We start from the raw sequence: 72089 nt of genomic DNA, 5'->3' as shown, positions 1-72089 counted from the left end.
TCATCGAAATAGGTAAAATAATAAATTATTTACATATATGAAGTGATTACCACTAGTATTCACTATTTTCTTATATTAACCACCTTTTAGTAACTCCAGTGATTACTAAAAAAATGAGGTAGCAATTAATAAAGGGTTGCTGTTAATATTTTCAGCGTAATAATGAAAAGACAGTAATTTATTGATGAAAAAAGCTATATTGTTTTTCGAAGTATTCTCCATGATAATCAATACACTTTTGCATGCGCTGGAACACATTTTCGTAACACTTTTTCCACTCCGATTGAGGTACCTCCAAAACATGATTTTTGAATGCATAAACGGCTTCTTCAGGCGCCGAAAAACGTTGGCGACGCAATTTCTTCTTTATGAACGGGAATAAAAATAAGTCATTTAGTTTTACATCAGGGCTTTTCTGAGGATGACGACGTTCACGGCGTCGGATACACCAGACGTCAATTCGACGTTTCGGCCAGTTAAATAGGTAGTGGTTTCAGCCGATCTGTGAGAGCTTGCATTGTCATGGTGAAGAATGATCCTTCGTTGCCGCTTCTTTTTCCGTATTTCAACAAGCACTTCTAGCAAACAAATGCTCGTGTACCATTCAGAATTTTACGTTGCTCTAGCAGCACGGTTGCCACATGGCCATTTATTGTGAAGAAACAAGCGATCATATTCTTCGAAGGTGCTTTGTGCACGAATCATTTTGTCGGATATGTCTCGTCTTGGATGACCCATACTGGATTGCTGTATTTTTTCGGGCTCATACTTATAGTATTCGTCACCTGTGTAAATGTTATACACAGGTTTTAATGCACCGCGATTACTTGGGCATTTCTTTGCCACGAGCCTTGCCTTCGTTGACACGAGCCTCTTTTTGAGTTTTTGACAATTCATGCGGGAGCCAACGCGAGCAAATTTTTTTCACTGCTGAATTTTCATGCCATATCTTATTTCTCGTCAGACTAATCCCCAAGTTTGCCCCAATCTCACGATAAATCACATGACGGTCTTCCTTTACTAGTTCTTGCACAGCCTTAATATTTTCTGGCGGCTAGCGAACGGCAACCATGATGGAACTCCTTATACCAGCGTTTCAAAGCGGCAAAACATGGAGCCTCAACGCCATAAGTGGAAGTAAGTTGATCAATGCACTTCTGTCTTGATAATCCACGTTGGAAGTCTTAAAAAAACCAGTGCCTGAAAGTATTCACCAGTTAAGTCCATTTTTTCGCTGAGACAAAATTTTCGAGTCAATGTAATAAACACAAGTTATGATCAAACGACAAAATATTCCGCAGAAAGTTAGCATTAAAAGGGTCAAACATTCATGTGCAAACGTCAGATAGCGCCAAAAGCACTTAGTGTAGTCAAGGCTCTAAATAAAAATAGATTAATATTAATTAAAAATCGCTGCAATTTTTGTAGCCATAGAGAAAAGTTCGATTCTTTCCTATATCGGCATGGCAGAATCTCTTTAAGGACACTTCAGGGCGAGAGGACGCGTAAATTGTATTAACTTAATTAACTTGAGATGATAATGTAGGAATTGATTGGATTAATTTAAAAAAGAGACGATTTTGTAATGACTGATACTTACATGAATGCCTTCAGCCGTGTGTTTTTAATTTGTTACTAAATCAAAATATAATGTACAACCATTCTAAACCCCTTAATTATGGTCGATTCCAAGAAACTGCTAGAGATACGCGACGGTAACTTTTAACATAGTCAGCCGCTAAGTGTGCATTGTAACTCAACAATTTTTGAGCGTAAAAATCATTCATGCAGACTCAGCGGATGACTACCTCAAAAGTTACTTTTGCGGCGTCTCCCGCAGCTTCTTGGAATTTGTCTGCGGTAAAACAACATAGTGTTTAAAGCTGGCTTTAACCTCATGAACTATGGCACTACGCGCAAGACTACGAATGTCTATTACATTGAATGCATGGTATTTCGTCACAACATCATCTCTGTTTACTTCCTTTCTTTATCCCGTCCAACATCCCTGTTCTGTCCCTGCCCTTTCTTCTTTTGCCTAACATTCTCCCCTCTATTACAGTGTTCAACATCTCACTGCCGATCAAAACGCCGTTCATCCATTTTTCCTGCCTCCTTACGATTTCTCCCAACAAACCCCTCTCCTCGGCCACCATACCTAGCACTTCCTCATTTTTTTCCATCCGGTCCATTTCACTTTCTTTATCCTTCTCCACAACCACATTTCAAAAGACTCCAATCTACGTCTATCCTCCTGCTTCAGTGACCACGTTTCCGTGCCACAAATAGCTACGCTCCATATCACCATGTGTTACCCTAACAGAAGCAATTATCATTGCTCCCGCCAGCACAGCTCTAGGGATCATCGGAATGCACAAGCCCTTCCACCACGCCAAGGTTGTAGTCCATGGAAAGAATAATTATATAATAAACGATAAATTAAGCATCTAAGAAAGTTTCTTAAGGTCGGTTACGTCCGAGTCAAGTTAGGTTAGGTCAGGGTCAAGGTCAACTTTCTCGGCACTAGCCCATTTTAAACTTGGTAGATTTGAAACCACTAATAGTTCTAAATTCAGTGCAAACAAGGCTGGAAAAGATATTAAATTAAGCAACTGCAACCGAATTAAAGACAGTGAACGTAATCACCAACCTAAAAATTAAGCATCATTTTACTTATTTCATGAAGTGGAATCAGACAGTTTAATATTTATTTTATTAAAATTATTGAACTGGAAATTTTAATTTTTGTCTAGATTTGCTTGCTTAAAATAAATCCTATGATCAATCATATTATTTGCATACTGAGGCAAAATTCCTCACCTTACGGATGAACCACTATTATTTTAATATTGATAACCGTTATTAATTTAATATTATCAGCTGATATTTACATTCATAGCACCAAAGCACCTTCCTTCCTTGCCCTTAATTTGGCGCACGAAGTACCGAGGGTATCAATAAAAATGGGTACTTGATGAATTGCTACTGAATATTATTTTGGATCCCAATTAATTGCTTTGACCATAATACAAAAATTTATGTAGAGCCGACTTGTATGAGATTTTAAGATAAATATAAACCAAAGGCCACAACATGCACAGTTTCAAAGAGTGTTAGGTTTAATTTTGCGAATAGGACTATTATGAATCAGTCACTTACGTGCAGATATGAACGCAGTGCAGTGAATCTTGATAAAATTAACTAGTATTATTATAGAGAAAATACAGAAATTATAGTTATTATAGATAATAAGAGAATTATAAATGAACTTTTATGCTATTCAAAATGAGTTAATCCGTTGCGCTACCCCCTTCCTACCTAAAAAATAAAACCTGTCAATCAACAAGCTAGTATATTCTCTTTACTTATCTGATATCCTTTTCTCTGTTCGAAAATATCTACTCATTTTGGCCACATTAATGTTGAAAAGATTGAAAGTCTTGTTTTCATTCTATAAAATATTTGAATCCGATAATAATGACTCGAAGTAATTTTAAATATTTATCCGTAAGAATTGGTATCAAAAACCGCAGCATTCCGAAATAATCCGATGTAAAACAATGTAGTTGAGGCAGTGAGATATTATATTAAAATTTAAATTTAGAGATTATAAGTTGTTTCAATGCTTAAAAATTATGAATTATTTTAATTCCAAATATTCACTCAAGTATTAGGATCTAATTCAATACTCCTCAGAGTGCAATAAAATCCGCTCTTTGAGGAAAACCATTGTTCAATTTCCAGGTTAATGATCACTTTCTCTAATTTCCGGGCGTCAGCTCACTCATGATTAAGGCCGGTCGTGATGGCATCCTCAGGAGGATTAACAAAAGCTGAACCATCAGAAGGTACGTAATACATATCTAGTGAGTGGCACAAACTCACAAAATGATAAATATTGGAGTTGCGAGTATACCTGGAGATTACCTCTTACGGAGATTCTTGGTTTAAAGGTTGTTTGAAAACACAATTAAACACTACTCTTTTCTCATTTTTATTCTTGGATTGGATTGCCGGAATAATGATTACATGCATTAATGTTATGAATGAAAAATGAAAAAATTTTCCTTAAGGCAATATTTATTTCAATAGTTTCGAAAATTTGCCAGCCAAAAGTTTAAAATGCTGAAAATGAATTCCTGTACTTTTTCTCATAATAGGAGTGAATAATAAAATTAAATCATTTCCTACTAAAACTCTGCGGCGCTATTAAAGGAAAGAAAGAGCCCTTTTTTCCCTACAGTTCTAAGTCCTGTGTTCGTTCTTGAACCGTAATGATTAAAAAAATAATTTCAGAAATATCGTGTACGTAAGCTCAACTATGTAATGTGTTGCTAATAAAAAAGTTAATTAAAAAATCACCTTTCAATTGACTTCATTTAAGCATAAGAGTAACGAAAGAAGAAGAAGTTCCTGCTGGAATGTTGGAAACTTTGCTGTACATTTTTCAGTTGTGGCGGAAAAAAGAGCATGCATTGCCCGTAAGGAAATTCGAATAAAAAAATTTATTAATTTCTTACTGAATCTTTATTATAAAGATGTGTTCATCATTTTAGCGTCATCATCCCTTTTAAATATCTTTGCCTTATGAAGAAGGCATTTCACCAGGCAAAGACTTCTGCAGTCAATCATACATTGTTCAATCATAATTGATACCATTAAACGCCAAAACTGTCTTGCAATGAGGCTTATCATTCTCTAAAATAATTCCCAGCACAATGAAAAATATTATTCTGCTCGAGCTTTAGAAATATTTCCGCAAATTACTCAAAAATAGTTGAATATTCCAAAGTAATGTCATTTATGGATACCACAATGATATTTTTTCATTGATTATGAATGTAAATATACAGTTCTTAATCGCTAAGTAAAATTTTAAGGAATATTCAAAACACGTCGTGTCACTCTGCAAAGTGTTATCCCCTGAGTAATTTTCCAAATGGACCTTCTTAGTGAAATCATAGGATGCTTTATAGCGGAATGGATTTGAAGTGAAAGGGAGTCAGCCATCTTTGAAAATAGGAATAAATTGAAGAAAAATGCCTCTTTTGCTAGCCTGAGGCTAATTTTCAAAGAATAATTTGGGTCAATTTCGTGGAGATAATTCCTCGATGGGGCAAAGCTATGGGATACATAAGCCTTCCATCTACTTCCCATTTTTTCGTTTACATTGTATTATATCCCTTTCTACGCATTTCCTAGGAGGAAAGAAAATCTCGGCCCACGCTCTCCTGAAGAGGTCGTAAATATATGATGGATACAATGGGTAGTAGAAATTTTATGCCCAAGAAATAATAAAAAAATTGCGTTTCCACAGGATAGAATGTTTACTCTCAACTAATGTTGCTACACTATAGCATCATCTGGACTGGAAAATATTTTTTGGATTTTAAGAATGGTGAGGTGTGGAATTGGGATTGATGGGTAGGAGGGAGAGAAAAAGAAACGATGAGGCGGATGTGGATAATGAGAGGGTAAAACGTCATGTCAGATGAAAGAATAAGGAGACAACACTTGATGCTGACCGTTTGGGACAGCGAAGACCGTGCTGTTGACACACTTTGGCTCACCTGAAATATACTCGGAAAAAGATAACTGCAAGCTATTGATTGAAAATATTTCCTCAACGAAAATTTCTTGAGAAGTTGGCCCGGGAGAGCATCTTGGAATTTTTCGGCGCAACTTCCCTCGATCAATAAAGATGGTGAACATCCAGGAGAGCCCACAAGGAAAAACACCATTTCAAGAGGAGCACTTTCATTTTATCTGACATTGACTATTATTGTTTATTGTAGTTATTTGTAATAGAATCCATTCACTATCTTTTTTGTTTGACTAGTTTTGGAAGTTAATCAACCTCTCCACACATACCTACTTCTTCCTTGCTCCATTTATCTGGGATAATAAGTAGAATTATCAGGTACGAGGCGGAGAAAACTTTTTATCTTGCAATGAGAAGAAATAACTCTATTTTAAAGTTTATCAAGCAATCTCATTATTTAACGTGATCACGAATAATAGTTATGTGTTTCTTCACTTAAAAAGCAGAATTTTATCTAATGGAGCCGTCAAATCTGAAACGAATCCTCTAACTTCTTAGCGGATACGGGAAATATCGCAAAAATTATTTTTTAGCTTATTTAAAACATTCTCCTAATCAAAAACATCATCGTTTTCTGCTACATACGAAATGGTGATTTTGCGTCCTACATGAATAAAGGTTATCCTGATTACGGCCAATCTTTTAATGCCTACACTGACGCCTTCTACATACGTAGCAGCCGCATCTGACTCCTTCCAATGTATTCATCCATTCCTACCCGTCCTATGTTATTTTAATCCTATAAGCATCATTATTAACGTACGTTTACCGTATTCAGGGAACTTTCATCACACAAAGAAATATTACTCTCCCTATTTTTTATTTTAAAGATCTTTAATGGGCTCTTCTTTTCACGAAATATTTTTTCCTACCAGTCACTCCATCGATTTTACTTTTATCATCAATTTGTAGCAACACTTTTCGTTCGCTTTTCATCTTTTTGTCTCTGCTTTTTAATACATGCCTCACAGCTGTAGAAAAGTAAACTGAATACGTTTGCCTGTAATAATGTAACGCTTTCTTGTAAAAAAATCTAGTGCATGTTCCTACAAGTAGATTTAAAACCTGATAGAAACAATTCTTTTCCAATACTATTTTAACTAATGTAACACCATTAATCTTATAACGTAAAACTGTGGCATCATCAAAAAAGCTACCGTTCACTCGCAGCGCCAAAGAGAGAGAATTTAAGAGTTTTCATTAGCAAATATATTCTTCGGAACAGAGTCATTTTATTAAGAGAACGTATTTTAACCTCACTTTTTTGCTGATGGCAGTGCATTAACGAAGTTTTTTCAGTAGTATAGACATTCTTTGGCATGTCACTAATATATTTATCTTGAGAGTGCAATGAATGGAAAATCCATACAAATATTTCAAAATACTTCTAAATGTCCCGCATTTAAACTGAGAATAGAAATTCGATATTCATGTACTTACCAATTTTTTAATATCTTGAAAAAGTTACCAGCGGGAGGGAAAGATATCATTTAATCTTTAAGAACGATCCCTGCACTTCAGTGACATGGAGGTACCGAATAATGGAAGCGGAAATAGATTAGGCAGGGCAAGAAGATGACCATCTTCACTTTGTTATTACCAAGCTTATTTAATTTGAACATAAAATACTCCCAAATAATCACTGATCACAGTTAATTTCTAGGAATAACAAAATGAAAATCTTCAATAGCAGAAATCTTGTGACTTATTCTTAGTACTTTAGGAGAATATTTTATTACTGCTTGAGTAGGCCACGTAGAAGGAATATCTGGCGCCACAATAAACATTCAAAATATCCTTTATTACTACAGTAGATATAAGTTCAACATTAAAAAACCCACATTTTAACTGAGCAAAATTGAATAGTTTAACATTACAACCAATTGACTATTAAAGCCTTGGCTAATATGATTTCGGTTTCCAAGGGTAGAGAAATAAACCAATTAAGCTTGGTCGAGAATTAGGAGTAACAATTAAATAATGTACTACAATTGAAATCCATACTAAAAATATCAATCAATAGTGACTGCTCAGTATTTCCAAGTTTAACGACCCACAAAAATAAGTTTTTAGAAAACCACACTTTCAAATGAAATTCCGATTATTTTTGTTTTGTTCAATTAACATTGAAGTCTAATACGGGTACATACAGTTTTCACTATTGGCTTCTTTTCATTCTAATGAACTAGCGATTTTTTAACATAGAGGGTCGTCAAGAATCAAGGTCATTTTTAGCTCCTTTGCCCATATTTACTCAATAATAATGGTAACTTAAGTGCATTTTATGTCAAGTGTAGTTCAAATTTTCATTATGATTAGTTTGAAGGGAGAATGTATCAGACTAAACACATACGTGATTTATGCATCTGCAATCTCTCTACTCAATAAAAACATACATTATTAACAAGATAGAAGGATAATTTGAAAAACCTGCCTTTGATTAAACTTGGGAAAATATCAAATCTTCCACTTTTAATAAAAATGCTAGGTGTCTCGTACAACATGGAACCGCTGATTTTATAACACATTCAGTTCAAGCCTTCATTTAATCCGAGCCTCAGCCAAACGCGCCGGTGCGCACATCTTTGTTAAAATCGATAAAATGTGTTCAAGGGACCGCAAGACACTCACTGTATTTTTATTTCCGTTGGAGCAGTCATTTTCGTGCGTGAGCATATATTGGCCTTTATCACGCCTGGGGAAAGTAAAAGTCAAGGTTTTGATCAAAATGGTAACGTACATTGTGTTTTAATGTACAAAGAAATTCCTAATTTTTTAATGCCTTTTTCAAGCATTAAGGATGAATATTGCCTTTATCAAGCATATTGATCAGAACTCAAGAAACGTAATGAAGGACTGAAAGAATTCATAAATAAATGTTACGTTCCCTGAGAGAAGCATTTTGTGGAAAGCCGCAGAAAACCGTTTCCTGGCATTCACCTTATTATGAGTCCGAAAGGCAAAAGTTGTAAATGTTACGTTTCCATCTCTATTTTTTCGAATTTCAAGGAAATAATAAAAACCGGTGCATGTTTTATATAGCAGTGCCTAAAAACCCCAGTGTTGCTCGTTATAAGGAACCTGACTGTAAAATTTACATTTCGTATGAAACAGAGGTATTGCGTTTTTTCCTAAGAATTGAATTATTAGTAAATATTTCTTGGATTAATAACGCATGTCAAAACTAAGATTAATAGGAAATAAAAATGGAAACAAATATATAATAGCATTATACATACAATTTCTGCATCAAGTTGAAAATATGTTCAACATTATATTATTTTAATAAAGTCACAATAAAAATATTTCGAGACCAAAGGCATGCACCGACTCATTCATAATTATTACTTCTTCCTTTCGGTATCTTTCCAAGTAAAATTACCAATGCCGATACCGATAAAATTCCTTTCTTCATGTCACAAGAATTACATGATGATCATAATCCAACATCCTTCCATAACGTTTTATAAATTTAAGGCCGACTTAAACGGCTTCTTGGCACCGAAAAACACCAAATGTCCCCAAATACTTAGGTCCTAAAATGTTGTAGAGAAGTTACAATTTTCTTAATCATTCCTAAATGTTACTATTTTTGTCAGCACAGTGCCCGAAAGATAATATCCCACTCTTTATTTTTTTTAAATAAATCCTTTTTTGAATGCTAATATATAACTTTAATGAGGTTTTCCAAAGTAGGTACCCTGATCAATAGCTCCCTCGGACCCGAAAACGGTTTACTCATAAATTTTTGAGACATCCCTTTGCCCTTTGCTTTGACAATAGCACTGCGAAGAATCACTCGCTTCAAAGCAAATAACAATTTGACACAGTTTTAGGGGGAACATGGTGGAAATCCTACATGATGAAAGAAGACACTTTGCTTTTCCGTAAAGAATTCTGTGAATAGAATCCTGTGTCATAGAAAAATTTGTTTTCAATAAACTAAAGCTTTCGCTTTGCTTATTTTTCCTTTATACTTGTTCGTACGTAGTGTATCTAACCTTAGCTAATTTTAAACGCTTTTGTCAACTCATTTACATCATAACTCGAATCTTTTTCCATACATTATTTAAAAATTGTTAATAAAATGTATTTTTCCAAAAGGAAAAGCGGAAATAAAATATCTTTAAAAAATAACCACGCAGCACAGAGAACATAATATAAGTGTCACACAAGAAGATAGTGGAATTTGAGACGAACGAGACTCCGATTTGGTGAATGCCACGCTTTTCATCTGCGTTATCGAGGAGTTTTGGTCATGAATGGATTTTCAAAGATGAAACCTTGCGCAATAAGCATCTCATTCCCATAAATCTTGGTTTATAATATTTTATGTGAATTATTTTAGCTGCCGGTATTTACATGCATGCAGTCAAAATTAATGCCTCCAAAATGATATCCAAATTTCAACATCAAATGAATTTTCTTAGGATGAGACCTTTCTCAACGAGTTTATCACACCCAAACAGTTTGATGCGATGTTTAATTGCTTCATAAAGGCATTATAGCGAAATAACTACAGATTTCCACATGATTTTTACTAATGTATGCATTACAGTTTAGTTTAAAAGCCAAATATACCATGACGAAAAGTAAACATAAGCACTATTACTAGTAACACTTTCGAGTAAATGGTGGAAAAATCATTGCGGATAACTGAGCTCAGTCTCACGCATGCACTCAATTGAATGAATCATAAATGAAGTGTGACCACTTACATGAATTAAGCCAATTCAAATGGCGTGCATACACGTTCCGACATTCAAACGGGTTACGCATGAGACGAGCATAGTATGAGAGGGACGGTTGCCAAACAGAATTTATTTTCAAGAAAAGGGAAGTTTGCTTCCGCAAGAACTGAAAGTAGCAACCACAAGGTTTACGATGATGCCTCATCGTCCAACTTCGCCACCAGAGTGCCCAAGTTTAATTCGAGTATGAGTGCACATGAACGCCCACATTCACGCTCCCTCTGCGCCTGTGGCGTAGATTTGTCTCGCGGCCGAGAGAGCTGTCGTTGGCGACGGATAATATGCAAATGGAAGGGAGGAATTCATAAAATTTCCGAGGTGGCGTATAGAGGAGGGCAGTGGTGGTTGGGTCTACAAAGACCGGAGGATGAGATCTAGACGCCGGCATCCTTCGTCACAAGCCTTTTCACGTGAGTGATCATGAAATGATTTAGTGATTAAGAGGGACGGGGACTATAGAAGGAAGATTTTTCACGGTATTTTCAATAGGAATTTCAAAAAACAGCTCAATTATCTTTTTGGGATCTAGCAAAATGAGGGCAAAAGCGATTCCATTTTGTCAAATATGTAAATTACAAAGCGGCTGCCACTAAATTCAATTTTTGAATCCCGATTTTTCTATTGTGCTGTCATTCATTCTTCTCCTGAAGAGTTCTAATATGAAATTTCCAATCAAGTAACTAAACCCTACTTCAGCCATATTTTCACAGCCAAGAACTATTAATATAAGATCGTAATATCAATTTGAAGTCATGGGTCTGCAGAAGCTAAAAACATCAGATATGAAAAACTAACTCTTTTTTGAGAATATTTCGATGGCAAAACTGTCATACTCCGACTATTGCTGAAACAGTTATTCGCAAGGCTCCACTCTATCTAGATACTTCATCATCATTTTCCACATAAATCTCTTGAGATGCTCCAACGTAAGCTTACACTTTACTATATACGTTAAATCAATCAGTTTTAATATTCTCGATGCCTCCTGAGGCTAGTATATCATTAAACGAGAGCCAAAAAAGAATTATCCTCACGCAATTCGAATTCAGAACTCCCAAATATAGAATAATTTTAAAAAATAACGAATTCTTGTTGGTATGAATAAGATTTAGTTGGGCAGATTCATCCTTTAATTTACCTTAACAGCGAGAAAAATCTCTATAAGCATTGTTGTAAGTGATTTTTTTCATTGTTTCGACTGTGTCGCTGGGGAACAAAGGGCTCTACTCCCAGGGTCCTATTGGCATTCAAAAGGCCCCTCCGGAAGAGTAGGCATTTGATAGAGAGGGGAGAGAGCACGTAGAGGAAGGTGCGGGGATGATACAAACAAGCCCTTCGGTGTTGTCCCAAGGTGACGAGGGGACGGATGCAAAGGGCATCCAGGGTCCAAATGAGGTAGAGGGACATATATGTACGTACTTTCTCTCTGCTGACTCACAGCAAATGCCCTGGAAGGTGAAGGACGCCTTGAGGTTAGCAAGAAAGCAGTCGGTTGGAAAGAGGGGATTAGGAGGGTGGATTTCGGCCTTCCTTGGTTGAGGCAATGGCCTGCAGGGGAACAAGGAGGTGAGAGTGAGTGGGAGCTGGGGGAGTGGAGGGGTTTATCCTCCCTCGCCCGAGGTCAAAGTTGCGGATGAGACCTAAGATCCGACTCCTAAATGAGACTGGGAGATGTTACGCCCGCGACAGAATGGGCAACGATTAAAAAATGGCAAATTCTCTCCTGATGGGGGGCTGCTCCTGGGTCGATTCTTGGCTAAAAGGGGTTTGTTTTCTGCCTCAAGATAATATCCTCCCTGACCACGAATATGTGAGGATTAGAAAGGTTGTCGGAGGAACATATTGACAACGTTCACGGCAGCTAATTACAGTCTGCGATACGTGTAGTATTTGGCGCGACAAACATCTACGAGCACATAAAGAAGCCCTAGAGCACAGTCAACAATACGAGTCACGCCACCGTAACCCTATCATATTTATAAAAATGTTTAATTTAGTGAATTTATCAAAATGGGCTGTTAATCGAGTGATCTCAATCTCTTCAAAAACATGTCGGACTCATGTTTTCAAAATGAAGCCAGATATACGAGGTCTGTGAAAAAAATTGATCACTTAAGTCACCTTCTTGCAAATGTGAATTTTAAACCCACACGCAAACGCCCGGTTGTCCGAGCACGAGTAGTCTCAGTACAACCCTTCATGTGCCATTTTTCTGTTAGCAGTGTGAGGGTGACACACGATGAAATTTTCAATATTTCTTATATGTTATTTGCTTTTGGCATTATTGGCATCAGCGGTGTTTATGTTTGCCTCCTTATGAGCAGTAACTAGAGCTCTGGATCCTTTTCCCTTTGAAATTGAATATATCCCCTCTTTAAACATTTTCAACCGGCTTCATTTGTGCTTTATGGAAGAAGGTCAACACCTAAGCTTCATGTAGTATTATGTGTACTTCGGCTGATTATTTGTTTCGACGAAAGAAAACTTTCAACGCAGCGCGGCATGTTACCCTCAACTCTGCAGGCTCGAGTGAAATCTGCTTAAAATCTAAACGGCTGCGTCTGACGCAAAGCGAGAGTCAATCAATTAAGCTTCAACCACAAATACAACGCACAATAAATTACTAAATTGAAATGAAATTAATTTTTGCTCAATTAAATATTGGAATAAAAAAATTATGATAACTCTTTATTGAATTACCTTCGTACCTTTATAATAAACTGTGCGCTATTAAGACAACATAGTTATGGTTTAATCACGTCGTGTGAAGGTTAACTAAACTTGCAATAAAAGCAGGCTAGATGTTTAGATATACTATATGACCCGCTAGCAATATTAAGCAGTCACATTAGTTGCCAAAAATTTTGGTAATTATTTTACTGATTTTTGAGGTTGAAAATTAATTAATGCCTTAGCCTTATACAGGCTTAATTCTTTAATTTTTCAATCAATTCACTGAAAGTAGAGCTATATGCTATATGGTGCGTTCATTTCTGCGGATGGCTAGGCGTAATCTAGGTATAGAGGTTACCTGTGAAATAAGCGATTGTCCTCGACTAATAAGCAGTCGTGAACAATTAATGTGACAGTACTTGGAAGACGTAGAATACCATTATTGAGTATGTGGCCACCTTAAAAGCTTAAGTCAGCGAATATTTAGAGGAGCGAGCAGCAGCCGTACATTAATAATATGAAGATGGAGACAATAGTGGTAGGTAGGCGACAATCTTCTCGCTATGGGCGTGGTAAACATGGAAAAAGACGTCAACGGCACCATCAACTTCCTCGACTTGACAATCACAATTAGGGATAATAGACACGAATTTGCAATTTATAGGAAACCCACATATACAGACCACATAATTTCTAATGTTTCCGCACACCACTTTTCTCACAAACACGCAGCCCTCCACTCCATGATCCACCGCCTCCTACACATCCCCCTTTCCCCCAAAAACTTCAAAATTGAACTCGTGAATATCACTAATATAGCTACCACAATGGTTTCAACCCCAAACTAGTTGACACATTACTACGGAAAAAACAAAAAGCAATGGCCATAAAAAGCATTTTCGTATCTCAGCCCGCAGTATCTAAGGATTTTAAGTGGTGCTCGATCCCGTTTCTGGGAGATCTTTCATATAGGATTTCCAACTGCCTACCCACCTCACTCAAAGCAGCCTTCTACCCACCCATAACCCTCTCCAAACTTCTAGCCAATGGAAAAGACACCCAGGATAGCCTTCTCAAATCAGGCATTTATAAACTGAAATGCGAGGATTGCAACAGCGTTTATGTCGGTCAGACCGGCAGGAATATCAAGTTACGAGTCAAGGAACACGCTAAGTGTCACAAAAATCAGAATAACAACTCTCTCTTCGCCAAGCATTTACTAGAATTCAACCACAGCAGTGACTTTGTCCCAGAGATATTACACACACTCCCAAAAGGATTTAAAATGGACGCTCTCGAGCAATTAGAGATTAGAAGGCACTTGGTGAACCCCAACACGACTTTTTGTAATGAGCAATTATTCCCATACCCCTCCCCACTCCTCTCCGAGAAATTAGCCTGGAAATGGTCAAAACAATCCATCAACGCACCTGCGAGCCCCCACCCCCCTCAAATCCTTCCAAACCTCCCCGCCCCCACTCTGTCCTGAGGGTATATATGCTTGCTCTGTCTGTTTTGCAAATTTGTACCTGATGATGCCGCAAGTCGGTGAAACGCGTTGTACCGTATTTCTTTCTATTTTAATAATGGTAAACATTATTACAACGGCTGCAGTACTGCATTGTAGAAAGTAAAGTAAAGCAAAGCCATCACATTCCCATTCTAAATAGTTAATCAATTTTCTGTTTTTCCAATATTTGATTAAATAAGAGACGCGAGAAAACACACCCAAGGGAAATATTTTGGAGGTAAACCTTTCCCACCTTCGGATATCTGGGAGGTGACGCCCCGAGAGAGCCATCAGTCAAACGTGTCAATCAATTTGGGATTGGAACGTAGAATGTACAATCTCTTCCGGTCATCAAAATCTCTAACAACCCATGCGGTTGTTGAAGCATTCAAAGGCAAAGATAGATAGAATGAGGTTGTAATGAAGTGAAATGAAATAGCCCGAAAAGGGAGATTGCTGAAACGGAATATATGTGATAATCCATGCATCTTTCATGAACACAAAGGCTGTAGTGGGCATAATTTTACTAAAAAGTGTGATTCATGGCTCTTGTACAAAGCAGGAAGGGTAGATAAGAGGAGAAAATAAATAATATTGATATCAATTTATTTAATCTCCACAATAGGTTCACCTAAATATTAAGAAATCAAACCTTATGATGCCGTCAATGGTGATTTATGTGGCCAATGAGATATATGTGGTATTTGAATATTAAATATGAACAAAAAACTAACCGCCGAAACATTTAAATAATTCTACTCTAAGGAAAAAAATGTTGTGGCCTATACAGAAGAGTTGATTTAATGTTTCATCATTGGAATTTCCGCTAAATACCTGTCAAACGAACTGGGAAGCCTTAGGTTTCACGCTTTTGGTCGAGACATGAAGCCATTCGTCCCAGAAGGTTAATACCCAACTAAGATCGTCGTTTTTCAAGAAGAAGATAAACTACCACAGTGACCCCAATGCAAACAAACAAAATGGCAGAAACATATCGACAAGGAAAATCGTCAACTCTGCGGAATTCGTAAACCTGGAAAAAATCAATCCTTGCTTACACCAAAAAGGTACAGTTTTGGTTCAAATTAATTTGGAAGTATGTTTTAAAAACTAAAATTACCATTACTGATGAAGGCTGTGACATCATCATAATCATTTCCTTGGCCCTCATCAATAATTTGTGATTGGTAGTGTCACTTCAGAAGCAGCTGAAGTAAACTCGAATGGTTGTTTGTTTTAGAAGTTTAGGGTATAAATGTTTCAAAACCTTTTGTGATGGCATGATGAATGTTACTCTCTCTCTCTCTTTATATTTATATATATATATAATAATAAGAATAATAAGAAGAAAATAATACCATTTTCATTTTAAAATCAGAAACGCTTGTAAAATCAGCTCATATAATACTATGTAATTGCACGTTACCGTACATATTTTAGTACTTCGTACAGAATCGTGATTCTCAACAGATTATTGATAGAACAAAAGATATATTTAAAGATCATTACATTAGCATCAAGAAATACCGTAATGGTAATTATTCCCTTTTCGTAACGATACAAATGACGAAAAGACTTAGGAAACATTATCACATTAAAAACTATCGTAAAAATAATCGTATGAACATTTCATGTTCCAAAAACATGACAATGATTTAAAAAATATATATAATTTGATGCTTTTCAATTGATGGCTGAAAATTATATGGAATAAGGAAGGGTGATCTATCTCGTTTGAAACATATGGCACCTTAAAGATGAGGACTTATTCGGAGAAGAGAAAAAAAAATTAAGCTATCAGAATGTTCATGGGAATTTCATAATTTCGGCAATCAGCGTTGTCGTTATCACGAAAATATGCCTACCGAGACACATAGGTCTCAAATTATCAATATAAATCGCGATGCTACGGAAGGAAAAATGTCAATAGAAAGTATCGAATATTGGAGTTTTTCCCAATATTTCGAACACTAATTTCAAAGGTAATACCCCAATACTCTTATCCAATATTGTTGACTCCGCTAAAAAAATTGCGGTTTTGAATTTTTCACATCCTTTGACCAAAATTGTTCGAGAGCACTACTAACCACTACTTTTTTGTAACGAGTAAAGAGGCTGTCAAAAATGACGAGAAATAAGAAAGATAACTGATAATTGGCTTTGAAATATATTTAAAAACAAAAAAATAATAACACGGTAATTTTTATATAAAAAAACACATTTCCAGTCTTATTTTTTACGGTCCGCATTTTTTAAAACTGAATTAATTCCAGTTGTAAATAACCAAAAGGAACGATGTTCATTGTGACCCAAATCAAAGAGCAGGAAAATGTTTTAAAACGCTTAATTCAAATTTTGCAGTAAGATACAAAAGAACAAATAAGACAACGCATTTAATTCCTAAGCCTTTTATTGATTCAAATCTCAAGATCGTAGCTCAAATTTAAGTAATTGGCAAAAGCAAAAAACGAAACTTCTGCATTGGATTCAATGGCTTTTTATGAAGGTCCAAATTGTCGACTGAAGTATTAAATACCCTAAAAATGAATAATTACACATTTTACAACTGCACGGAATGTTTGGTCAAAGAATGCAAAATTCCAATATTAGATTGAGTCGAAGTTCAGTGGCCGGTGGTGCTAATTATAAATTTCGAGGAAAAGGCTAAAGAATGACCATGGTGCGGATAAAGTTACCAAGGAAAGCGAGATTTAAGATAAATGTTCACGTAATACTGTCACCGACAACCGAATTCTTCAGCTTATGAATTATCTTATTGAGTCGTAATCAGGAGCAGGTTTCCAAGGGTCAGTAAAGTTTGAGCCTCACATCTACCATGGACGAAATTGTTTTCATAACTACGTTAGAAAAATAACAAAGACGGAATCTCTTACAATTTTCCACCATATAACGTTTTACTTATTAAGTGGGAGATTCCAAGGGTTTTCATTTCTGTTTTAATGGAGCTGTTCCACCACATCATACCGGAATCTGTAATATTGTGTGCTGAAATAGTTCATTAATCGCATTTCATTCATCCCTTTTGATGATTTCATTAAATTCCATGAATCATAATAGAGAAAAACGAAATATGATGCAAACACAAATAAACACTCTGGGTTATCCCTTTGCCCCTGACATCAACACCGTCATTATTGTTTCTTAAATTCAAACGGTTTAGAAGGTTTTATATATCTGTCGTTATAATGTAACTATTTTTTTAACTTTTTACCTTCCCTTTATTAATTGAAATAACAAACTATAATAAAACTTAGGAAACTCAACTTGCTCAGCTATCGACAAATAATATTAATTTAATAAGAGGCAATGGATAAGCAAAATAGAAACGCCGATAGACTGTGAAGTCAATATCGAATGTGTACATGAATTTGGAAAATTTTAAGTATTCAGAGAGCCACTTCGCAAATTTTACAGTTTTCGAGATATGCAATTCAAACAAGTAACCTATGCGTCAAGAAAATCATATAGATTTAATATTGGAAAACCTAAAGAAACCCAAGGCAATGTCCTTATTGAAAATGGGAAAATATTTCAGCCTGGTACATTATTAATTATATTTCAGCCTGGAGCTTTTTAAACAAACTACTAACAGGATACTACTAATATTTACTATCAGATTGAATCTAATTACTAATAGATTCATTGAAAATGATAGTTACAGGAAAACTTAAGGAAGGAAATGGAAAAAAATGTTTAAAGAAAAAACCACTCCATTTTAAAACAAAAATAGTATCGCAAACCAAATAGAAAAAGTATTTGGCCAAAAACGTATTGTTGAATGAAACCTGATACCTGAATATTTTTTAGCCCTTTCCATCAACTTTTAGGAGTATGCCGAATAGGTTAAATGCAGCCATTGGACAAAGGTGCCGGTGATAAACTTTACGACGACTGCGTGCAATAGTGGTTTGTAAGTGATGTGGTCGGTGCGAAGTTTGGCTGTGAATGTGTGTGACGTTCGCCGGCGCGAGATTTTGGACGGGGTGTGATACTGGGATGCTGTTGCTATGGTGTGATGCTGGGTAATGTGTGATGTCAATGGCTTCGTGTTTGCTTTGATTATCTTATACGTAGTTTGAAGCAGGTTATTCTTCATTTGTTATTGATGTACATGTTTTATATTATAGTTTGATTATGATACTAGGGATTTATGTGCCACCTAACACTTTCAATCTGCATATGAATTGTATTAATGTTGTTCATAATAATAATCACTAAAACATAGAAAAGCCCTAATAATACAACAAGAAAATAGCATTCTTGAAAGAAATAAACAAAGTGTGAATAATAGGAGCATTATTTCCTTCAAGCTGCCATTTCCTAAATGAGATGAGTATTAAAAACCTAACACGGTAAAGTTTACTTTAATTCATGAAAAGTAATTCATACGTATTTACTTTTGCTAAGGATAAATAATTAAGCTACCAAGATTATTACAAACTGTATAAGTTTTGGTTGGGCCAGTTAAAAAAATCATATAATTCGAAGGATCTACGTATACCTCAACACGAATAAATTGATTATTTTATTTCTACCCTTACAGTACTTATTATTAATTAGGGGTGAGGCGACTGATAGGAAATGTTATCTGCGCCATTGGAGGTAGGCGGATACCTTGATAGGTGGAAGATATCCCAGGAACGGATGAAGAGTGAGCAGGACCCCGGCGTAGGGATTAGCCTACTCCGGATGATAAGGAGACAGCTGGACGCTAAGGAGACCACAATTCAGAGCCCCATCCGACGGACAGCATAGGCAACGTGTTCTCCACATGGTACCCCAAGTAAAGATTGGGATACCACTGAAAAATCCTGCAAAAACCGGGAATCGAACCCGTGTCCTCGGCGCCGGGAGCCAATACGCAACACATTGCACATACCGATTCCCATTAATTGCTATCACATGAGTGCAAATAATTAAGAAGGAGCTAAAATAAAGCATGACTTTTCCACCAACAATCTTCATCTCTGAATCTTCTTTATATTGTTACAAGTTTAAGGGTTACAACTACAAAGAGATTTGTGCCATCATCATATATTCATTCGACATGAAATTAATAATGAGTTCAATTTCTAAAATTTATTTTCTTAACTGGTTCGTTATACGATAAAATGGTAATAAAATCTTTAGCCTAACGTATAGTTACATTTTTCTGACAAAATTATCGATTTACACCAGCCGCCTTTGGAAAAACCTAACATGAAGCCAAATTATTGACATCATTTTGAGTATAACAAACCTTCAACAGATAAAGGCTGGAAAAAATTTGTAACAGAAATTGGACATTTTGGGAAACAACTAATGACGCTACAAAGGGCACCGAAAATATAATGATTAAAGTTGACAGATGATTGAAAGATTTTTAAAGGAAGGACCATCACGAGTGATATATAACGAAGCCCAATCAGTGGTGGATGTCAACCAGTTTCCAAAATTAGAGACATTCTATTTACTCGTAGAAAGTGAAAGATGGATGCTATTAAAATATATTTTTTGCCTTTAAATGAAGAGATTTGCAATCAGAATATCTATTTGACGGAAAGGAGAATGGTAAACCTTGTTCACAGTATGTAGAGTTTGGAGACATAGGGCAGGATTTTTTTACTCATCTATTTGTAATCAACACCGTATTGGTGAGTATGCATTTTTTTGTTATTTCTCATTAATGCTATTGAAGGTATAAATAAGTTATTCAGTGTTTCTTATTTTTTCCTTTACCGGTTCATCCATATTCAATTAAACCATCTAAAGAATTAGGAGCAAAAATTTCAGAAAAGAGAAAAAATATATTAACATTTTCGAACAAAATAATTTTGGGCTCGGCAATAAATCAACGGGCATTCAAAATGGTGGTATTCAAAAAAGATATGCTTCGAGAAGCAGTTTAATTGTGCGGAAGGAAATTACGATCCCCTTGGACGGAGAGTAATATATTAAAGGAGAGGCTAATGCGGCAGAAGTTGAAATGGAAATTGGAAGATATTAACCCATTCACACCATTGCAAAGAAGGAAAAACTAAGAATAGAAGACACTTAGCATGTTGAAAAGTGAAATAAGTAGAGAGGCACGCGGTGTTCACATCACTTTTCACAGCTGCCTCAAAATCTATGGCTGAAATGCTACAATTTCTATTAAATAAAAAATAACACATTTTAAAATTTTGAAACTAAACTAAAATAAATGTCACATATTCCCTACCTTTTTAGGCATATTTTAGGAGTTCACTATCAAAACAAGAGAAGCTAACCTTTTTTGATTTGGCTCTTTTTTTGCCCTAGTTGTAAGTATTCAAAACAATTCTTTATTCACTTTAAAAGTAAAAATATACCGTTTTTTACTTTTTGGCAAGAAATTTTAACGCCTAAATTTATGGTAACAATATACATATATATTCAATTTGCCTTGCATGGAATACCATACGATTATTTTTTTATACAGGAAATACATCACTTGATAATTCCTTTATTTCTAAAGAAAGGTAGTTTTACCACACACTTTTCACTCTAGAACAATTTTCTGAAAAATGGCACTATGAAAAGTGTATGGCTGGTGTTTATTTTTGAGCATTTCTGTTGATTCCCAACAAAAAAAATCATGTAAATAATTAAATGACTTGCAATTTTATGCACTAAATTAAACTGCCGTAATTTAAATGTAAAATTATCTTCCAAAATTATTTGATATTAATTTAAATAGTCAACCAATAGCGCTAAGCTTGTGCCTATAAATCGCACTGATAAATTAGTTTGTTTGCTGTACTTTAATATCCGAACTGGAATATGTCATGGAAGAAATTATTTAGGCAAGAGCAGATAATATGACCACCCAATTATGAGCGTCTCTTTATTTGTCACTATTCGTTTGACCTCGTGAGAGCTTCATCAATTTGAGCCCTTTAAGATTTTAGGATGTTTTGCGGATTGAAATGCCGTATTTCAAAATGCCTAATATAAGAGATAGTGAAATAAAATTATTTGGGATGGGAATTTTTCGATCTTTTGGGGCTAAGAAGAGAAAGAAGGACTGGGGAGTAGTGTCCCACGGCACCTGTCACCTGGAAAGGATTTGAGAATGAGAAATAGGGACAGGGAAGAGTTCCGGAAAAAAAGAAATGGGTTTTTCCAAGAGGGTGAGGAGGAGGGAGATGGAAAAGAAGGGGTCGGAAAACTGAAAGCGGGTTATTTCCGGGGGAATTGGAAATGCAGCAGGGACAGGAAGAGTAGGGAGATCCCTATAACGGACGGAAGAACTCGTGATCCACGAAGTCGAGTCAAGAGATTTTTGGGATGAGGATTCGGGGATAACTGGGCTGAATTGTGTGTAGAGTAGGAGTCGGGGTTGCGTGAGAAGAGTCGGGGAGGAAGAAACGGAAGGCGTAGTAGGACGAGAGGGGGAAAGGAGTGTTGGTAATAAGGGCGAAGTGGAAGGCCAAGGGACTGGAGTCGTAATGACAGAGACTCCACATCAGCGTCCGAAATGGAATCTCATCCAGGATAATAATTATGTCCCTTCGAAAGGATTCAAGGTATTATTTTTTCCTTTAATTAATCCCAGTCACCTAATGCTAGTTTTGACTCTGAAAGCCATCGGGTGGCGCCATAATCAAAGAATTTCGTCGGGAAAGAGTGAAGATTCTTCATCTGAATTATAATTTTACAGCCAGCAGGGAGATTATCAGTTTTAAAGATTCAATTTTATTTTGATGAAAGATGTGTTCCACCATAAAAGGTACTATCTTTCTCAACAAACTAAATCTCACTTGGCGCAGAGAAATAACAAACGAAAAGTCCTTAACGCTTAATTGCGAGGTGTACTAATGTAAGAGCCACCTAATAAAATTATTAATGACTTTTTTTAAATATTCAGACCCAATACATCCTTATCAATAAAGTTCAGTACTGAAAAAACAAGTTGTTTTCAAAATAAATAAAACCTAAATATAACAGTCTCTATGAAATATGTAAAGATTTCTATTAGAATAAAAACTAAATTTTTATGGGACTTAAAAACGCGACAGCAATATTTTTAAGAGAGTGGACGCCTTTCGGCTCGTTGAAAGTCTCGGTGGTAGTCTAAGAGTCAAGTATTTGACCGGATCTATTTAAAGTGTTTCTTCTGGATATACTTTTATACTTGGCCACGATTTGGTCACATTCAAAATGTACCTCTCGTATGCATCTAATCTTACTTGCAAACAAGCAGATGGTTCACGTGTTAAACAATTTTTTATCGGTGCGAACCCATTAAGAGCCTCTCGTATGAAATTTAATAAAACATTCGGAAGCTGTTAAGAGAATTATTGAGAAAAATATGCATAAATCGATAAAAATCTTATCTTTAGGAATAGAAAACAAAAAATAAAATTAATCTCTAAAAGAAGAAAAACTGGCGTTTTTCTGGAATAAATATTTTTTTTTATAATTTGAGTGAAAAATAATATCAACTATGACATTCCTGGTTGGTTACAGTAGAATTCATTCAGCTGTGACTGACATGGCGACGTAACAGACTTGGGCTATTTTATTCATGCGTGTAGTCCCATTTTTTTCGTCCCTAAATTGAACCTTTACTTCAACTGAGCCATTGCCATGTGTATACCATTATTACGTACGATCAATGCTACTGCTTTAGAATTGCGATTTCTAATTCATATGATAATTATTAAAGGGGACGCTGGGTGCCATTTTAATATTTTACCTTAATTAACGGTAATAAAAGTAACACAATAAAAACAAAAAAGGACAAAATTAAATCTCCAAATCGTTTTCAGAACAATGAACATTTCACATCAGTCAAAACATGAGCATTAACTTATCTTGCAGCTCAAAATTTGCATATGTTTAAATTTATTTGCTGGGATTACACTTAACTGCTTGAATCCATATTGACAAGGGCATGGTTTATGACATCCTTGAGATAGAGTTTAAAAATGCCCCAAAGCCTAAAGTTGATGAAAAACTGAACATATCATAGATAACTTTTTATTAATGAGGCAGAAATATTTTTACTAACAAAATATTTACTCTCTAATGAAACTTTTCAATAGATGCCTATAATTTTACGCAATAATGGGAGATAGTGCAGCCATTATAGTTTCGCAAAACATCTAACAATCCAGTTCATGTTATCCGGCGTCCCTATTTCCTCCATAAAGTTATTATTCCAACTCTTGTGCCGGTGGATCTGGAAAATGAATGACTGTACCAACCACGTCCCTCAAGTAAAGGATAAGTAAAGGCATACGAACACATTTTATACTCTGAAGGAGGTCACGGAAACGTAAGTTTTACAATAAAATGAAGCATGATTTTCGCGTATCGTCGCGATCATTTAATCAAATAATACGAAAGCCCATCCATTGGACAGTAGCCCTGATGTGGTTAAATGTTTTGCGGGTTTTGATGACCCCGTAGGAGTTTTACTGGCCGGAGGAATGATATTTGTATCTTGTAATGTTACCAATGCCAGTTAAGACTACGGGGCAAAGAAGAAAGACCGTGCAGCGTCTGTTCCTCAGTGAGACGGCCGCAAAGGCGTCAACCAAGTGACCGGCCACCGAGTGATTATTTCACGCTAAAAAAGCTTTTGAGGGAAGACTTGAGGTTTACAGAGGAAATGCTCTGGAAGATGGATCAGAGGAAGAAATGTAGAATTTGGAAAGAGAATTAGGAAGATGGAAATACAACGTGGTACATAACACACTATGATGAGAACCTAATAGGGCGAACTAAACGTTATGGAAGATGTAAAATAAAAACCTGGAGGTTTTAAAAGGAAGGAAAAAATTGGCTTTTTAGGAAGAAGAACAAACTTTCAGGAAAATACTAGCTCAATTAGAGATGCGGCAGGCAAATTATTGAACCGCGGAGATACAAGAGAGATGACAAGAATACAGAGAGGTTACAGAAATGAGACCGGCAAGTTCAGATAGAGAAAGACATAACGAAAATGGGAAAACCTTAGGGTCAGGCTTGCTTGATGTGAAATAGAAAGAGAATTGAAGAAAGGGAAATTAAATGGGGTTAGGTAATAACCACGTAAAATTGCTTGGGGGTATAGGGAAAAACTAAAGGAAGAATTTTTTGGAGTAATTGATAGCATTTATATGAAATAAGTTTGGACGGATAATTTCGTAATTTCAATGTTATTTCACATACAAAGTAGGGAAATGTAACATTACGGGAGGAAATTAGAAAACAGTTGGATTTCGTGCACAGGTAAAGAGGTAATTAAGATCAATAAAAATAGGATGGAGATGAAAATGAGAAGGGCAAATAGCCAGTTAGAAATGATCTGTTCGGGTTCAGGAAGGGGAGAGGCACGCGTAATGCTACAGCAATAATGAGGTCATTAATAGATATTTATTGGTTTCGTAGATTTCAAGGAGTACAGAATACATGCACGTATTTAGAGTATAAGACAAGATCGAATAGGGAGACGACATATTCGCAACAAGTGCATGCTTCATAGTGCTCAGGTGCGAGGGTCGCTAGGACAGCCGGGATTGAAAGAGTTAGGAAGATGAGTAAGACAGGAGCACCCATTATCATTCGCTCTTTAGAATGGAAATGTGGATGAATAAATTAAAGATGCATGGGAAGAGCTATAAATTGGAATGAAAACCAGTGGCGTATTCATAAAATTAGTTAGTTTTGGGGATGATCAACCTTTAGTTTGTCATTTAGCCGAACGGTTGCAAGCATTGCTAATAGAAATGGGACGTCAATACTACAGGTATGACATGATACTCAATTCAAATAAATTCCCATTAATTTACGTGGTTTTTGAGAAGATGGAATGCTATTTTTAAGTTAATTCCGTTAAGTCGTACAAATTTTTTCGTTTTCCAGTTAATTTAATTTATTTTAAACAAATGGGCACCTCGACTTCGTTTAAAAAAGTGATATATTTATTTCACGATTTTTGAGTTTTGAATAAAATTCTTTTTGTTCGATTTACAAACAAAACAATACTACAGAAATTTTTGAGCATTTACCCTGATTGAATATGAGTGAAAACAGTACGTACAACGCTTAAAATTGAACAACACGTACTTTAATAAAGTGAGATTTTAACGACAAGAAAGGTGTAAATGCGAAATAGGTTGTATTCAATTCGAAGAAGTCAGGTAAAGTGGATAAATATTGATTTGCGATGGAATGCGATTTGAGAGATGGGAAAATGTTATCTTAGGGAGGTAGAGGGAGGAAAATCTGGCATTTGGACGCACTGAAGGGTTGTAGATTGTGAGCGGGGCAAAAACTTGATTTAGGTGGTAGGAAGGGTGTTCTTATGACAGAATTAGAAGCAAATTTTTCTATCTCATCAAATTGTAGAATTTATAGGTGGCACGTGTTATCCCCCGGCTAGGGGTATCTATTAAATGCCAATTCTTTAATATCCATTCCAAACCTTCTTCTTTTTTGTCATTGAAAACTCAACTGTAGAGCCTCCTTCCCTTATTCGCTACATCCTAGCCTAGATTAGATTTGCACACCAATCTGAAAACCTAATCATACCTTCCAGGCTCTATTTTAGCTCTCTAACCTGGAGTTTTTCTATTGCTCCGTTTGTGCATTCTTAAATACTTAATATAATATTTTCCAGAATAGAAAACAATTAAGTGTTGTGCATGAGTAGATCACCCCTTGATGTTCCGTGGTATTTCAAGATTATGTTAATGCGGGTGCAGTGCTAAATGGATTTTTCAATGTTATTTGCTATTTAAATGTTCCTGAATTTGGTGATGGTTTGCGTGTGTGTATATATGAGCTACTTTAAGTGATATTGGCAAAAATCTTTGGGTTTACATTTGCTCCGAACACAATTGAGCATCATGTAATTTGGAAAATGTAGTAAACCAATTTCGAAAGACGGTTTCTATGTTAATTGGACTCTGTGTGATAAAAACACACGTCTCCTAATCTGGACCATCTGAAAGTACTTGGAGGAACATGTCTAATAAAAAGAAATAGGAGAGGAAATGTCCAACTAACGGCGATCACAGTCAACGTGTGATGATGAGAAAATGAGCACGACAAGTGGTCAAAGAAAGAATCTTGGTCTGGCCAATATGGCACAGGATGAATGGGACATAAACAACGGAGATAAATATGGGCGTTGCGAAATAAGTCAACGATTTGATTCCCTTAATAAAACCGTGAGTGATATGTCTAAGAGCCTATCTTTTATGTTCGAAAAATATGACGAACTATGGGAAAATAAAAAAGTGGTCAAGGACCTAAAAGACATAATCAACAATTTAAAGGAGGAACTACACAATGAAAACAGACAAGTTATTGATTTACAAAATAGGGTTAAGGCAATTGAACAAAATATTACGGGGAACAAGGTGGAAGTTGTGGGTCTTGTCTTGAATAACACTGATACCTCACCAATCTTGGTTGTGGAAAAGATTGCCAAAAAAATGGCATTGAAGACTACTGTTAAAACGTTGATGATGATGCATTTATCATTAAGAACAAGTCTAACAATAAAAAGATCAAACTAGTGGTGTCCTTCAAAAACAAAAACATAAAAGTGAAATGGGTAGTCAAAAGGAAATTTGTTCATAAAAGTGATATTACTAATGGGAAATCTTCTGGTAAAATATTTATTAATGAGGCACTAACTGGATATTATAAAAACCTGTTATGGAAAGCAAAAGAAAAGGGGACACAAATTTATATGGGTAAAATTTGAAAAAAATTTAGCGAATATGTCGGAAAACTCAGAGACCATCAGGATAAGGTCAGATGAGAATCTTGGATAGTTCTAAGGCATTATCTTGTGGGATATTAACTATTCGTGGATTTATTTTCAACAGTTAAAAATCCAAATATTCATTGTATTTCATATGACATACCTCTTTCAAAAAATTTCAATTATGTACCTAGACATAAGATCATAGAGAAAAAATTGGTGTGCATTAAATATAATTCTTATGCATCTGCTAGTATATCTCCAGTTTGATATTGTGATTCTTACTGAGATGAATATAAGCAAAACAGAAAGTGATTTTTATCAACTGAAAGGATATAAAAAATACCAAAAATTGAGAATTAAAACAAGAGGTGGTGGTATTATATTATTTGTAAACAACAAAGTTACTTTCAACGAAAAAAAATTACCATCAATTGTATGATAACTATTATATGGTGAGCTGGTCTTGGACAATATTTTTGTTTCTTTAATGATTACATATAGACCACCAGATTTAAGTATAAAAGATTTCATAGAATTTATAAACTCTTTTGTTAATAATGAAGGCCTGAGGAATTTTTTATAGGAGATATAAATATCAATCTTAAGAATGATAATAATAATTATGTGATTAGTTATAGAGATATGATGGCCACTAAAGGGTCTATGAGGCCATAACTGGATATACTAGGAAATTTGCTGTGGAAGATTATCTTTGTAAAATCACCCAAGATTGCATTTATTATAGAGGAAATACCTAGTGAAAGGGATGATTTTTGAATCAAATATATTGAATCACAACACATTAGCTGGTAGATTTTAAATAAAAACTAAGTACTTTAATGCAAAATATAATAATGAGATCAAAGAAATTTTCTGTGCTAAATCTGTGACTAGGTTACCATTGAAGTATAATTAGGTTGAATTGATATTGATTTCAGAGCCTGACTCACTCTATGAGGCTACGGGAAATGTAATTCAGAATATATATATATATAGTATATCTCAAAAAATACTGAAATGAGAAGTATGCAGAAGGAGTGGATGGCAAATAATCTGCTAGCAATGATAAAAAATAAGAGTAAATTTTCCAAAAAATGGAAAACTCACCTTCTAATGTATACATAGAATAAACTACCAGAAATGTAAGAACTATGTCAACAATGAAATAAGGAAAGCTAAAAATAAATTTAAATTATAAAATTAAATAAAATTAAATAAATTTAAATAAAAAAAATAAAAAAATAAAGGATCAAACTAATGAAAATCAGAGATGAAGAGGGACCTGATATGGAGTAGGATGATGGATTTTGTGTTTTGTTAGGAGTAATAAAATATTTGTTTGGTAGTTGTGTCCATCCAAAAACCTACCTTAACCGGTAGATTACCTTAAAAAAAAGTACAAGGAAAATATTGAGTACTATAAACAGTTTAGCAGGAAGAAAAATCAAGTGAAATACAGATAAAGACCCAATAAGATATTTTGGTTGTATAAATTCAGTTAAAGAGATCACATCCAGATTCTCTAAACATTTCCCCAGAGAAATAGCTTTCCTGAAAGATAATTGTCAAATTCCAATGAGTTTTGTAAATACAAAGAAGCGAGTAAATTGCATAGTAATAAATGTAGTAACAGAGGATGACATAAATAAGATTATTAACACAATGAGTTGAAACCAATGGGCCATGATGGTGGTAGAATAATGTAACCAAAAAGTTCCCCTAATATAATACCAGTATTAAAGGATATTGTAAATCAATATGAAATGCAAAAATCCTTACTGGTTTAAAAAAAGATGTTATAAGACCTATTTACAAAGGAGTATCTCAAAGAGACTTGAATACTTATCACCCAGTATCAACATTACCTGCCTTTTCAAAAATTATGGAAAGGTTTACAGCAGACATATTGCTTAATTTCCTGGATTTGAATGAAATTGTATCAACATTTCAATTTGGTTTCCAAAAAATACAGGAGCCACAGAAACCATTGAAATAGCTGTGAACAGTATCAGAGACGGAATGGAGAATGTTTAACATGGTAATAGCATTTATAGATCTTGGAAAATCTTTTGACATTGTAGATCACAATATATTGTTTAAAAAATTTTAGTGAATAGGAGTTTGTGGACCCAGCCAACTTTGGTTTTCTTATTATTTTAAAGGTAGAAAATTAGTCACTAAAATAAATAATGCATGTACTGAAGATCATGAGATAAAATTAGGTGAGCCACAAGAATCTATTCTTGGCCCTTTACTTCTCATAATATATTAAATGAGATATTCAAGTGCTGGTATTTCTGCAAGTTGATATGGTATGCTGATGATGCAGTACTAATAGCGAAGCCTAGGGAATTAAAAATAGCTATTCAGGGCATAGGACCTGGCTTAAATAACATCAGTAAATTGGTACATGATAATTATCTCATTATCAATGTGAAAAAACCCAAAGTCATATTTGTGGAAAAATACAACTGAAATCATAAATATTAAATAACAGATTCATTCACATTACTGCCAACATTTTCTCACCAATAACTGTGATTGCCCCATGCTGGAACAAGCAAATAAGAAATAATTACTTGGGGGTAATCATTGATCAAAATATTAACTTTTGTGGGCATATTTTAAAAATAAATAACTAATTAAATGACATCCTTCATCATGTTCCCTACATAACTAGTTTTGTAAGATTCAATGTCATCAAAATAGTGTATTTTGTACTGGTCAAGAGTATTTTAAGATATAGTATAACCATCTGGGGATCCACTAGTTCTACAAAAATTAATATACTAAAAAAATAAACAGCAAAAAGTCCTAGAGAAAATGTCTGAGGCTAGATAAAAAAATACAAATATTCTGGATTGAAGAAATATCTTTCAAAAATTAGGAATTCTGCTTGTCGACAGTCTGTATTGATATGCCATCATAATAGGATACTATTTTTATGACAAATATAAAATACTTCATTAAAATAAAAAGGAATTATTATTAAGGGCCAATATTAAGTATATAAAAAAATTCATACCGATCGAGGAAGAAGAAAATTGGAGGTTACTGTACCTCTAATTTTGCTGTGAAAGGGAGAATAAAAGACTGGCTATTATACAGAATGGAATAGGGCTTGGAACAAAACGTGACACATTGTATGTACCTTTATAATTGTAACTTTAGCCTCTCATTTTTGTTTACCTGGCGACTGCTTTCAAGCCAGAACTGACTGATTTAGCTGGACCAGAATGAGTATTTCATGTACTCGTATATATTTTTCAGTCATACTACCATTGTATATTATGAAGATAATATCACTATGGTATATGATAACGATTCTCTGTAATTGTATGTTGTATTGATTGTATTAATTCTTTGTCCATCATATGTGATTAAGGCTATGCTACAATAGTAAATTATACATAAAAAGCAAATAAATTGAAAGTTATATGCAAAAATAACATTTTTATCATGTGACGCCACCACTAAGCATTAAATTCTCGAAGAGGAGTTTGCAAACCTCGAAGGAGGATGCTACAATAGTAACTTCAGAATGTAATAGGATACCTCGGTAGCTTATCTGGCTAAAGCACTCGGCCGAACATCGAGTTATTCGGGTTAGAATCCCGCTCTAGGCGAATAATGTTTAAACTTTGGGATTGCAGCATTTGAATCTCGCCTAAATCCTGCCTGTTAATAATTTTCGAGCACTGCTGGGTCAGTTTTTCCCGATACGTATGGTAACCTAGCGGACGCGATAGGCTGGTTCTTGCCATTCTGGTCGCTATTCTTTTTTATTTATTCAATGTTCTTTTTATGAATGAAAGGCAGTAGATGCCAATATCCTTTCAAAACCATTAGATACTGCTTTCATTTTTAATGCTCTTCCTATCGGACAACATTTTTAATCGATGACGCAGTGTCATTAGAGAGGGCTTCTGGACGGTTGCGGTTAGTCGCCATTATATACTCTCCGCGTGTGTTTTACTACAAATAAAAGAATTTCCGAATAATCAATCTTGCCTTCTTCCGATCTTCGCACCAAGATAAAGTAATAATTTAGCTTCCTCGATCTCTTTTGTAAATTTTGTTTTCGAAATCTTCGAGAGATTCTTTCTAAAGCCAAATAACACACCTATCGTCTGTGTGCTAAACACTGGATAAATTTAAACAGATGAACGCTAGAGTCCGTAAGCCGAAGTCCTCCATTAAAAGTTACACGATAACAGAGTTGAACTTATTGAATGCTATTCCTATATGTACATGCATACGCATTTCCCCGCTGTAAGAAAGATAGCACTTTTAAAAGCATGGCTCGGCACTTTCGGTGACATAATTTCGTATTAATTTTGGTCAATAGAGAATAACTTCTGGATTGTTACTGGAACTTGAGTAAAGAGTGAATCAACGTCCATTCTTACCAGAGTGAATTAATACGATGATTGCTAATGTTTTTATAATCTCAATGAAATGTGCTGAATTTCTCATTACGAACGATAGTATACGTTCACCAACTATTCCTCAACATATAAATTAGAATATTACTTTACTATAGACATCCAGTTCTTCATATAAAACTTTGAATCGCGTTTGAAAACATGAACAATGCTCCTGAATTAATGATAGTTCTTTGCACCAATAATTTCACTTTGACTTGTAGTAACTATAATATTTGGGTAGACAATTTAACGAAATAAGAATAATACCTAAAACAAAGGCAAATTCAAATACCGCTGTAAAATACCGAAAAAAGTAAGAAAATTTACAGTTTTATTAGACAATGTCTCCGGCAAAGCTTTGTGGAAATTCTTCATTAGAGGAGTAAATGAAGTTGGCAGTTGGAAGAATGAAGTTGGCATTGGCAGTTTCCACATGAATTTCTATATATTAATTACGTGAAAACTGCATAGATAATTTTATCCTACCATTAAGATGTTATGTCAATAATATTTCCCATAACTCTGTTCTATAATATTGATATTCATTTGTAAATAAAAACTTAAATTATTTGGAAAAATATCAGGTAATAAGAGCAGTCATATTAACTAATAGCATTCGTCTGCAGAATTTTCGGCGGAAATATCTCTCTTATTTTAAGTAGATCGGTGTTCAAAGGAAAATTTAGAATGATAGAACATGCATCACATAAATATAAATGTAATCATTGATGCATGAAATATGGAACCACCTAATGAGAGACGAGTTTAATACATAACTCATCGTAATAATTGGTCGTAAAAATTATGCATTTCAATCATTGACACGCAATTGTTAGCAAATGTTAGAAACTCTTAAAGTTACATTTAGTTTTTGTTGATTAACTGAATTTCAAATGTAAGCATACATTTTCAGTTAAGTATTTTATTTATACTGGTACATTAAGGGTACAAAAAGCAAAGATTATGAACAACGGACGAAGAATATACTTGTACGAAGACAAAAAAGCAATAACGATGTACCGAGGAGAAAACTATTTCAACTAGGTGAAATTTACCAATTATTTGAAGTTCTATTTAATATGAATAATTACGCTGCACGCGTTTAAGTCTACAGTTCTTAAATCTATTTCGGACGAGATGATTCTCCTTAACACTTCAAAAATGCACCCTGTTGAACGCTGACCGCTTCTTAGTGTCATAGATTTGATGAATATTCCAATTAAATATTACCTCTGTAAGGATCTGAGCTATTGAATGGAATTACAATAAGGATAAGAGTATTCACAGCAATCATAAGGTAAACCGATTTTAACTTGAAAGATGAGGGTGCAGAATTCTCACTACGCCGTGCTGAGGCTCAAAGTCACTCATTTGAGTAAGGATGAAATTCCTGTGCATAAATCGCCCTAAATGCTTCAGAAATGACTGGTAAAAGTTCGGGAAAATCACACATTTGGTAACACCGTGAACATACAGCATTTTTAACCAGTTTTATTCCAGATATCGGTCAGTTTGGCTACCACGATGAAATAAACATCCTGTTAAAATGTTGACGGGACCGTAAAAATGGTTTTAAGGGTTGGCGAAAGATTAATAATGATAATTTGTCAAGAGCTTCCCTTTATCATTAATAAGGTGAAAATGTGAGTAGGATGGGATGGAATGGAAAGGGATTAGGTGGGAAATGGTATCTAGGGGAGTGAGGAGGGTGGAAGGATGGGTAAGGGACCTTTCAGTCCCAGGGGATGTGTTTCAATACACCATCTCTTGAAACCTCCGCCCCTGTCGGAGAGAGTCACCGCCATCCCATCCGCCAAAAACCCGGGCTCCTGTTCACACCAACCAATATCCAAAGTATATTCCCCGAGCCGGCTTCAGAGCCTTGGCTCCATTTCCCCCACCTCCCCGCACTCCCGAACGTCACCTTCCTCTCGCATGAGCCGCTGCCTCCTCACCCTACCCTCTCACGACGGTCCCCGAGGAGTTCCTTTCCAATTACCGATCGTTCTGACGAGTTAGCTCTCTCTCTCCCTCACTCAACATCACCACCCCCAGCCGTCTTCCTCCTACCTTAGACCCAAGAAGGCGGTATATACGCGACGGCTACCTGGTTGGGCAGCGACGAACGATGGAAATTTACTGATTTCAAAATATTAAAAAAATGAGACATATGCGATATAAAAATGGTGATTAGTGTGCTCTGCGCTGTATTTTGGGTCCCTCACTACAGTGGAGATATACCAACTAATATCAAAGGTATCAATCTTCCTATTTATGAAAACATTTCAGCTAGAAGGTATACGTACACTCAAAGTGGAGTGGGCAGCAGGATATATGCACGTGAGGGAAAAAGGAGAAAAATTAGTCTTCACAATTTGATTTATCTGCATCTGTAAAATTACAAAAAAAAATTATATTTCGCCCTTCCGGGTGAATGGGTGAAAATAAATTCAATTAATAGTTTCCTTTATTTAAGTAAACAAAAATGAAACAGGTAAAAACAAAATGATTCCGTACAAAGATTTATGTATTATTTCTGTGAAGGATTTTATCATATTCCTCCGTCAGTGAAAAAATAAGAGTTTATCAACTTGAAACAGAGTCTTTAAAAGTGCGCTTTTTTTCATCTTTAATGAAAAGCTAAACTCTCGACAACTCTCAGAATGTTTTATGGTGTCAATAGTGTTACGATAGAAATTAAAGTAAATGCTCTTATATTGTTGCTTTTATTTCATGGTCCACGTGGATAACCGTGGCAATATAGATGGAGCCAAGGGAGTAAACATCTTCGGGATATCTCTCGTATGTGTTTATTTTTCCATAGTATCCTAAGTCAATAATTGATAACGGTAATTTTATTTATTTACGCACCTTGAATATTAGACTGGAATAAATATTTTAGTCTGCACTTTAGAGCATGTACACCTTTCTAAAAATATTGCGACAAGTCCTAAGACCCCTACAACTTCTCTGACTCCTTCATGTCCTAATGCCTAAATGTCCTGATGTGTGATTCCTGATGCCTTCATGACATATGAACGCGGGCGAGGTTTAGGAATAAGACTTACCAAATTAATGCAACAATAATTTTCCATCGACCCGTGTATTATGTATCTGTACTTGTAGTTCTGGTAATTAGCATGTTTATCAGTAATAGTGTCTTCATTTATATGTCTGATTATTTTATTCCCTGTATATCATACCGCCATAATCTCCTATAGTATTACTGTTTCAGCAACTGGCATTATGCTCTTATAAACGTAATGTACTATTTAAGGTAGGTTTAGGATGGACGCAAGCTGCCAAAAGGCACAATGACAATTTCCCCACCAATCTTAACAGCAACAAAAAACAGCCCAACAACCTACACTACAATAAACCATACTTAAATTCCGCACACATCATCCCTCCATTCATTATTTATTTAGCGATCAATAGTTATCGAAAAGGGGGAAGGACCGCAAAGAAGATGACTAGTTTGGGTGCAGGAAGGAGAAAGGAACGCGAGAGGTAGCAATAATGAGGAACTGATAAAGGGGAAAATAGAATTAAATAGGAATGAATTTGTTTGTTTTTAAATTTAGAGAGTGTGTTCAATAGGTTAACATTAGAAGAATAATTGAATAGGTTACTGAAAATAAGAGTAGATTGGAGGAATGGGAGGCTTATTACAAGTCTAGGTATTAGTCTGAGACACATTACAGTCTGCCATGTCCCAGACTATTCACGTGCGAGTGACGGATAAAGAGTCCGAATGGGCACTAATAGAAAGAGGGGTGAGACATGGTTGACCATTACAGTGCCGAGCTTTTCAAGGCATATGTTGAAGTAATGGTAAAAGAGGCATCAGATAAATGGAGATAGAAGATGAAATTCGGTGTGGAATTAAAAAAATGGTTAGATTTGCGGATGATAGAGCTTTCATTAACCAGTTAGCCAAGGACCAGCTGAGTGCATTTGACTGTTAGTGCGATAGGTGAGAGATGAGAATAAATGTAAACCAAACAAAGGATATGGGGTTTTCAAGGTAGACAAAGGTTAATGTAGATATTAAAATAAGAGCTCATTGACTAGATCAGGTGGGGCAGTTTACATATCTCGGAAGTGTTTTCGAACAAAGTTTTTCAGGTATTAGAGTCATTAGAGAAATAGTTACGTTAGGCAAATAATCTTTAGCAAAGAGGAGGGACTTGATGACAGTTATGTTGATTAAGATTGTTAATATAAGACTCGCTACAAAATTTGAAATAAAGCGGGTTTTTTTACGGCGCGAAAGCATGGTCATTGAAGCAAAATGATATTGGAGGCTTTTGAAATGTTGGTGGGGAGAATGATGGATAAAGCGAAAAAAGAAGAAATGAAAACAAACGTAGAGTTTATTATGGGAGATTCGGAAAGTAGATTTTTGGTAGAAATTTGAAGGTGGCTGGAAAAGTGAATACCGAGGATTTTGGTTGGTGATGAGATGTTAAATACTGTGATAAGAAAAAAAAACATTTTAAAAGCAAAGAAGGGGTAAAAAAGGATAGTCATTTTGGATAAATGAGAAGCCAAAGGAAATTTTCAAAATTGGGGAAAGGTTGATAGTAGTTTCCGATGTCAAGGTAATTTGCCATATTAGCATAGGCATAGAAAATTATCCTTGTTCAAGTCTTACTAATACAAAATTTACCTAAACCGGTAGTATAATAATAATAAATAATAAGTGTATTAGCGATATTTAGGACAGGATAAATGGTGGCGTAGGAATACTATAATTAAACTGATACTAGAAAGGAGAAGTATGCTGCGATTCTAGGGCGTCATGGCTATGTCTGAAAAGAAGAAAGAAGAACTTGCAATGGAGCTTGAAAGAAAAACAATTTGAAAACTATTGTTCTGCGGTCGATGTAGGGAATCGTCGTAGGTATCTTCTTAGACACTCGGGGACAATGGAAAAAAGTTTACTGTTTAAGCATGCAGATTACTAGCAGTTAAAATGAAACTAATTACCGGATATACCTGTAATACTTGCATGGACGCGATAAAGTTAGAAGCTATATATGAGGTCTTCCTTTCCGCGAATATGACACGATGGACGGCATAGATCATATTTTAAAGTCAATAAAAAGGTGGGGTACAGAAGATTGGAGAAAATAAATTGCATCGTATAGGCAAAATTGCAAATTTAGAAGAACTTCTGAGACCGATTAAATAGAGAGACTTACGACGGGAACCCACGAGAAGAAGAGGAAGAGTAATTGGGTAAATTGCGAGTCACGACAGCTTACTATGCACTCGCATCATAACTGAATGACACTTTGAGGTGGAAAATTTAAGAAAGATGAGGATGAACTATAAAATACAAGCAATAGAAAATGCTGGTGCAAGTAGCCATAAGGGAATAAAAATATTTGCAGGGGCCAGGATAGCCTGGATAACTGCCGAAAACCTATTAACGGATAGATAACCCTTGATGGAGATGATTTTATGAAACGTGGATATTGTTTGGTACCTCTTCGTTCTGGAAATTGCCTTGAAGTGATACTTGACTGGCTAACACAAAAATTTTAACACCATTTTTTATAAGTCACAGAAAACATCCAAGTCCTAGAAATCCATTTTAACCTGAAAAATCTAATCTTTGATCCATTTGCTCTCAACTCATTGCCAGATATATTAGCAGGTATATAAACCTTATACCTAGAAAACTAAAATGGAAAACGAGTCCAAAATATTCTTCTTCCATTTTATAGAAACACAGAAAAATCAAAAAAAGTTAAACAATTTATTCAGTTACAAGTTAATGAAATTAAGAATACAAAGTAACTTTCCACTGTCCTTTATTAGCGTACAACCGGTTTCAACGCTCAAGCGTCATGATGACGCTTGAGCGTTGAAACCGGTTGTACGCTAATAAAGGACAGTGGAAAGTTACTTTGTATTCTTAATTTCATTAAAATGAATTTCCACAAGGTTGAGCCAGAAACAATTGAACAAGTTATTGAAATGCAATGAATATCCATTTCAACAACATTTTTTTTCTTTGTGCGCTAGTAAAATCCCGAGTTCAAAGGTCGAAAAAATCCATTACACCTACAAAAGGTGAAGAGTTAGAAAAATAACTAAAAGGAAACATTTAGAAGGCAGAAAGTCCTTAAGTTTGTTACTTTTTCCCAAGGATTAGCAAACTTTCAAGGTTTATCCGGAAAGGCGAATTGGAACGCAGCTTCTGAGAGGGATTTCCCAAAAGTAGGAGGCACCGTGGAAAGGAAGAAGAAGAATTCCGACATGAAGATGAAAGGAAATAAGGTGGGCATGGTGGTGGAAATGGAAGCGAGGGGGACAAGGGGAAGGGCGGGCGGGCGTACGTTGGTGGGGACGAGGGTTGGGAGGGGCCGACCATCGAAGCAGGCCGAGAGATAGAAGACAACGGGGGAAAAAGTGCGCTGGAAGCCCAAATTCAAAATTCACATTCCGATATACATTTAAATCCGCAGAAAAGGCTCGGTTTTCACTTCTTCATGCATGTGGTGCTCACTACAATGGCATTGGCATAGCAATCAATATTCGGCGACTTCACGGTTTGCGCCTCACGATGACATCACAATATTGCAACGGTAAACGCTTGGGAGAAGGAGAGCAATATTAGTTACCACACAAAGAGGATGTGCTTGAGCAAAGAGAGGTAGAGAGGGAAGAATATGCCTACTAAGAGGTCGCTGGTTTCACAGTAAGAAGCGACTACATCCCTGGTATTACCACAAGCCATAGGAGAAATAGGATTCTGCTCCCGCTCTTCCCCATTTAACTCGATCTTTCTTTCTCCTTTATCTGTTTTTCTCCCGCATTGTTGCGCCTCCACCGAGATTTCACGATACCGCACACGCACATTCATATCAAAATGAGTCCAGAGGGTGTAATTATCCACAAAAAGAAGGAAAATCCATCATGTGTTGTTTTCAAAGGATTTAGTGGGGAACGAGCGCTGTTGAGGGTGGAACAGAAAAATTAGGTCATCCTTCTCTCCTCTCGGGAGTCTTTAGTTTGATGATTCTCCTTTTTTCCCGAAACTATGGGAATATTTAGACGAATCCCACTGGATACTTATTTGAAATCCCCTAATCTTTCGCTTCTAAAGAATCTAGCCAAAGCATTTACGCCAGTGAAATGAGTTTCTTCCCCAAAGCAGAGGACTAGTCAGTTGCGTACTCTCTCATTTTCCTATATCATGTAATTTATTGCCGTATGAATGTCGATGATCTTAAAATAAAAAGTATCCCTTGAGTTTGTGCTCTTTAATTTCCCTGAAAAATAAATGATTGCCACCACCGAGAATCACATTCAGCATTTAAAAATGGAAGGTATTTTTTCGGAGGGTAAGAATCCTTTAATCTACTAATCTACGGCAATTAACAGCATTTTAACCGACGCGTACTGAAATATTGCCCTCAGGCAAAATTTTTGGCTGCAACTTCACGAGTTATATCAATTCATGTCAATTTAATTAATGAGAAGTTACCACTTGCAATACATGTTTTTAAATGAAAGTACTCAAAAAATGCGCAAATAATAAAGATAAAAATTAGATCCTGGTCGTGCATTTATGTAATAAATCAATTAATTAAATTGTTTAATTATTTCCTTTCAATATGTATTAATCGTGACTATAATTTTGCATTAATTGGCTATCAGGGCATGCAAAAAAAGAGCAGTGAGTATCTTTAAATAAACAACGCAAATATTTCAAATACTTTTAAGATAATGGGGTGTTTAAGATGTTCAACTCACTTCAAGGGAATCTTAGCATTAGGATAGTGAGACTAGGATTTTCTATAGCGACAAATTTTGGCTTCGAGAGAGGTAAATTTTGGAAAGTTGTTGTTCTAGCACCCAAACAATAAAATCAAATCTAATTTTGTATGTATTAATTTATTTTTGATTTTATATCGAAATTTCATCCATTTAGCTGAAATTAAGAAACGACAAGAGCCCTCTGAATATTTAGATAAATACGTACATACTGTGCATTAACAGCTTTTTAATAAAGTAACTAATTTCAAAGTTATTTATAAAATATGCATGATTATTTGAGAAAATGGATAGTTGGAAGCACCACCTAAAGTTTAAGTTAGCGTAGAATAGTTGAGAACCGGATTTCAAACATTTGAAAAATAAATTATCTAAAAATTTTGTACCTGTATATTCCATTTTCTTATCTTTTTGAAAGCGTATGCTCACATTTCCATTTCGATCGCGTTCCCACAGCTTATTTTTACATTAGTTTTTCCGCATTCCGCAATAAACTTGCATATAATTTTAATACTTTACATGAACGAGCCTCATACAGGTATAAAGCAAGGTGCTTTCGCACCATACTTACGCCGAGGATTAGATGTTGATATTGGAGAGCAGACTGCGGAAAGGGTTGCAGTTCTACCAACCACCAGGGCAGAGCCTGTAGAGAAAAAGAAGAGGCATGAAGGAGTTTCTGTGAGTGTGTACACATTTTAATTTCCTGACACATTCGATTATTTATTGCAATTAGCAACTACATTTATATTCACTAGAATTAACAACTCTGAATAAGATACACAGGGTTAAAACCAAGGTGATATTGGTACACAATTGCATTACATGTGAAAAAGATAATTGGAATGAAGCCGCGTAATTTCTGTTTCCCGGATAAAACAATATAGTTTACGGATAAAAATCGAAACACCAAATTTTCCAATAAAATTTACTTTTTATTTTGATAGTAGTACCCGATAATTAATAGATTCCCACACAAGTTTAGTTTTTACATTTTAAAACTTGTTTCCAAGTAAGTGATGACTTTCGCTTTAAGAAGTCAAACCAATTCCTATGGCTCAGGGGATGTCTTTAGGTGAGACAGGAACGCCCGCTCCCGACAAAAATATTAGGGAAGAGATGGCAATTTCGTCAATAGCTCAAAGTGAAACAACGATATTCCTCTATGAGCATGATTTCTCGCTGATATACGTACAGGGTTCGTCCGGAAAATAAGTGTACTGATTTTTTCCCGCCGCTCCAGGCGCGCCCAGCACCGCCTTGACGGGCTGCGATTGGAGGGGGGTATGTTGGCAAGCGACGCTGAAAAAGGCAGTCGGCTCTGAGCTGTGGTGTAGTGAGGAGCTCTGTTAACGCGAACCTCCACGCTCGACCCACGTCACGGAACGCGATGCCGAAGCAGCGTTATTCCATCAAATTTGCGGTAAAGCTTGGGAAATCGTCTACCGAAACTGTCGGTATGATTAACCAGGCTTACGGGGAGTCAGCCATGTCCAGAAACATGATCTTTCGGTGGCACAAGATGTTCGTGGAGGGCAGAGAAGAGGTCGACGATGAGTCTTCGAGAGGTTCCCGATGATGCCTTCGCGGGAGCGTTCCAGGAATGGGAACGCCGCTGGAAAAAGTGTTTCGACTCACAAGGGTCCTATTTTGAGGAATATTAGCTTAAGATATGTAAAAGTGTAATAAATTTTTTTTCCTGAGCTCAGTACACTTATTTTCCGGACGAACCCTGTATATTCACCTTCACACGCCCGCGCACGATCCAAATTTCCCTGCAGCGACATTCCCCAAGCCTTCTTTTCCCTTTTCGTGCCAAAGATTCCATAAGCAAATACCAAACTTCTTCCCAAGTTCGCCAAGAATTCCTCGAGATTCAATTCAAAATCCATTACAGTATTTTATGGCCGCGCTTTTGAAAATGCCGAGAATTCGGCTGCTCCTGATGGAAATCTCGTGGTTATATTCGACTAGGTATGCTAACTACCCTTAGTTGCCGGGTTCTGCTTCTGTTTAGACGTTAATGGAAATTGATGGAGGGGAAATTAGAAGAAGATACGTTAACTGGATTGCTTTTCATACACTCAATAGCACTTCAGCAAATGGTCTCTAGGGTTTGTATCATGGTGAAGGGAGTTAACTCGCAGGGAGAAATTAGCAGAATAAACCAGTCTCACCTTGATGCACGTACTGGCTCAGGGACGAGGCAAAAGGCGATGATACGTGGATGTGAGGGAACGTCATGTTGTTGTGTATTCTTTATAATAGTGCAACTAACTTCGCCATTTTGGACTTAGGCATCGAGATTTTGGCTCTTTGAAACATGTACGTAATATATTTTGCATTTTAGCGACGATATATACAAAATTACTGATACCAAATGATCCTACGTTATGGATATTTAAAATAAACCTTTAAAATAGCGTCCATCCTCAAAGGTCGCTAAATGGTAAAAACTACGCATAAGAACTTCATAAATAACGCAAATAATCAAGCTTATACGAGACAAGATTCATTCTTTCTCACAAGTTAACGGAGAGATTTCTAAAAAGCTTGCTCCACATACGTCTTAATTAATGAACTGTAAATCGCGGAATAATTAAATACAATTATATCAAATAAATTCAATAAAATCCATGCTCTCTCTTACTTTTGGCCTTGTTTTGTCATGCGGTGATGCATTCCCTATTTAATTCATATTCACGCACCACATTAAAACGTAATACCAGAAATATGAAATTTGTTGTCTCAGGCGTACCTTTGTGGAATTTGCATAACATATTGAAATGTAATGAAATAATTGACTTTGTAAGTATATTGACTTTGTAAGATTTGTAAAAAGTGACTTTGTGACAAAAATTATTCATTTTGAAGAAAAAGGTCAAAGGCTCGATGCTTTGGAGCAGTTAGAAATTTTGAAATGTGTCCGTTGGAAAGATGATCTTGCCAACGAAATTTTGTATCCCTCCCACTCCCCACTCCTAGACCTACCACTCTTCTAAATCAAAAATGTAATTCTCTTTTCTTCCCAGCTACATTGTAACCTTTTTACCCCTCCAACCTCCCTCTCTGACCAACCCCCCCTCCTATGATCAGAAGGTATATATAGCCAGCGTACTTCTATGAGGACCACCTGATGATGACGTTCAACGTCGAAACCTGGGTCGTGTTTTTAAATAAAGTGTGTGGAATTACAAAGTCAATTATTTCATTACATTTCAATACACCAGAAATATGGCTGGTATACGGCGTTTTTCCCATGTAAAAAATGAAAAACAACTTGAAGACAAAACTTAGTACATAGTATAGTTCGAGCAAAATTATGATTTTTTTTGCAAACAGCGGCGTTTCATTTTACTGGACTTAATGGTTTGTGGTTTTAAGTTTTTTAAAGTATATATATATATATTTTTATTTGATAGTTATTAAGACTAGTAAGCAGCCCAAGCAGCTATCGCAAACCAATCTGAAACCTGGCAATAGAAACAACTATGCATTATTACTCTTTTTATTTTAGCAAATAAAAAAACCGTCAATAAAAATTGCGCACCCATTAAAGTAAAAAAAAATCCAAAAACAAAGTACTTTTTTAAGCTAAATTTTGAAACGCACAATTTAAAGGAGGATCGAAGTTTCAGAAGAATTAACTGCTTTCATGCAAACGCTCCACTCTTCATTACATACTCATCTATGATCAGGGATTTAATTTTGTGGAAAGACGCGATTATAAATTCTTACTTTTACGTCTTCCTGGTGTCATGATGTGGACAAATTCTTCTGATATTTGATTTAACCTTCGGCTGGTAGTACTAAAATCTCCTGTCAAATTCTTTTTTGGCGGTCAGCAAATTTAAATGCTTGGTGATGCGAAATTAATTCAATTAACTTCAAATAATTCAGATAACTCTTGAAAAAAACATTACCTTTTAAAATCTGACGGAATGTGTAAGTCATCAAACGAGTGCATTCGTCGCAAATTCCAAATTTCGCATTGAAAGTCAAAGTCAGCCCTAAATTTTATTTTTTTTCAACAAACTAATAATAAGCCTTACCAGAACTTCTCACCAAACACCGGAATTAACTTTATGTGAAAAATTTGTTTTAAAATTCCAATATATATCACGTATATCGGAAACTGATGACGGAGAAGTTATTTTTCACATCGAGCTTTGCGCATCGGGTTAAAACGATTACCCCTGATCTCGCTATTTAAGTGTTCATCTCCGACTAACACTTTTTCGAGTGCTCGAAAACCGTTGACGGAGACGAAGACACAGAATAAATACCTTGATCCCCTTGAACTTGTCCCCTTGATCTCCTGGTTCTTTTGGTTGACAGAAGGTTTTTTTTTAACATTAAAATCTCTGACTTATCAGCTCTAATTGATTACAACACACCCAACGAAAGCGCCATAAATCATCCAACCCCTTGGGGTTACTTCATTCAAATGACACTCGGCACGCAGAAGGTTTGACGCACTCACAGCAGAGAATTGTAGTGCATCCAATTTAATCCTATGACCATCTCTGAAAATAAAAGTTTAGCCCAGTATTATTCGTTGGAGGAGAGGGACTGCATTTCGGCCTCAATTTTTCCCTCTCCCAAGAACTAAATGATAACTTTGATTTTACACATGAATTGGGTCGTCAATGTAAAATTCAACAATTTTTATATTGTCGGAGGTAAAGAGGGGCCAATCCCCAAAATGCCTGCACCAATTTTTCCGCTCACGTTATTTTTCTACCCCTCGACTCCTAATTCTATTATATCACCAGATAATTGGACAATATTATAACATCGGTATTCTACCGGTTAATTTAGGTTTTTAATGAATACAAACCATCAAACGGAACAGCATCAATTCCCTAGTCTCACAGAACACAACCCGAAATCCAATCTTACAAGAAGTTCCTCTTCAATACTACATACTTTCTCGCTGGTTTCATTCCGTCCACACACGTCTTAGAAGCACATATCTGTGCATAATGAATGTTTATCTGTCCATATGTATTCATGTGTAATTATGTACGAGTAATTATAAATTTTATACCTAATGCATATAGTACTATACGACGATGGGTTAAATGGAAGAACCACCACAACACCGACATTGATTCCCTCATTTCTCCCTCATAAATGCTACGAATCAGTCGAAACTCTTCCTCTCAAATTCTCCTAAATCTGTAAGTAGCTCCGCGGTGACGTCTCACTCACAGCCTAATTTGATTTTTAATCCCTAAATGTCCTTTCTATCTCACCATCAAGGCGCGATCTAAGCTATCTTCATCTACATCATAGTCTGCATGCCTAATCTCGCTGGTCTAATTTCTTTACCATACAGTTTCCTCTTCATGTTCTTTCCACCACTTTTAGATCATTTCTGGCTCAGCTAATATTTTCCCTTACTTATCTTTGATTGGTTGCAACGATTTTCCTTTCCTGAAAGGGGTTGAATCTTTCTTTATAGCGCAACAGTTTCAAACGTTCTATGACGGAAGTCGATAACTATGCACAGTTTTCTACCACACTTTTTTGCCTTATTTGGTAACTGCCTCTGTTTGTTATTTCACTCTTAAAACTTCTTTCTGCCTAACTCCGCGTTTACATTCTTCCACTCCCTTCTCTCACCAATATTTTAAATTATCCCAGCCATAAGCTATTGTTTTCTTGTCCTTTTCCTATCAACAGTTCCTATAGTTTCTTTTGCGGCTTTTGATTTCCCCTTTTTATGCATTCTCACTTTTCCTATATAGAATTAAGCTCCTTTCCTTCAGTCATTTTTTTTTCTCTTCAACCTGAGGATACTCCTTCCTCATTAATCCATCAAATGCTTTTACGTTCCATTTCCTAAACCGCCTTCTCTAATTTCTATTTTTGAAACGAACGTTGCACTTAATAATTACTGAATTGTGATCCGAGTCCGCATCCTCACCCGGAAAACTGTGCGAATCGATCACGCTGTTCCTAAATCGGTGCCTGACCTTTATATAGTTTAACTAGTATCTTTGCGAGTCCCCTGGCATTTTCTATGCATAACTACGCCTTTTTGTGGTGTATAAATCAAGTGTTGATGATGATTAATCCCTGTCTCCTGCAGAACGAATAACTTTCTCCCCGCGGTCATTCCTTGTTCCTAAGCAGTGGTTGGCTATTGATAATATGTATTCAATCATTCACTAGCTCTATATTTACTACGCTCCTGCTTAACTTTTTGTTCACCATGATAGCTACCCCTCCCTGGCTTTCTTCCTATCCGCTTTATATAAAACAATTACTACCACTCCAGTAACCCCCACTATTTTTCCATCTCACCTCACAAAACCCTTAACCGATTATATTTACTCTCTCCATTTCTCACTTTTTATTCTATTATTTTTTTGCCCTCATCATTGTCCTAAAATTCCGTGTTCCCATCCATAGACAATGTTAGGAATTTTATACATTTAATCGGTTTCCGAAATTCTAGTATTTCAGCTAATAGCGATTCAACGGCTTTAAAATCTAAATATTGAATTGTAATCAAATTTGCACAAATTGGAACAAAATGCATATGATTTGATACTGGGCAATAATAGCTATAATATTTTAAGAAGGGTTTTAAAGGACTGCTTACAAAAATGGAAAACTTTCTGACGCGTGTACTATATATTTGAAGGTGCAAATCGTTTTTTTCTCTGTAAATGTAATTCATTTACTGCAAATTTAAGTAGAAATCTTAAGAGGCTTAAAAACAAAATGCTAAGGTATATATGAAACTAGAGACTTCCAGCTAAGGTTTATTAGGTATATTAATGTTTGTACTTTTATTGAACTACGAGCATGAAAAATGGTCGGTAAACTAGAACAGATCAAAAATTTATGAAATGTGGACTGTTTGAAATCGGGAATGATTTTATGCTTTATTCGTGCAATAGAATGATTACTTCTCCTACTACAAATCAAAAGTCAGACAGTTATTTGGGAATCAATTTGAAAATGAGACTTTTCATAATATTTTGCATCTTAGAATAGGCAAATGAAATTCTGGGTATTTCGCTCAAATTTACCTAAAACGTATACCTTTCTAGTCGTCATTAGGAGAGCCTTTCTCGGTCAAAATCATGATAAATTATGCAATCTTGTGCGCAGAATTTCCTCATATTTTAATGTGGCTAACGTGGACACTACGTCATGCCCGCATTATTTTCTCATAAAATAATCAATGCAGCCGGTTTGAAAACTGCGCCCCAAATATAGTCATTTTAACATATTTTCACGTGCTTTTAGATCGATTGATGGAGACATGAATATTTTTTAATAAAAGGGCGATTAATGTTTAGTTGCATATGGATATCGACAAAGGAGTATTATGGATGGATTTATATTATCACGTTTGATATATACAGGAACACATCTATGCGTTTGGAAATGAAGTAATTTAGATTATGGGCCAATTATTAAAATCATATGCTAAATGTTTTACATTTACAGAATTAGTTAATTTTAAGCTCTATGACGAGTGAAATCCCCAAATTAGAGTTGAAAGGCAGCAAATTTTTCTGCCACCTGTGGTTTCCCACGACGAACTGCTTGATCATTAATACCGCTTTTTTATGCTAAGGAGATAATTCATCCTTCCTGGGATTTAGAGTTATATGGAAAAATGTACATTGTAAGAGGGATAAAATATCACAAAAGATTTAGGGAAGGGAGATTGTGTAAGAACAAAGTAGTTAAAAATGCATAATATACCAAAATTCATGGGTATTTCACTGCCGCATAACTTCAGCTGTTCATACCCACCAACTAGCCACACTGATTGCTTACCTAAGAATGGTAAGGTAACGCCTTTCGTATGATGAACTCATGAACTCTTTCCATTATTAATTCAATTCAGGAAATCTCTGAAATCAGAATATTGGGCTGGCAAGCGTGCACGCTTCCCACCCAGCTCGGATTCGAATCGTGGATCTTTTTCAGAGGTGTCCTGTTCCATACTTCAAGTCCGCTGTGGAGAGCACTTTGAGTGAATACGCCGTCGATTGGACGGGACGTTACACTGCGGATCCCTAAGTGCATTTCGATAGGAGTAGGCAAATGCCGACGCCGGGTTTCTCTCCACCCTTCCTCCTTTCCCATCCATCCCTCATGGCGCAAATAACGTCAGTTATCAGTCGCCTCCCCTAAATCCTATACTACTACTAACTCAGGATATCTCTCTGAATAACCCTTTTCGCAGCCTAATACTACAATTTAAAGGACGTCAGCAGTGTATCAAGTCTCATTCAACTTTTTTGTTGGCAAGTTCTTGTGTTTGTAATAATGTTGTACGTATTGTAATAGCTAAGGCTCATTCTTCGCTTGTCATGTGTCTGTTGGTTATTATCAGATCAGTAGTGCAAATAGATTTTTTACGAAGTCCAAAGATCTCTAATGGTCATATGGCTAAAAAAAACAAAAATATGAGATGAAAAATCAATTGCTATGGTTAGTTTATCTTTAAACTTTTAAAATGAAAACACTTTATTATCTATGATAGTTTTGAAATAAATTGTTGTCACATGGATAATCACTAATATTATTTATCACGATGCCTGTCTCCTCGCAGAATCTGAATTGTACGGCCAACGGATTGCTGGGATCGATGACAGACTAAAATAACCGCGCTGCAAATAGAATTTACCAATTACCCAATTTTCACATCTACTTAATTCTGCACATTAGTTTGCTTGTTTGGGAGCTCATCATGTCAAGACGACACAGAGTAAGAAGAGCTTCTAATATTTTGTATAAATAGAGTAAAACTATACGAAGTAACAAAGGCTATGCCAGATTTGGATATACCTTTTTGGAAATTTATGGGTTCGAAAAATCGATGGTAAAAAGAGCTATTTCACACACAGATGGCAGCTCATGTATCACTCAAAATTATGCTTCCGATTCAATCACTTCATGAAGAGACACAATTAAAATTTTGCATTCTCTCTCCAGCTATTACTTAATTTATAAACATATTTCAAGATTTATGCCTACAGCTGGAACGACACTTCGTACACAGTAAAGAGCTGCTGAAAAAGAGTCGGATTTTCTCTTTAAATGTTAACTTAATATAAATAAATCCATTATTTTTCCACCCGGGAAACCTTGGGATCCGGATCTCATCCAGTACCTTGCCGGGGACAGCGGACCATCGGTCATCTTGGAGGACCTGAATGCCAAGCATCCTACTTGGAATTTACGGTCCTCGAACCCGAGAGGAGAATCCCTGCGTCAGCTAGCGGATGCAAAAGGCCTAACCATCTTAGGACCGGCGATACCCACGCACGAACGAGGGGACGTTTTAGACATTGCGATTGCTCACAGTGTAAGGACGTCCCTGAGTTTGTACACATGCGTGGAACTGTCGTCGGACCACAACCCGATCATCCTGGCAGTGGGGAGCCGAATCCCAGTGCTGTCTTCCACCCGGCGATTGGATCTGTCGTCGGCCGACTGGAGCAGTTTCCGCAACGTCATCGCTGAGGAGCTGCCAAGAGAGCCACTGGAGCCGACTTCACCGGAGATGGCCGATCAAATGGTCAGCCACCTCACCTCTGCAGTAGACGGCGCAATGAAGGCCTCGATACCGCTAAAGGAACAACGGAACTCGTATCTTCGGGTTCCACTTCCAGCGGCGGTTAGAGGCCTCATTGCGCGGCGAAACAACGTGCGGCGCCAGTGGCAGAAATATCGTACAGCGGGTGTGAGAAGGCAGCTCTCAGAGCTCAACGTTGCGGTACAGGATGCCCTCCGGGAGGTCCTATCGGACCACTGGGAGGCGCACCTGCGGGAGGAGCTCCTTTCGGAAGACGGCAACGAGGACCTGCCGTCGGTGTGGAAGATATGCCGGAGGCTGCGGACCCCTCAAAGACTGGACCCGATTATTACCGACGGAGACAGGGAGGCACGATCTCCCATGGAGAAGGCGGAACTGCTCGCTGATCACTTGGTCTGCAGCTTTTCACCCAATCCTGGGAATTCCACTTCTGCCGAGATTGAAGAAGAAATCGAGGCGTTTGAAAGAGCCGGAGACGCCGATCTGAAAGACGCCTCGGAAATTCCGAGATTCAACGAGAAGGACGTCAAAGAGGCAATACGTCGCCTCCGCACGAGGAAGGCCCCCGGCAGCGACAACATTCCTAATGTGGTCATTCGGGAGCTTCCAAAGGCGGCGGTGAGGTACCTGACAAAGCTCCTAAATGGCTGTGTCAGGATTTTCTACTTCCCGACCACTTGGAGAAGAGCGAGAATCGTCTGCCTGCCGAAGTCGCAGAAATTGGAGGTTGGTCCCGGAGAATTCCGGCCTATCTCCTTGCTCGACGGCTTCGGTAAGATATTCGAGCGACTGCTGCAACGGCCGCTGACTGATTTCGTCCGGGAGAATAACATCCTCCCGGAGGAGCAGTTTGGTTTCCGTGAGCAGCATTCCACAGTCCATCAGCTGGTGCGAACGGCGGATTTCATCATGGACAGCTTCAACAGGAATAGGGCGGTTGCTGGGGCCTTCTTCGACGTCAGTAAGGCGTTCGATCGCGTCTGGCATCCGGCTCTCTTGTTGAAGATGAGACGACTCCATTTCCCACCTTGGATTGTTCGGATGGTTCACTCCTATTTGAGAGACAGGACATTCACCGTGCAATGGCTCGGGGCAAATTCAGGGGTGCGTCGGATCTCCGCCGGCGTGCCCCAGGGATCAGTCCTCGGACCACTGCTTTACAATATCTACTCCCACGACATTCCAACTCCACGTGGGAACCTCGAGATCCTGTCTCTATATGCCGATGATACGGCCCTCCTGTGCTGCTCCTGGCAGAAGGTGACCGCGGTGCGAAGACTGCAGAGCGCTGTGGCGGATCTCCTAGAATGGTACCGCCGATGGCGCTTTGCTGTTAACGCACAGAAGACGAAGGCGATCATCTTCCATCCGGGAAATGGTCGGCCGCCAGGAGTGAACCTAACTGTGAATGGAGTCGCCCTACCGTGGGAATCCGAAGTTACCTACCTCGGAGTGCTGATGGACCGGAAACTCCTTTGGAACGCCCAAGCGCTTCGTGTACGCAGAAAGGCATTCGCGGCGCTTAGTCGGCTCCGGCCGATTATCCGCCCGCCGGTTCTGAGTATGGACACGAAGCGTAGACTGTACCAAGCGTGCGTGCTGCCTGTCATCACGTACGCTGCTCCGGTATGGTCAGGAATGTCGCGAACGAGTCTCGCTCAAATTCAGGTGGTGGAGAATTCTGCTCTTCGTGACATCATGGCACGCGGTCGTTACGCCCGCGTTTCCGAGATGCACGAGGATGGAAAGCTGGAAACCCTGTACGTCCTTCTGCCTAGAATATCTGGAAAATTCTTCAGAAAAGCGGCAGAAGCGGAAGTAAAAGTAATTCGCCGGGTTGGCGACATAAGGGTCTGGCCATGGGACCGCTACAAGCGCCCCATAGCATCCCAAGACGAGCAAGACACCCTTCCGGCAAAGAAGAAGCCAAGGCTGCTCTGAGCGGGAATAAATCAAACGACTGACAACGCAGAAGAATTCTTCCCGCCTTAGTAGCCTTGGATGCTGGAAAGGCGCAGTTTAAGGGCTACGCAAGAGCCCTTGCAAGAAACTGCTCTAAAACTGATTCAGCAAAAATCTTTTGTATCGAATTACTTCTTTAAGAGTTAATTCATAAAGACCATCAGTTCCTTTAAATTCAGTGTTTATTATGATCATATAAAATCGAATTTCCCCAAAGTATCAGTAAAATTGCCCTCAGGCAACATCGTAGTGAAGGAAGGCCCCAAGTATAATAATAAAAGTATTTAATGCGAAAGTAATCCAGTTAAAGCTGCATGGTTAAATTGAAGCGGTGAAGGCTGCCATAGCCGCCAGTCATATGCATATATTTAATTGTTAAATTACATTTTTTGAATCGAATTTCACTCATAAACATCCTCTTTCCCCTTATATCTAATCTTTCCCTTCAAATCTCTTTCATTCAGCCATTACATAATTACACCGTCATGTTACCTTTGGTGTCGTAGCCTGGATGCGTGGCTGAGTATTAGGATACTGAAAAACTTATTTAACATCGATTATACATTATAATGGCAAATAAATTAACAAAAAATGCTGCTCATGACATTTTCTAGTGGTGTAAAATTCAGTGGAAAATTAATGCGCGATCACTAAATTAATTTCAGAGTTGAAATATTTTAGAACCAAATTAGTTAGAATTAATTATTTATTTAATTAAATTAAGCAATTAAATTATATCAGTTAAAATTTGATTGAATAATTATAATTAATTTATTGGACTTAATAATTAAGTTTGATTAAAAAAAATTTTTCATTATAAAACTTAAGCTATATTTGATAACATAATATAGGAGGCTATATTTTGGCATTATTTTAGTATTTTTGGGTTTTTACGTGCAGGATTGAGGGCAGATTATCCTTTTGTTTTGCTTAGTTCATATCGTGCATTCCCACTCGCAATTGAGCAGTCCAAATAGCCTACAAGGCTTGGTTGGAATCGTCTCAACACCAAGTTGGTCTTATTTTCTTTTCTCGAATGGGACCTGACTTGATCGTCAGTGAGTGGTTTCTACGGCCGACTGTAAGCTTTAGACCTAGCTAATACACAATGACTTCGTGTAAGGGGAGAGAATCGTGAAGCTTGCAATTTCTTATATTTTGCACACCTGGTCATCAACGGTAGGCAATTTGCTTCCGGTTAATGTAAATCTTTTTATAGCTTGTTAATTTTCATGTGTTCAAGCAAGATGTGAACGCATGAATGAAATAACACCGGTTTTACGCAAAATCATATTTCACTTTGTATCGATGGGAAAAAGGAAATGGTCATAGGAAACCACATATCAGATATGGTATCAACAATATAAAATATTTACCTTTTCCCCCTTTCAGGGTATTTCCAGTAATAATTAAATATGTAAAAAAAGGGGATCGGGATGGTGCGGTGGCTAAAGCATTGGATTTCCACCAAGAGAGCCTCGGTTCAAATCCTGGAGTAAACAAATATTTTCAGTGGTACCCGATTTCCACTTGAGGTGCTTTGTGGAGAGCACTTTGAGTGAGTACGATGTCGGTCGGATGGGACGTTGAACTGCGGACCCTTTGGCGCCTTTCGACAAAAGTAGGCTAATGCCGACGCCGGGTTTCTCTCCACCCTTCTTTTCCCATCCATCCCTAATGGCGGAAATGACCTAAGCTGTCGATCGCCTCCCATAAAAAATACTACTACTACATGAAAAAAAGTGGCCTAAGTTTAATTTCCCAGCATGGGTCTTCAGCCAATAGCCATAAGTTTACTAAAATTACCCTTCCATAATTTTATTCTCTCAAAAACTCTGTCATATAAAGAACTACTCTTTTGTAGTTTACTTATATATAACCGACCTACAAAAGTTATCCTTCATCGATTTGAGACCAGGAGCAGGCCAAAATGTATTACATCTATTTTTACAAAAATTTTAAACTTATGGGAATATATTGAGGATGTGGAGGAATTTTCTAAATATTATTTCAAATTCCACGGTAGGAAACACACGGGTTTTCTTCAGACGTAGGCCACTATGTAGGCCTAAACGGCTTAGTTAGGCAAATGACGTTCGCAAATATTTTCTTCTTTCTGTTTAATTTTTTCAAGTATGATGTGGTGACAATTCCTGCCAAACAATATATCAACTCGTATGTCTAATAACTTATTCACACTTTGAACAATGATCAAGTTATTTGGGGGGAAGTTCTCAAGAGGAAGGCATCAAACTTTGTAACGGTTGTAGCATCGACTGGGGAAGCACACAAATCTTTGTCCCCACTCTGGTTGGTGAGAAACCCTTCACTGATCTTTCTATTGGAGACACCTTTTCCAAGTCAACGAGAACCAGATGCTGCGACGCAGGGGGGAGAGAGAGAGTGATTGTGTACGGCAGAGGGAGTGGGGTGTGAGTGCTTTCAAAGCGGCAGCCTATCGTGCTCGAGCAATCCTTCCCAGCAAGCTCAGCAGCATTTCATCCACTCCCCACACTTGCTCCACCCGCAATCTTCCCCCGGCGCACACACACTCGCCGCGTCGGTAGGCGTCGTTATCTCCTGCTCCATCCGACACCAAAATGCGTCGAAGCGGGCGGGCGAACAAAGAAAGAGGGATGCATTTCTTTCTGCGAGCTACAGACACACGCCCCTTCAACCTTTCCCTCCATCCTGTAAGTGTTAAACCCTCTCTTTTCCACCCTCACCTCATCCCCTTTTTATCTACCATCCCCTTAGCTCCCCTTCTTACCCCCAATACCCGCGCTGATCTGTACTCCAGCCCTTCTACACGGGACAGAAGAAACGCCATCCTACATCCGACGACAAAGGGGGGTGGCAGCGGAACAATATTCTTCTGCAAACCTCAGGTCATTTAATTACGTTCATAATAACTATTTGGGCATCGTTTCAAGAGATATGGTGTGTCGCTTTCTCCTCAGGTCCTTAAGGAATACTAAGTTCTATAGATAAAATACATTAAAGTGCCAGCAGAGTTTAATATTTGATTCTCCCTTACGGCAATGACAACGGTATTGACCATAACTCACACATAATTCCTAGGTTTGATAGCTATCCTCGTTGAATCAATGACACAGTACATGACTTAAAATGTAGTTGTTATTATATTTGAGAAGGTTTCTGAAGGAGGATTGAAAGTAAACTTGAGTAACTGTAGATGGTGTTACATTAGGAAATCTTTGGAAAGTGTTATTGTGGGATGATGCATCACTCTGGACAGTACGAAGTTTTAACAGATTCGAATGGAATGAAAAATAAAATTGATATTGAAAGGTTCAAATATATTTCGTATCCATTAATAATATGAGTAAATCTTGAATAATTATTCAAAATACGCGTCTGCGAATACTAAGCCTTAAAAATTGCATGCATTGTATTTCCCTGACACAATCTGTATTCCTCTAAATATTCCACCTCATGAAGACTAGTTTTACAAGAGTCTTGAGGTAAAATTGAGGTCTTTCCAATCCAATCAGCTGGCTGGAAGAGGAAAGATATCGTACTAACCGCATCCAACTGAAAATATAATGAAAAAATGATGCTCTTTAAATCTTCATATTTGTAGCCTTCTGTATTCTAATTCAACGTTGACTTCTCGCAAAGCAATAAAAATACAACATTCAGTCAACATTACTAAGTTTCACTACTTCATTCTTTACATAGCGAAGAAACATTTTCAAGTGCTAGAATGTAAAATGTCTAAGTTTTAATCCGTCAATTATTACTCACGGTATTACCTTAGGAGTTGCACGAGTTCTAAGTAAATTATTTTTCATTTAATTTATTATTCACTTTTAATGGTCATCTAATTGACATACCCGCGAAGTAGGACTCATTTGAATAGAAAATGGCGATTTCATGTGACATAATCGATTATGTTGTTCCTATTTTACCTAATTACAACAATCATATTATTGAATTTCGCTAATTTCAAACCTTATTAAAATGCATGGCATGTATGATTTCTCCTTAGTGGATATAAATTATGTACCTTACGAGTCCTAAGCACGGTTTCTAATGTCGATTACGTTTTGATGACCTCTGACGCAGTACTGGTGGAGACAATGAGATTTGCTCCTATGAGCTCAGTGTGATGGAAGACGCATTTTGAGGATATGTAAAGTTTGCAGAGGACGATGGAAAATTGTTCGACACACAGGAAGGTTACGAAGCACTGCCCGTAAGTAAGGGAAAATTTGTGATAACATCAAATATAAATCACCAAAAATATTATATTGAGCCAGAGAAGATTCAAGAGATGTAGAGGGAATATTTAAAAGAATTGTATGGTAAAGATACACGTATTGGGCAAGCAAAGTTAAACATTTGTAGCAAGAGAATATGATGTGGAAGAGAATAGCGTAGGCTTTGGCGAACGTGATGATGAGATCTAAAGGTCAATAAGGGAATTAAAATCAAATAAGGCCATGGGGGCAGACATCAAACTCGCAGACCTACTTAAAAGTGTAGGTAAACGTGGGAGCAACGGTTTTTATGAACTAATTCTTAGGTTTTATGAGAGAGGAATAAAGTCGGAAGATTTCGCCAGAAAAGAATTGGTTCCTTTTCCGAAGAAAGGGAAGGCGGCCATATGCGAGGATTACCGAACAATGTGTTTGATTGTGCTCACAGCTAAAGTGGTTCTCACGACCATGAATAGGAGGGTGGAGAGCAATGGTAAATGATTCCTTAGGGATTGATCACTTTGAGGTAAGGAAGAGGAGAGGCAAGCGTGATGCCATATCATTAATGAGGTCCCGTAATGGAGAGGAAGAGAAAACACAATCAGGATGTTTTTTTGTGTCAATGGGCAATTGAAGATACTGGAGGAAAAAGAAGCAAGCTAGCAAAATTTTCCCTGCAACTATCGACCGAAAAGTGGTAGTGATAAATGTGACTAGTATGAAAAGACGATGAAAGGAAATAAATAATATCATACCCGAAGTAGCAGATGAGTATAATTAATCTATCGAGAGTCCAAATCACTAAGGGGGCCTTAGTAAAGAAAGAAATATTGATGGAAGAAGACGAATAGCTCTAGGAAATACTACGAAACAAATTCAACATACCCGTGCAAGACCTGAAGCATAACGATCCACCAACAGTTGGTAATACAAATGAAAAAAAGGCGGAGTCAAATTAAAAGTTTAACTCTTTCTAAATATCAATGCAAGCTACAGCGTTGGAAAACTAACAGATTTTTGAGGAGGATGAGCGTATTGTAATGCCGAAGATAACTTATAAATAATCAGAACACAGATCATGGAACCTGATGTCTCAAGCATCACAATTACTTACTTGGATGATTAACCTAAGAGAAGAAGGGAAGATAGAATAAAGCCTTGAGGTAAAGAAATTCGGATGCAGTAAAGACCGTGGTGCGAGATAAGCAATAAACAGCTTAAGGGTACCGGCCCAAAATATTACACACGTGAACAAGCTTTTATATGTGGAATTCGTGGATTTGAAGAAGGTCTTCGACAGCGTCGAATGGGATATGATTTAAAAGTTACTATAAGCTCTTAGAATGTACTTCAGAGGCATAACCCATTGCCTCTACCAGAATTGGAATGTGAAAGTATAATGAACAAAGCGTTGGACTACTGACCGGAGGGTCCGGATTTAATTCACGGCGACCCCCCTGGGCACCCCCGGATTTACCTAATCTTTATGATACTTCGTGTACCAGATATTCCCATGATCGATTTATACAACACAATAGGAACTGGCCCGTCTACCCTGATGAGTGACGTTCTCACGCCATTGGGTTGAGAACTAGGTGAACTCTATTCTCGCCATATCAAACCGACCTTTGGGTTGATAACTACGGCTTGGTTTTATATGAATCAGGGATAACCATGAAAATGAAAAACGAAAGGAAAAAGAAGGCCAAATAAACAAAGGAATTAGAAGAGGATACAACCCCTCGCCAGTACAATTCAATATGCGAGCATGCAATATATCTAGAAGAAGCACTGAACGAAGCACAAGAATTGGACAGCAAAGGAGTAAAGGCTAATGGCAAGGAAATTAATATGCTCCGGTTCGCAGAAAACATTGCAGCAGTAGCACGAAAGTAAGACTACTTGCGACAAACTATAAATGCTAATTAAAAAGTACTTTGGGAATATAATACGATCATCAAGAAGAAACGTAAAATCCTTAAGTTTTGAAGAGAGAAGCTGAAGTCGGATATAAAAATTCGAATAGTGAAACTAAAGCAATTAGAATCAATCATCTTCCCGGGTAGGAATGTAATTTGGGATTGGAGAAGGCTGACCGGCATCAAATGAAGAATAACATAGGCTAAAAAGGCGTTCATGAAGAAGTGGTTTCCACTTAGTCCAAAGAACTTTATTCGCAAAAGAAGCACTTTTTCAAAATTTCCGTATGGAGCTCGGTATTCGACGGATCAGTGAAATAGATAGTTGGAAAAGTGAACAAGCGAAGAATGGACGCCTTTGAAATATAGTGGTGGAGGCGAGTGCTGAAGATTCAATGGATAATCAAATTATGGAACGAGTATAAAAGGAAAAGATTGGAAAACTCAATGGCAAAGAAGACTATATCTGGAGTGCACACAGATGGAAGCACAATGAATTTGTTAGAAAATGAAAGACGGAAGCATATAATTGTTCATCCCGTAAGGAAGATCAAGAGACAAGTTCATGGTGTGAATTATGAAGAACCTTAAACAAAGAAGCTATTAGGGTGTGAGTAAATAATTGCTGAATATTGAAGAAAGAATGGCTGCAGTAAATCAAACTTAGGATTGAAATACTGTTGACAATGACTCTTAAAATATGAACAAAAAAGAATTCCAATTCTACTGAAAAATCGGGAACTACTTCTGTTTCATTTCAGTCCAAAGTTTCAGTGGGACTTAATCGCATCACTAGTCGCTGAATTTTTATTTAAAGTAATTCATTTGGGAAATATTTTAGGCAGAAACATGGTAGGACATCATTCACCAATTAAAAATGTTGATGAAACGATCATACAAGGTTTCTATAAAATGTATCGGGAACAATTTTTCCTGACATGACTATACGCCAAATTCACGCAGACGCCTCCGACAGCATGTCACTAACTGCAGTTTTTAAGTGGTACAGGCTCTTCAAGAATAGCCGAGGGAATGTGGAGGACGAGCTTCACACTAAACCACCGTCGACGCCAATAACCGACCACCACGTGAAATCTGTGCTTGAAGTGTTGCATTCAGACCGTCGGTTAAGTGTGCGCATGATCGCAGATCAAATTGGCATTGATAATATGACAGTGAACACCATTGTTACAGTTAATTCGGTCATGACTAAAATCTCCGCAAAACTCTTCCGGACGACCAAGTATAGAGTCAAGTGTCTGCTTGCGAAGACCTTCTTTAAGGTGACGAGACGATTCCCCAACCCCCTTCCCGACTTGGTTCCGGTAGACTATTTCCAATACCCAAAAGTGAAATCCTTTCCCAAAGGACATCACCTTGGGATCCTAAGTACCGTCAAAGAAGCTCGCGGGCATACCCTTAAGGATCTCCCGGAATCTACCTACCAGGGAGCCTTCGAGTCACAGAAAAACCTCTGGAAAAAGTGTGTTGACGCTTAAGGGATGTACTTAGAAGAATTTTGAGGCATTGTGGCAATATGTAGAATATATATATATATATATATATATATATATATATATATATATATATATATATATATATATATATATATATATATTTCCTATTCTTTTTATACAAGCATTGTATTATTCTTGATGATCATTAATCCAGAAGTTCTTTTTCCATGTTCTACGATTAACAGTTCATGAATAGATGAATTTATACATAAATCTGAGGAAGCGGTTTTGTCAGACTGACAGACATGCATACTCGTAATATCTGAAAATTTTGCACGAATTATGGAGAATGAATTTGCTAATCCGTGGCATTTAACGTTTGAATGATAACACATACATACATGGTGATGGGTCGCTTAACAATGGTATTTAATTGACCTTTCTGAAGTTGTTATCTCCTGTTTTCAGTCTGAATATAAAGAGTATTTAACTTTCTGCAATTTATATGAAAATATTCGTGAGATATATTCAATAATATTTGCTATACCAAAGGATTATCCGAACCAATAATTTTATTAAGGAGAAAATATTTATACTAAGGGGACGGAGGACTACAGAGATACATACAGGGATGTAACACGGGCTGAAAATGGCGGATGAAGGTAAATATTATCGAAACCAACAACGCTAAAATTTTAATCAACGGAAAAAAGATATCAGGAAAAAAATGTTCTTAAATTATAAAGAGTAGGCACTTTTAAAAAATACATCATTATATTCTTGGCCGAAGTGATGCAAAAGTTAGTCCTTTTGGAACATTTCACTGGAAAACTCCAATAAAAGTTTCCAGTAAAGTAAGACGCAACGAAGTTCTTACTGTCGAGAAAGAGCATTAGAGTGAAATGTGCTCATCGTATTAAGAATGTTGAACATGACGCATTATGCAAATTTGCTCCGTAGAAAATACACATTTCGAAAAGGATTTTTAAAACTTTCACGAAATACCGAATCCTTCAAACTCTTTAGCTCTATTAACCCGCCCTTAGAATTATGGTGAAGACCTCTAGAGTTTAACTTGCGAGTGGAACAAAATGAATACTTCCCATTCGAAAGACTTCCATTCGATCACCCTACTTTGCGAAAACTTTCTTAAGAGAAAACTTAATAGAAACTACTCCAGAAGGGTCAACACTCAGCAAGAATGCTTTCACATGCAATCGGAGAGAAATATAATACCACGTTTTTCCCTCTAACCCTTCATATACTTCTGTACTCCAATATTTCGTCTAGAATCATTCATTAAAAACGGAGGCGCAGCGGAAGCACATATAATTGAACTCGCATCAATTACTTATTTTCACCTGAATCAATATCACACAAATACCCAAGAAGATATGTGTAATGATCAGTCTCTAGGCCACTTCACACATAATCATTATTATTATTTTAATCCTAGGATTGCTTTACTGCAGTCCTTCATTCTACTCTATTCGATGTTAACTCCATCAATCTCTGATTATATTTTAAGGTAATCTACCGGTTAAGGTAGGTTTTTGGATGGACACAACTACCAAACAAATATTTTATTACTCCTAACAAAACAAAAAATCCATCATCCTACTATATCAGGTCCCTCTTCATCTCTGAGTACTTTCTTCCTCCCTTCATCCCGTCCAACATCCCTATCCTGTTCCTTCCCTTTCCTCTTTTGCCCAACATTCTACCCTCTATCACAGTCTTCAACATCCCACTGCCGGTCAACACCCCCTTCATCCACTTTTCCTGCCTCCATAGGATTGCTCCCAACAAACCCCTCTCTTCGCCCACCATACCAAGTACTTCCTCATTTGTTTTCTTCTCTGTCCATTTCACCTTCTCCATTCTTCTCCACACCCACATTTCAAAAGCCTCCAATCTACGTCTATCCTCCTCCTTCAATGACCACGTTTCCGCACCGTACATAGCTACGCTCCATATGAAAGTTTTTACGAGTCTTTTCTTAACATCCTTACTCAAAGTCCCCGTCATCAACTCCCTCCTCCTTGTGAAAGCCTCTTTGCCTAGCGCAATTCTTCTCCTTACGTCCCTACTACTTTGACCGTGTTGGTCCAAAACACTACCAAGATACGTAAACTGTTCTACCTGCTCTAGTTTTTGCCCCCTATTTTAATGTTAAGCTTGGCCTTTTTCTTTCTAGAAAATTGCATAACCTTTGTTTTATTAATATTGATTCTCATCCCATACCTGAATTTCCAATTCACTCAGAAATGCTTGCAGCCCCTTGGCTGACTGACAAACTAAAGCTTGGTCATCAGCAAACCTAACTGATTTTACGAATTCCCCGCCCACTTTCATTCCTACCTCGAGTTCTTCCCATGCCTCTTTGATCATTTCCTCTGCATACAGGTTGAACAGCAACGGTGATAATGGGCAACCTTACATTTCACCTCTTCCTAACACTGCCCATCCTGACTCCCCGTTTCCCACCCGCACCTGAGCAGTCTGAGACATGTACAGGTTGCGGATTAGCCTCCTTTCCCTCCAATCTATTCCTATTTTCTGCAATATACTCATTAGTTTTTCCCAATTCACTCTATCAAACGCTTTTTCGAAATCTACGAAGCAGGCAAATACCTCCTGGTAGTGTTCTATTTCCTCTCGATTAATAATCTCATTACTGCAATGGCATCACGCGTACCTCTCCCCTTCCAAAACCCAAACTGATCATCCCCTAAGTAATCATTTGCCCTACTCTCTATCCTTTTGTTTATGATCCTGAGAACAACTTTAGCTGCGTGGGATAACAAACTAATTGTACTATAGTCCTCACATGACGTGGCCTTTACCTTTTTCGGAATAGGAACTAAAGCTGATCTCACAAAGTCTTCCGGCCAGATTCCCTCCTAATAAATAATACGGATCAGCCCATATATCCTCTTCCTCCCACATTTTCCTAAGCATTTTAAAAGTTCCACGGGAATGTTATCTACCCCCACGGCCTTATTTAGTTTCATCTCCCTTAATGCCCTTTCTATCTCATTGTCTAGTATACCTGGACCCAAGCTGCATTCCTCTACGTCATTTTCTTTTTCAATGTCTAACTTTGTTGGTCTGAGTTCTTTACTATACAGTTCTTCTATCTACTCCTTCCATCTCTCTTGGATCTTTCCTGCGTCAACTATTACTTTACCCGCCTTATCTCTAACTGCTATCGTTGATCTCCCTTTCTTACTTCCCGATAAAAATTTAACTTTGCTGTACAGCGCACCGATTTCACCCTTCCTCTGCAGACTTTCCATATCCTCGCACTGCGTCTTCCACCATGCTTCTTTTGCTTCAATCTCTGATACTATCTCTGTTCTACGTCCTTCTAACATAATAATTAATTGTAATTTGTCGTATGTACATGTCTCTTGGTCTGCCTCGTGGAATCTTCCCTTCTATTTTCCCTTCCATTATATTCCTAATCAAACCATTGTGCCTCAATGCGCGTCAAATCTATCTATTTCTTCTTTGCCGCAGAGTTTTCCATACGATCCTATCCTCTTCTGCTCTTCTATATACGAGGGTCATCCGGAAAGTAGTACCCGTTCGTGCCGCATGAAGTGCTGACGACGCGAGTAGCCGCTGGACGAGGTCAGATAGCTTCAGTGGCTTGTCTGCCTTCTCTGAGCCAAGTTGCGTGACGCTAGCATTGCCTGTGTTGTTTCTGTGATTGTTTACAATGTTTAAAAAAATTGAGAACGCCGCCAGTTGTGAAGTGAGGGCAGTGATTAAATTCCTCAATGCAAGAAACGTTCGCCCATGTGATATTCATCGCCAATTAAAGGAGGTGTATGGAGACAATGTAATGGACGAGTCGTCTGTTCGGCGGTGGTGTCGCAACTTCAACATGGGGAGGGGGAACACACACGACGATGAGCGTTCGGAGAGACCGTCTGTCATTACAGACCAACTGGTGAGCTCAGTTGACGAATTCGTGAGGAACGATCGGCGCGTCACAATTGATGACATCTGTGAGCATTTTCCCAATGTTTCTCGAACAATTGTTCATGAAATTGTTAAACACCATCTGCATTATGCAAAAATTTGTGCAAGATGGGTCCCTCGCGTATCTCAATGAGCTGGCGGCGAAGGACTATGCAGCAGGAATACAGAAACTTGTCACACGTTATGACAAATGCCTTAATTTGCTTGGAGATTATGTTGAGAAGTAGTTTAAAGTATCCTCTTTCAAATAAATTTTTTTATGTTTGTTAATATTTACTTTTGTGTCTTTATTTCACGAACGGGTACTACTTTCCGGATGACCCTCGTACTTCCTCGTTCCTTACTTCGTCTGTTCATTTAATCTTCAGCATACTCCTCCAGCACTAAGTTTCAAAGGCTTCTATTCTTCGTTGGCCCACTTTTCCTATGTTCCAAGTCTCGGAACCATACAGTGCCACGCTCCACAAGAAAGCCTTGACGAATTGCTTCCTTGTTTCCAGCCTTAGGTTCTTTGAAAATAATAATTGCCTCTTCTTCATGAATGTGGTCTTATCTTAGGCTACTCATCGCTTGATGTCGGTCGAACTTCTTGTAACCCATGTTATACTGTTGCCGAGGTAGATGAAGGATTGCACTCACTCTAGTTCCACATCTCGAATTGTGATTTCTGCATTCAGCTTCTCTCTTACGCACACAAGGATTTTAGTTTTCTTCTTGTGTATGTTTATATTATATTCCCCCAGTACTTAGTCCACAGCACTTATAGTTGATTGCATGTCCTCTCGCATTTCCGCCACTGCTGCGATGTCATCTACAAACCGGAGGCATGTTGATTTCTTCTACATTTACCTTGACTCCTTTGATACCCAATTCTTGTGTTTCTTTTGTTGCCTCTTCAAGGTGTACGTCGAATATTGCTGGCGAGAGATTGGATCCTTGCCTTACTCCTTTGTTCATTTAGGCTCCTATTTTTCGTGTACATTGTTGTAACCTGATTCTTGTAGAGGTTATGGATAATCCTCCTGTCGCTGAGTCCAATCAAAGCTCTTCAAGTATCTTGAACATCTTGTTGCATTCGACGTTTTTGCTTATTTTCGTGTATCATTTTTTCGGCCAGAACTCTCAAACTGAGAATTGCCTCTCTTCCTCCTCGGTTTTTCCTAAATCCGAATTGGTTTTCTTAGAGGTTTCCCTCTATCCTTCCTTCCTATTCTTGGGCTAATTATCCGAGCAAGGATGTTCGATGCTTGAGTCACCAGGCTCAACGTTCTGCGTTCTTTGCATTTACCTTTTTTGGTTTCTTCGGCATTGTAATCATTATACTTTTCTCAAAGTTTTCTGGTATCTTTCCGCTGTCGTAGCTATCTTTGTTTATTCTATACAGAAAATACTTCACTTTGACCCGAGTACCTTGATTATTTATCCGTTTATTTTGTCTACTCCTGATGCATTGTTGTTTCTCAGGTCTGCCACGGCTCTGTTGAATTCGCTACTTTATATCTGCGAACTTTGATCTTCTTTACATATCATACTTTCATATTTACTTAAGCCATCTTCTAGAGGTTTGGGAGCTAGATAGAGTACGTCAATGTATTATTTCTATCTATTCCCAATTTCGTCATTATCCATTTGTATTTTTCCATTAGCGGCTTGGATGTTTTGCGATTTTGTTTTTATTTCTCCGAATTCCCTCTTCACTATTTTATAAGCCATCTTACTATTTCTCTTTTTCATGTTGTCATTGATTTCCTCGCCGCAGCTTTCTATCCATTCTTCCTGTGTTCCCTTGCACTCTCGTATGACCTGGCTTCGCAACTATTAATTTGAGGTCTTCTTCACACTCATTTCTTGGATTCTCGGATTTTATTCTTTCGTCTACGAGACCTCTTATTTGAACTGTTATCCATAGTTTCTTAGATGTTTCTGCCTTACTCACAAGGAAATCATCAGCAGTTTTGGTAATTATATTCTTCATTTCTTTCCATCGACCGTCAATGATGGTATTATCATCATTTCCTTCTACTCCCCTATTTAAGTATTTTTGATGCTCGGGTTACCAGACTCAATGTTCTGTGTTCTTCTCATTTATCTGTTTTCGGTTTCTTCGGTATTGCAATCACTATACTTTTATCGAATTCTTCTGGAATTTTTCCACTGTCGTAGCTATCTTTGATTTTTCCATAGAGGGCATCCTTCACCTTGGTATCGAGTGCCTTAATTATTTCTGCGTTTATTTTGTCATCTCCTGGTGCCTTGTTGTTTCTCAGATCTGCCACGGCTCTCTCTCTAATTCATTTCCTAATATCTGCGGACCCCGATCGTCTTTACCTATCATGCCTTAATCTTTAATTAAGCCATATGCCACTGGTTTGGGACCATGGTAGAGTATTCCAATATATATTTTCAATCCAATGCCTATGCCGTCATCAACTATTAGTATGTTTCCACTATTGGCTGGGATGTTTTGCAATTTTTTTTTTCTTTCCCCGAATTATATCTTCACTAATTTTTAAGTCATCTCGCCATTTCCCTATTTCATGTTATCATAAATTTCATCGTGCAGGTTCCTATCCATTGTTCCTTTGCCTTCTTGCAGTTTTGTATTAACTGGTTCCGCAACTATTTATAGAGGTCTTTTTCACTCTCATTTCTTAGATTCTTGTATTTTCTCTTTCGTCTATGTTACCTCTTATTTGAGCTGTTATCCATGGTTTGTTAGATGCTTCTGCCTTACCCACAAGGAACTCATCTGCAGCTTTGGTAATTATATTCTTCATTTCTTTCCAATGACCGTCAGTGCTGGTATTTTTATTATTTCTTTCCATTTCTATTTTGATTGCAGTGGTGAACTTTTCTCTTGCGCTCTTTACTTCCAATGCCTTTGTTCCATTTGAGTTGTTGTGTCTCATTCTTCATCTTCTTGTATCGCAGTATGCTGTCCATGATCACGGAGTAGCGATCGCTATTTATATCTGAGCCGGGGTAGCTCTTACGCTTCTTAATTTGGTTCTTGTCTCTTTTACTGACAAGGATATATTCAACTTGTTATCGTGCTTTATCTCCAGGCATCTTCCATGTGTATCTGCCTCTCGGATGTTGGTCGAAGATGGTATTTGCCACTATCATGTTTTTCTCGTTGCAGAACTCTAACAGTCTCTCTCCCGCAGCGTTTGGTTTTCCCAACCTGAGGTATCCCATGCTACTTCCCTTTCGCCCCTCGCCAACCAGTGTTCCGATCTCCCATTACTATAACGTTTTCCTTCCCTTTACTGCTACTAGAACCTCTTCCAGTTGTTCCTACACTTCCTCTTTTTCCTCGTCTGAATGGCTGGACGTCGGCATATACTCCTGTACTATCACAGTATCCCTAGGTTCTGCTTCTAACTTTATCATCAATATCCTTTCATTATTTTTCCAGCACGACATTATTTTACTTGCCCATTTCTTCGTGAGTTTTAAGTCTACACCTGCAATTTCCTTGTCGTATCCCGAGTATATCGACCTGTACTTTCCACTTACTTTCGCTCACTCCCAGGATGTCTATCCCCAGCCTATTCATCTCCATTTTTGCATTTTTTCATCTCCCACACACCCTCAATGACCTAACGTTCCATATCCCTATTCTGTATTTATCCACCTTTACTGATGTTCCCCTACCAGTAGTCCCCACTCGGATTTCCGATTGGGAGACTACTTTACCCCCGGAATATTTTACCGGTAAAATGTTCCGGGATGAAAGCCATCATGTCATAATTGAATGCAAGGCTGCATATTCTAGGGAGAATAATGTGGTGGTTTCTCGTTGCCTTCCACATCACAATACTGCGGCCGATACTGTGAACTTCACTCTCGCCCGCAGCTGTGGCAGCTGATGTCGAGCCGACCCACTCAATCTACGCCACCAGTACCTAATGGAACAACTGCTGCCTTTCACTATGGGTTCAGAGTAGCTTTTTAGTATGAGTCTATTTTTCTCGTTCCTCGTTCCGAAACCCATTATTGCATTTTTCTGTTAATGTGTGTTTGCCTCAATCCGAAAACAATTAACAAATTATTTCCAAGCTGAAAAATCTTCGACCTTCGGCTCCACAAGCAAACACACTACCTCTGTTCTGCTCCCGCCCCCACATCAGACACAGCTTTTTTTCTTAGGAAAAGATTAAGAAGGCTTCCTTGAATGTGTCTTATTTTCAAAATTCGAAAGGCTCCTAATTTTACTTTCATTAACAAATTTGTTGAAAATAGAAGCAAAAGGACCAAGCTCGCTCTTGGTCTTTGTAATTATTGGGTGCATTTTCTCTCCAGACTTTAGAAGGGAAAACTGGCAGATTAAAATAGTGACAATATTTTATAAAGCCAACGAACTACATAATTGAATGACGAAAAACTGTCAATTGTCAGGTGAATAACTGTATCAAATATATATTTATCCTTCTTTGGTGGCAGAACTCTGGCCTAATACGAACTAATTTCCTATTATATTGCTTCATTGTGCCAAGCTTAAGTGACACTGTTTGATGGAATAAAATGGGATAAAATTAAATATATATATTTATCAAAAATATTAAATAAAAAATTCATAATTTACTAAATATTTTAGATTTTCTTAACCCAATTTCCAACAAAATTAAAAATCACAGTAGGTTGGAGATGAGATAATGATCGATCACAAATCGATGAAATACTTAAGTGTAACAGATTATGCATATTAACATTAGAGAGTGAATTGATAAAACGGACTGTTATAACAGAAAACAAAAATAATTTCGTCATTGAGAATTAAAACTTCCACAAAATAATGCAAATTCATCAAATTTTAGAGATAAATAACATATCAATTTCAAAGTAATAACAAAAATACATTAATAATGCTTCATTTCATAGCGCATACTCAGTTGCAATGTTAGAATACAATCATTCAATTCACTAACAACATGGAAGATGTAGCAGCGGTAGATCATTTCAGTACTCAACACGTATATTACTTAAGCATTATTATTAGTATCATGACATTAAAATCAGTGCCAACCAAAACTATGGAATACCGATATTCGACTTTAAGCACTGGATAACTAATAATAATTTTCGGCTTAAGGGTTTCTAAGGCAGAGCTTAAATTTAAGTCCAATAAGAATCGGAAATGCTGATAATTCAATGGCTACGGGTACATGATCTATAAAGAGGAACATTGCGTCCGCTAAGCGGTATAGCTGGTATATTAAGCAGTTATAAAGAAATATATTTTGAAAAACAAAGATGATAGCATAGGATTTATTGTACTTATTTTACATAACCGTAATTTCTTTGTATTTACCTGCTGAAGAGAAAATTATTAGCTACACAATTTGCACAAACACTTCGGATTCAAAGGTTGCAATGCTAAGTAAGATTTAAAAAATTTCATTCGTTAATTCAACTTGAATCATGCCATAACCTTGTGCTACATTAAACTAGAAGGCTTATGATAAAAGATTAACAAAAAGTTAATGAAGTTCAAAGACAAATTTTAATCTTTTGAAAATACCGTAAAAAATCAAGGATAGACGAAATTACATTTTAATGGAAAAATTGCTCGCAGCTTTACCATGGGAACAATGAGATTAAAAATTTGGGGCAACTGGGTGAAAATTAGAAACAAAACTGCTTCAAATTAAATAAAGTTTAGTCGAAAACAAGAAAAAGACAAGGTGCAAAATCTGTCAAATCTATCTATTATCAGATACCAAATCTACCCGTTCTCCACCGAATCAGGTAGATTTTGAAGAAATATCTTATTTAAACAAATGGTTAACTACAGGTCCCCCAATTTTAGTCGATAAAATTGAATCAGCTAATTGAAAATAATAGAGTAGTAAGCAATTAATATTATCAAATTCATTATTTTTAATGGGGAGTGTGCGAACGAAGTATCTCTGTTTGTCAATTTAAAACAGTTTCGACATAGTAAGGGAACTTAAAAAAAAAGAAAAACTATGAACTAATATAAAATAAAAGCTTTTTCTCACCGTATCTTCTTGCCAGGTTAATATTATGCTAATTCAGTTAATGGGTATTTCCAGTGTCTCTATGTAACATTTTTGCCAACAAGTTAATTTTTTCAGTTAAAATATGAATTTCCCTTTTAAAATTGCAAAACTGTTAAAAATACTCAGATAAAATATTAGACTTTAAAATTTTTGCCTAGGAAAACACCAAAGCTAGAAACACTTATATCCCTGATCCAGCTGTTGCGCGACTTCAGATATAATCGTATTTGCCGAGTTTAATTAATTGAATTTGTAGTAGTAGTTTTTATGGGAGGCGACCGACAGCTATGGTCATTTGCGCCATTATAGATGGTTGGGAGAGGATGACGGGTGGAGAGAAACACAGCGTCGGCATTAGCCTAGTCTTGTAGAAAGGCGCCAAGGGGTCCGCAGTTTAACGTTCCTTCCGACGGACGTCGCACTCATTCAAAGTGCCCCCTACAAAGCACCTCAAGTAGGGATCGGGATACCAATAAAAAATATTTGTTGTCCAAAGGATTTGAACCCGGGCCCTCTCCCGGGGAAGCCTGTACGTTAGCCTCCTCACCATTCCAGCTAAGCTCTGTTTTAATGGGCAAGTGCATCTTTCCATAGAATTCAATGAGAAGTACACTCAAGGATACCTCAAGGAAAGGGTATGGTACCATATATTTGGTATCTTGAGCGAAACAAAGAGAGGGTTATGCCGAAGTTCCGGAATAAGCCATCATCTACTCTTACGTATTCGTAGGAGTAAATGAATGTGCTTATGGTCAAAAGTTCTCGCTATGGATTAAAACTCTTGAATGAAAGGATTTATCGTTGAAAATCTATCCTTGTTGAAGAGAAATTAGTCAGTATTTGTCTCAAATTCACCCAATTCTCATTCCATACTCTGATCCAGCGATCAGAGACAAATGGGAAGTTGTTTTTGGGTGGAAAGGGGATGAAAGATAGGAAGAAAAGAGGAGTAGGAGAGGAAATTAAGGATGAGTTGAGAAGGAAGCGGAAGAATGGAAACAATGCGTGAGATATGGAGAGAACGGTTTTCTGCAAGAGGAAAATGATAACACTTAATTTTCCCATAGGAATTAATTTCAAAAACGTTTGAGTAAATATGCATCGCATTTTATTTATAGGGTGTTATTTATCAGAGAAGACTCGGACCTTACCAGAAAATAATGAGACCCCAATAAAAATGACCTAAAAAATGACTCTGTAGTTACTTATAAGCATGTTCTGCATGTAGGTCCTTTTTACTATCTGGTCTGATATAATGGTTTTAATAAGCCAAAGCACGGCAGACAGAATCAATGAGAAGGCTAGTGCCTGAGGCATCGCTGTAAAGTTTCTTTTTTTTTAGAAAGTACTCCTAACAATAACTTGCAATCCCAAATTTAACAATATTGGCATAAATATTAATTAGTTTAAGCTTTCCAAATGGTCTTGCTCAAAACAATATTATTTAATTGTGGCAAAAATTCACCATTGAAGTATCATCCAAACATTAAATTTTAGTAATCAGAGAAAGTTTACCAAATATCTGTGTTTAATCAGAAGTTATACGGTAATATACAAATACTCAAAATTTCTTAACATGGCAGGCTTGACAGAGTTGAGATATCCTGCACAAATTGGTGATTTTAAAATATAAACGAATGCGACAAATGACACTTTGTATAACGCGATATAAATCAATTAATTGAAGTAATGCAACAAAATTATGATAAAAAACTTAAAAAGAATTCTGTTTTTCAATTTCCAGCCATTAAAGAGTTTTATTATTATTAATATAATGATTTGAGTTTGAGTAACTTTGTGGAAGCGATTCACATCGGAAAAGAAATACTTAGTTATTCCACATATATTTTATTAAACACTTTAAACACCAGACTTTGTAAGTCGAAACCTAGGTCGTGTTTAATAAAATATACGTAGGATAATTAAGTATTTATTTTCCGATATTTATTATTATTATTGAAAAAACATGGAAAGAAAATCAATAATAGTTCCATTTACCAAAGATAAATATATCAAACTATTGTGTACCATATGATAGGTATCCAAAAGTAGTAGCAGTATTTAGGGGAGGCGACCGACAGCTAAGATCATTTGCACTATTAGGGATGGACAGGAAAGCATGAAGGGTGGAGAGAAGCCTGGCGTCGGCATTAGCCTACTCTTTACGAAATGCGTCAAGGGGTCCGCAGCTTAGCGTCCCATCCGACAGATGGCGTACTCACTCAAGGTGCCCTCCGCAAAGCACCTCAAATAGGGATCGAGATACCACTGAAAAATATTCGACCCCGGTGGGATTCAAACACTCTGGGTGGAAAACCAGTATGATAGCTATCACAACATCTCGATCCGCGCTATTCAAGAAGCACCTAATGATGTAAGATAAAGGATACCAATGTAAATCTGGGATCATAGCGAGGTTAAGAGAATTTGATTTGGTTAGTTTTAATTTTAGTTTTGTCATCAAGTGAAAAAATAGGCCGTTAATTTATTTTTCCGACATCCACTGTTCAGCTAAATTAATCACGATGGGGTTTGAATAAGAGTCCACCACGATTCATTAATTTCTTTCACATAGAAAAGGAAGCGGTATACGTTTATGGTAACTAATTTTAATAGAGCATTGAATTATTTTTCGTCATATTCCTCCGATTAACTATGAAGTGCGTAGTAAAATAATCAATGTTTACCTTGCGATTTATTTCCGCATATTTGTGAATGTATTGTGTTTGCTTTTCAGCCTATGCTCTTTTCAAAATGGAGCAAGAATTATTCAAAAAATTTCAATGCTACACGTGACAAAGTTTATTACCCATATCTTTCTAAATTAATTTTCACTAGGCTTTGGATGAGAGCCATTTGGATTCTCAAAATGTGAACTCTTAACCAGTATGTTATTTAATATATCCATTAATTTAATATAAAATTAAGATATCATCTAATCTCTGCAATATCTATGGTTGTGAATTGAGGAAAATTAGTGATAGGCGTTGATTATAACATAATAATCCTTCCAAAAAAAAAGAAAACAACAGAATAATGTGAAATCTTGAAAGTAATTGACATGGGCGCCTATTGCCGACGAATATGACACGGATAACTAACCAAAGAATAGAGAGGAAACCAGTCGTATTGCAGTGAAAGACAAAGTTTATTATAGAAGAAGTATATGAACAAGGAAAACTATTCTTGCTCTCAGGCTCATTGTACAGAGGTGGATATGAAAAGACCCTGTTGAATGGTTGAGTTGAGGATTGAAGAACACTGTTGCATGCATTCGTCTGGAGAAATATTTTGAAAATGTGGACGTGATTTTGAAATTTTAAATAACCGTGCAATCCAAAGAGAAATTGGAATTATGAAAAATGTAAGAGAACTGATACATGCACAAGGAGTGTTAACTGGGGTAAAATGAGACAACCAAAACAAAGACAGGAGTGGTAGGGCTTCTCATCATTAC

Source organism: Hetaerina americana, unplaced genomic scaffold, assembly GCF_022747635.1.
Source record: "Hetaerina americana unplaced genomic scaffold, ioHetAmer1.1.p SCAF_2, whole genome shotgun sequence".
Classification (NCBI taxonomy): Eukaryota; Metazoa; Arthropoda; class Insecta; order Odonata; family Calopterygidae; genus Hetaerina; species Hetaerina americana.
The sequence above is the reverse complement of the archived record's forward strand: the minus strand, read 5'-3'. Positions refer to the sequence as shown.